The sequence below is a fragment of the Cupressus sempervirens genome, chromosome 5, assembly GCF_028749045.1.
Source record: "Cupressus sempervirens isolate cs-2001-9-10 chromosome 5, ASM2874904v1, whole genome shotgun sequence".
Lineage (NCBI taxonomy): Eukaryota > Viridiplantae > Streptophyta > Pinopsida > Cupressales > Cupressaceae > Cupressus > Cupressus sempervirens.
The window spans coordinates 1,020,368,644-1,020,440,732 of record NC_143122.1 but is presented as its reverse complement, the minus strand read 5'-3'; positions in this window follow the sequence as shown (position 1 = coordinate 1,020,440,732).

Genomic DNA, 72,089 nt, shown 5'->3' with positions numbered 1-72,089 from the left:
TTTGGATGTTTCATTTAAAATGAGGGTTTTGGGGGGTAGCATGCAGAAATGACCTCCTGGGTAAAAATAGACCTCACCATTGGATCCGGGTTGACATTTCCATAAATTTTGATATATAATATGCCCTAGTTTGGCCATATTCAGAGGAAATGAAAGAGTTTTTTGGTTTCAGCCCATGATGGCCGTCAAATTTAATCCCATCGGAATTTTCGTCACTAAAAAAATAAAAAATAAAAAATTGTACTGAAAATGGTAAAAAGACAGTTTTAGTAAAACGGTCATAACTTTCTCTCAAAATATCAAATTTCAGAGTTCTTACAGGCATTGGAAAGCTAATCCAAAGCACTACAAGATGGTGTAGGTTTGGTTCTATGATTTTGAAATTTTTTCAAGTTTTAAGAGCCCTAAAATCAGATGTTATTTATTTTGAGCATGAATTGGGGCATAACTTGGGCATACGGAGTCGGATTTTGGACTTCGAGTAGTCAACGGAAAGCTCTTGGAGAGCTCTACAAATTGGTTTAGATTTGGTGCAAGTTTGGCATGATTTATTTGTTGATATATTGATCTAAACAGTTTATAAGTATATTTTGACTATTGTAACTTGTGAGTTTATGGCATTGGAGATTTAAGATTTGATGTCATTGTATACTCATTTCACATTTCAGTTTGGTCTCATGATGATATGGTTATCAGTGTTTGGTTTGGATATCCATGATGACATGTTGGATCTACAAGTTGTGCAGTGTTGTAAGTGGTCTATACTTACAGGTTGCATTTATAGCTTGGTTATGGGTTGTCTTTGCCCATTGATCTTTCATTATTGATGCATATTCAGATTGGTGGCTTCGATTTGGGTTGTCTATGCCCTAAGTCACATGATTTTATCTTCATGTAGAAGGGATGAGATGTTGTTACTAGGTACAGTCATGGTGGAGGATTATGGTTGACTATTTTATGCTGACAGGTTGGACATATTGAGAGCCAGATGCTCAGTTCATGGATGTGATCATGGTGTCATGAATTTTGGCATGACATAATTGGTTATACGGGTACATCCTTGATGTTCATTAGCTTGGATTTCTGATTCAGTTATGGTGGTATATCTTCTTGGTTGAGGATCATAGTTATTTAGTTTTTTTTTTAGGAGCTCATGATGTGCACTTTGAGTTCTTTGATGGTTTGATGCCTCGGTTGATTCTCATGGTTAGAGGATGGGTTTTTCATCATGATGTCATGGATATCTTGGATACACAGTTTAGTGGGAGCTTGTGACGGTGATGGGGTGACAGTGCAGGATTAGTTCTTGGTTTGGTTTATATCTTCTTGGTTTGGAGAGGATGGATTTTATGATGCCATAGGTGACTTGGTACCACGGTTGAGTGGGATTTTTTTGGCATTGATTTATTTATTGAGTGTTTGCAAATGTTGGAGGTTTGTCTTAGATCCTATTGTTGCATAAGCGTCTTTGACATTTGCATGGTGCACTTGTTATCTTCATGGTGTGTGAAGATGGTTAGATCTTGAGGACTCATGGAGTTCTTGGTTATCTTCATGGTATGTGGAGATGGTTCTTCCTGGTATGTGGAGATGGTTTCATTATTATGTCATGGTATACTCTTGATACGCGTTTAGAGTTGTGACATGTTATGGTGTGTTCATATGGAGCATGTTATCTCTTTAGTTGAGATCATAAGATCATGTTGTCATGTTTATGTTCCTGAGGCCATGGTTGGAACTTGGACATTGATCTTGGCTTAGTTTCTTGGTATTGAGTACACTGATCATAAGTTGGATACTTCATGTTATTGCTATGTTGCATTTGGAGTTGGCATGGATTGATTGGTTACAGGTGCTCATGGATACTTAGAGACGGTGGTGACACTGATTTCTCTTGGATTAGAGAAGTATTTGTTGGGACAGTTGATGGTTTCAATAGGAAGTCCGAGGGGCAGTCACCTGATATGGACTTGAGAGGAGATTTTTCTTAGATAAGTCTTGGTTGGAGACTTGGGTATCTTGATGAGCATTCTCATTCCCCACTCTTGGTCTACTCGGCAGTTTGCTACTTGAGAGGTATAGCCCATTATTTTTTCTCTCAGTTGCATTATATTTATGCTTGTCTTTCATGGATATGGATCTTGAGCTATGGTACATGAGTTAGTTCTAGAGGGTTCATTTGAGAGATGGTTTAGCATTGGTTATCTCCATGTGCATATGTTGTTATGTTGGTTGAGTTTGGGAGATGGTTTTATATTGGGCATTTTCCTTGGATTAGGAATGGTTATTCCTTGGTTTAGGAATGGGTTTATTGAGTTTGATCTTCTTGTGAGAGGCTTACATCCATGATTAGTTATATGGTATGGTTTGGGTGTTGTTGAGGCTTCTTGTTGGGGTTTTATGGAGGAGATCATACTTGCACAGTTTACATCTAGAGGTGTGTGTAGAAGGACATGATATAGGTTATGATTTGCATAGTTTCTTTGGTCTTGGTTATCTTCCTGGATGTTCAGTTTTGCTTACATTGGATTTGAGATTGGTTGGAGATTGTGATCACTGGTTTGTGCTCATGTTTGTCATGTGAGAGATGACATGGTTATTACTTTATCTCTTTCCTTTGTTGGTTGTGGAGAATTTGGGAGACTATTGGAGACTTGTTATGAGAGTTGTTTTTGCAGGATATTGGATTATGTATTGTGGATGTCCTTGATACTACATGGATTCACTTCTTTGAGATGTGTTGAGTGGATTGGTTATAGATTTGACATTATCTTTTACAGTGGGAGCTTCTTGGTATATATGTGGCAGGTATTGCTCATGAGGCTTGTGATTGCAGGTTGCAGATTGGATATGTCGGTGATATGAGATTCACTTGTTATACCTTTGAGGTATGGATAGTTGGATGGGTTTGGCACTTTGTTGTGGGTGCTATTTCAGCTATGGATATTTTGACAACTACAGATAAATGTGATTACCTGTGGATCAGGTTTTTTTTGTGCTTGGAATTTTAGTTGGTACAGGATTTTATGATCTTCTAATGCGACAGGTTGGGTGGTTTTCTCTTTGGATGGCTTCTATGTATGTCCAGTGGGAGTGGCATAATAGGAGGTGAGATCATTCATGTTTGAGATGCTGGATACTTTGATTTTTTCGTAGGTACTAGGATGGAGCACTTGGTTTATTTTGATCCATGATGGTGGATGTGTTGGGAGGGATTATTCCCTTGTTCATTTATGTGGCTACGGATTGACCCTATGCAATGTATACAACAAGTGGGAGATTGTTGAGATAATGGGTGTTGCACACATTGCATAATATTGTTATTTTATTATTTTATTTTTATTATGTAATGTTGTGCCTAGATGGACGTGCAACATGTAAAGATTTGCATAGAATATTCTTGATGAGTTGTATTGTAACATTGTGATAATATTTTATGTAATTATTTAATATTGGAGAAAAAAGAATTAAATGCCCAATATTAAATGTGGGGTCAGTGGGTTAGGTAGCACATTGTTTATGTAATACCACTTGGTGGTTTTGTGGGACTTGCTACTATATAAGTAGCCACAAGGGTAGTTTTTTTATAGAGGAGAGAGAGTGACAAAGAGAAGACAAAAGGAAAGAGTCAAGTGGGACAAGGCTTGATAGGTTAGCCAAGGGAGCATTTGTGAAGGTTGAAAGCATGGCATGGGATGTGTGGATTCATGCTTGTTCACATAGTTTGCTTGGTTGTGGCTATGGCCATGAAAGCTTCCATGGTTGTATGGCAATGGTATTTTTGCTGAATAATACATGGTGATGGATGCTTTTGGAGGCTGGGTTTTTCCCTCAATGAGGGTTTTTCAGGGTATATCTTTTGTCACAATTTTATGGGTATGTTGTCTATTCTCTTGCATGTGGATTTTAATTCCATGTTTATATTCAGATTTATTATGGGTTATGTGGAAACGGTTATATTCTTTGTTGCCAAGTTTCCTTACAAAATCCTTTGGATTAAGGTTTACCTAATAGTCACTTATAAATCCTTTAACTGAGTAAAATTCCAAGTGAATGATCTAAAGTCCTCTGACAAGGCTCACTCCTAACAAGGTGGTTGAAATCCTTTAACTAGGTCACATTTAACAATGTGCATTGTAACCTTTAATAGGGTCAGTCTTTCATGGAGCATCACTTTAGAAGAGTGAGAATGAGTAGCATGTTACTGGTGGTTTTTCCCAATTTGGGTTTCCACATTAGATCATTATGTAAAATGTGTTATTGAATCTATTATGTTTCATGTTTACATTTCTGCAAATTGATTTGACAGTAACCAACAAGTTTAAGTGATTTCATAATCTAGTGGATGCATGCATGATGAAAATGTTTTATGGATATGGGTTCACTAAGCTATGAAAAGTTTTAATTGTACATCTAGATCTTGGATAATTGATTCACCCGCCTCTTGGTTATTATAAAGAATTCCAACACTGATGACATGGTCAAGTGCACAGAGTCTAAGTCAAAGACATATTGAAGTTGTATTTGATTTAAATAGAGTAGTTTAGAAACAAATTATTGCAAATGTAGTTCCTAATGTTTGTTAACTATCTTAGATCTAAGGTATAATGAAGAGAGATGTGCAGTTAGATAGTGACAAAGGATAGTCAATTCATGGCATCAAAGAGTGCACAAGCCCTAGTATTATACTTGTGAAGTTTTGTATAGATTGTGAGTTGATAGTGCTATTGTAATTCTAATTGATTAATTATCTTATTATAATTAATTGGGAAAGCCTCAAGGCCAACTCAAGGAATTATTATGAAGATATGGTATAAAGGAAATATTTTTTCCTTGTTTGTAAGTGAGTATGAAGTGTATCCATTGTTGCAAGAAGTGTGAAGCGTAAAAAAAAACAAAGTTCTTACTAAATGCATGTAAGTAATCCAAGGGATTATTGGATGTGAGATTTGTGATCTAGTTACAAGATCATAAGTCTATTTTATAGGAAAAAGAAAGAGGAAGGAACAATATAGTACCATTTTATTATTCTACAAAGAATAATACAAAGATAATTTGGATAACGGATTCATTGGTCTTTCCCTTGAAGATGTTTGAGAAGTGGGTCCAGCTGTCTTCTACAACTTCTAACAGGGTGTGAATCTCCTACTAGGGATTCAAATTCTCCTAATAGGGACTCATATGTACTAAATGTATTCATAGACTCCTAACAAGGTCCATCCTCTAATAAGGAACATTTATATTAGTACATCATCTTGTGGGTACCATCCCCACTAAGGTTTTCCCTCTAATCAAGGGTTTCCCTAGTTAACATATCTAGTGTTATTGTCTATGAGCATCTTGTTGTGGTTTCAAATTATATTACTCATATGGTTAATTTTTTTTAAGGTTGATAATTGTGAGAATAGTTGGATAATTGATTCACACCCCCCCCCCTCCCCCCCTCTTAGTTATATCAACAGACTATATATTCTAGCATGCATCTGTTAAATCCTTCAACTCACTCTTTAGGCCTATAAGCTTATCATAGCCTGTAGCTCTAATTGTCATTTTTTGTGATTGAATTAGATGCAATTCTCAATAAATAGCCATTTTAAAATACATGAGGAAACTAATTTCAATCAATTTTGATGAAATAGATATAGAAATCTAAACATTGGTGCCACACAAATGAAATTAAGTTCAACCAATGTTCATAACAGTAGGATTTGCATTAAAGTTCATAATCAACGGTTGTTTAAACTTTCATTTTTCATGCACATAAAAACTCATAACCTCAAAAGCCTTGTTACTTTACTTAAAGTAAAGTCTTATCATTAAAGGTCACTTACCAAAACAAGGGCTTCAGTTTAGAGGAAAGTGCCTCTTTTCCCTTTAGAGTATGGAATAAAGACTTAGTAGATAACTTAACATGTGTGGGAGAGAGAGAGAGGATTAAATTTTCTATAAGCCTAGGTTTTCTTTGATTTAGAATCACAGTGTAGAGAATGATCTTTCAATAGCTTGTGCACTCATTCTTTTTTTTTCTACCCTAAGCATTTAACACCTCATTTTCTTTACATCAAGGTCCCACCTTCATAGTTGACTTAACCAAAAGCATTTTTTGAGCATCTTTGAAGACTATTCACCTATTAAAGTGACTTTTCTTTCTATTTTTAAAGCCGTCGAAGAAGTAATCTTTTACATTACCCAAGGATGGAAAACCCCTCTAAAGGTAGCATTTTCCAAAGCAAAGAGAACCTACAATATCTTCCTTTTAATCTTGATTTGATGGCTACAAGGTGAGATCATTCATCATGGGCTTAGAATAGTTCCTTTAATATCATTCTCATCCTACTTCTATGTAAAAACTTGAAATTGGCACAAGCCATATTAGCTTTATAAGTATAACAAAATAACTATGTTTTCATTAGTGACCAGATGCAAACCTACAAACTCAGCTTTCTTCATAGAAATGGACGTTACCTTTGAAAATTGATTCAAGACTTTCTTATCTTGAACTTATGCTTTTAGAATAACAAGAAACCCGTGTGGAGGAATAAGTAAAGGCAAAGTAACAAAGATGCAAAAAAAATAGAAAGTGAGAGCCTCGGGAATGATGAGAAGTAAGTTATCTGAAGGCTACTTAGACATCAATCCAGGATAGAAACTCAATGAATACCAAGAATTATAGCTGAAAAGGGAAAAACTAAAAGTCACCAACATACTATAAAACTAAAAAATACATATACTTATTTGTAAATGCAACTGCTTAATATGTATATAGAAAAAATGCATACCCTAACCTCAAATATCTATCATGTACTCATGGGAGGCAACACCACTGATGAGGCATCTTTGACAATTTCATGGATGAAAAAACATAACATGTTATGACACATTGATGAAATTCAATTGAAAGAAAATATGAAATTTCACCTCTTCCCTATCCTAAACATCAGTAGTGTTAGGTGCATTCATCAACTCCACAAAACTCAATTATTTCTACATATATTTAACAAAAAAAATAATACATACTCATTGATATTGAGTGAAAGTATATAAATTAATTCATAATAAATTTAAAAATATAAACTTGAATTATATTTAATAACTTTTTTGTGTTTGGGTGTGCTTGTTGATTTCTTTCACTTTTCTCCTGATCTCGAGCTACATGGGGTACCCTAAAGGGAAAAAAAAATACCATAATAGGAATGAATAAGATACATCATGAGTTAAACTCAAATTTTAAACTTCATAGGTGTGCAAAATATGACACTCTATAGCTTTCAAGGTCAAAGTTAATGGTAGAAAGTGTGGCATTATCAACTTGAGAAATTTCAGCCCCCGCCAATCCCTATAAAATAGTAAAGAGTATTGTCATAAGTATGAGACAATTTTGTAAATTTAAATAATGTATAAGAACAACATGAAGTTCATATGAGTGAAAAAAGACACATGAAAGTCATTGAATATTTTATTGATCATTCTTGATCATAAGCACTATTTTGTATACCCTGACATAAGGGATTTGATAACAATGAGATGTTTCTTTTAGTGGGTGAGTGATGTTACAAAACCAATGGTTTTAATATTTTTAATGGATCTTAGACAAGTTTTATATGAGATTAGGATAGTTGAAAGATAAGAAAAATTGGGTCCCAAAAAGGCTACAAGGCCTAAATTGAAAATAAAGAGTTAGGGAAGGAAAAGAGAGATATGAATGAACTTTTGGCACCTTGTTAAGAAATAAAAGTGTAGATTCATGACCTCCACACTCCTGCAAGATTCCTTAGGTGATATGGAGATTTATAGGGTTCTTCAATGGGGATGGGTATTTCGAATATGGACTCATGAGGTTCATTAGATGGGGTTCAAGTAATGCTAGGAGTAGGAGATGTGGATAAGAATTGGATGGATTTGATGAATGGGAGGGTTTCAATAATGGTAGGAGATGGAAGGGAATTTATAAGAGGGGTCTCAATAATGGTAGAAATAGATGGGGAACTATAAGTGGGTTGGATTAAAGAGGCATGATAGTTATGGGAGATGGAAGAGGAATGATGGGTGTGAGAGATAGAAAGGTTTCAGCACTAGCAATTTTACATATGATGTAATTAGATGACATGAATTATCAACTTAACTTAAATATGGATATTCTATTAGCCTCCTTGTAAAACTCCTTAGAGTTTGGTTGTTACTAAATGAGGTGGAGGATTGGTAGATGTAGATTGTGGAAAGCTATATAAAGGAAAACTATATCTTAATGCATAAAATAGATGGAATGATGTAAGGTTTCAAATTGCAAAAGGTCTTGGAAAGGAGCCTTGGACTAAATAGGGTTGGATAATATCATAACCATTAAGGAACATCATTTAGGGAACTTTTTATTGTTAGTGTCATAGCAATTAAGAAATAATAATTTAAGCCAATGTATTATTGTACTTATAAGAATATTTTAAAAACTTTACCTCAATTGTTCTTGCTACTAGCCTCGCACCTCTAGAAAAATGAGTACTCTATGGTATTCCCACACCACTTGTTGCACCCTATATTGCATGTCTTCACATATCAATTTAGAGTGTTCTATAAATAAATAAAATATTTACTTTTACGATATTTAGTTGATTAAATAATATATGAAAACTCAAAAAAACAAACCTATGTCTCCACTTCATCGAAGACTATCATCATAAAATCATATGTGAGCATAAAATCCCCACCTCTCTATGCATAATAGGTCTTCCCACAATGTACACACGGATGGCATGTCAATATTATTTAGTGGTAAAATGGAAGTACTTTAATAGGACTATAGATTTCCACTTTACAAGGTCACTAAGAAATTCAAATATGTGTGTGCGAGGGAAAGAGAGAAATTTCTAAGTATGATTCCACTTATGATGCAAATTAGATTAGCTAGGACCAAAGTAAAAGGGGTGCCAATACTAAATCTAGGTTGTAAAGTGGAATGAAATACAAAGAAATACACTCTCTTAGGCCCTTAATAGGATAATGTTAATGTAAAATTGAACTAATTTCTTAGGAAATGTAAATCTAGATGTTATGTGAATACAATTAGCCCAATTAAGATGAAAATATAGGGTAAAGATAGGAAAGGAAATGAAATATGAAGGACTCACCTTGAAATGCATAAAGGAAGATGTGTTTTTGCTCAAGAACTTTTGGATGTAAATATTTTTTGAACTTCCATCCACAAACCTTGGAATGAAAGAATGAAAGCAACAAAACCCATAAATCTCCTTGGAATTTGAGACTGGAGAACTAGGTCAACTTGGAATGACATCCTATAACAAGGTTGACCTAGTCGCCTACTATGAAACTAATGACTCTAGAAATCTTATGAACTATAGGTTCCAAATCTGTAATTCTTTTTGCTCCCAACTTGCAAATCAACATAGAAAAGAAATGTTTGGGGGTTAGGGTTTGATGAGAGCTTGCCTTAGTCAAGCCCTAGGTTAAGGAATTAATTGTAATTGAGAAATGTAAATATAAATGATTGTAAAGAAAAAGATAAATTTTAGGATTCACCTTGCACATGTGTATGTAATGTAGTTGTATTATAGATTTTAAATTAGGAATGTAGCCCATATCTCCACTCTTTGCAATGGGTCTACCATAACTCCATCATGGTATCATGGATATGAATATGCATCAATAAGAAGAAGAATGCTTCAATGTGGATCTCCTCCCTCGATGGCCAACAATATGCAAGATCTTGAAGAGGAAATGCTCACAAATGATTCTTTAATTCTAGATAGAAATCTCCTTACTTGAATGCTTGAAAAAAGCTTCAATTCTTGAACTTCATGAATGAAAAAGGCAAAAGTCTTAACTAGAGAGAAAGAGATTGAGTGCATGGGATGCTTGAGATATGAATTGCTTGATGAGATATGAAAATGAATCCTCCAATTCTCCTTATATATGTGTTTTCATGTGGGAAATCAATACATGCAAACTGGATAATGATCATAAACTAATTAGACCCCCAACGACTATTGGGCCCCGAGATCTGTAGCTATAGGGGACTAGGTTGATCTGGTTCAACCTAGTCTAGGACTATGTCACCTTAGGAAGACTTGGTCAATTTTGGTCAACCTAGTCAAGGAGGATAGGTCCTAGGTGCCACAAAGAGCTAGGTCATATGCCAAAAGGATAGGGTCAAGATATGGAAGAGAGAAGAAGAAAGAGGAATGAGCATAGGTATACCCATGGTCTAAAGAAGTAATCATGAAGATAAGGGAGCTAAAGGTTCTTAAAAGGAAAGTACATCCATTTTAAGATGGTACCTTTAGCCCCCACTTTAGTGTTATGATTTGGAACCTAATCAAACTCAGAGGTTTATTTGGCACAGTTTCCTCCTAGATTATTTTTATGAGAGTTTGGGGGTAGTGATCCTTGCAAGGTCTTGGGGTAGCACCTCAGGTGTGCTCCCTAATATAGTATATTGTGGGGTCAAGGGGAAATGCCCCTACAAGGGTTTTCAAGGGAAAAAACCCTAAAACTAAAAATGACCCTGCTATTGTAAAGGGTATCAGTTGTTATTTTTTTATTGGACAACTTATTCTAGCCCTAATTTTGTAAGTGGAAAAAGCTTGTATAAAATGACTTAGGGTTAGGGATTTTATGATCTATATGAGATTGTAGCTTCTTGCAATGGTATTGAGCTATAAGAAATTGTGGATTGTAATCACTAGATAATAATATTGGACTTGTTGTTGGTGGACATAGCCCATGGATTTGGTGACCCACATTAAATCCTTGTGGCTTGTGTTCTCTTCTATGTGATTTATTATTTTATGATATTGGCTATATCTACATGTAATTTTGATTTATGTCTATGGTTAATCCTAACATTTAATAGGATTGAAAGAATGAATAAAATTTACAAATGACCAATCCTTATAGAAGGAGATCGTAAAATCTAAAAGGAAAACTTGAAGAGGTAAATGACATTTAATAATTAATATTTAATTATTAAATGGAAATGCATGTGCATAAAGTGAAATCTTATGAAGGGAGTAAAGGTAATTTAATAAATAAAATAAAATTAAACCTTTACTCTAACACCCCCCCCCCCCTTAAGATGAGCAAAAATGCAGCTATGAATAATGCATGAAAAAGAAAGGAAACTACAATGCTAAAAGAAAACTTGGGTTCTAGCAATAAGGCCTAATGAGCTACCTAGTCATAACCAAGTGTCTCTCGAATGGAGAAATAGGGAAAACCACTTGGGAAAAACCATACTCCAAAAATATATAGAAGAAGCTAAAAAAAAAATAAGGAAGGAAGGACTCATCACTGAGACCCCCCAAGGACAACTTCCTTCACCCCAAGCATAGAACGTAGCTGAAGATATCACAAGGATTTAAAAAGTTTAGTGAAGATGTCTACAACCTGCTTAGTAGTGGGAATGTACTCCAAGCTAAGAAAGTTATCCTAAATTAGATGCCTGATAAAGTGCATGTGAATCTCAATGTGCTTGATCCTTTGATGTTCAACTAGGTTGCAAGAAATGTGTATAGCACTCTAATTGTCACACCAAAGAAAGGTGGAACTATCAAGAAGAAATCCAAACTTTGTCATCAACTATCAAAGCCATAAAACCTTTTGACTAGCAAGTATAGTTGCCCTATACTCTACCTCTATAGATGACAATGCATGAGCATGCTACTTTTTGTAAGACCATGTGATGGATTTAGAACCAAGATAGAAAATAAATCCAAAAGTAGACTTGTGATCATCAAAATCACTAGCCCAATCTGAGCTATGTAACCAACAATGTGAGGATCCCCTAATCTATAGTGAATTCCATAACATGTAGTACCCCAGATGTACCTCAAGATATGTTTGGAATATATCCAATGACTCTCATGTGGATCAAGTGAGAACCTAGAGACAAGTCCAACCACAAAAGAAATATTAGGACATGTGTATATCAAGTAAAACAAAATACCCTCAATTTTTCTGTATAAATTGGAATCCAATGTAGGAGTAGTGCAAGTGGTAGATAAAGCAACACATGATTAAAAAGGTGTGGGAGTAGGCTTGCAATCAAGCATGTTGAATCTCTGAAGCATATCAAGAGTATACTTCTATTGGAGTATGGCTATTGTATTTGAAGAGTCAACAACCTATAGGCCCAAAAAATAATGTAGAAGTCCAAGATCTATCATCTCAAAATACTCTATCAAAGCTTGCAAAACACTCTAAATCATGCAGGATGAGCTACTCATAATGATGAGATAATCTACATAAAGCACAAGTATCAATAAGTTAGTCTCATGGAATTGAATTTATATTGTAGGATTTAAATGAGACTGAATGAACTATGAAGCGAGCAAGAAGGAATCTATCTTCTCATACCAAGCCTGAGGGGCTTGTTTGAGACCATATAAAGACATCTGAATCATACATACCAAAGAAGACTCCTACATAATCCTCATGTAGGTCCCCATCTAAAAAATCACTCTTCACATCCATCTAAAGAATTGTCCATCCCTGTGAAGCTACATGAAAGAGTACAAGGTGAATAGACTTCATCTTGGCAATAGGAGAAAAGGTCTCAAAGTAGTCAATACCCTCAACCTATGAAAATACCTTCACAAAAAAACATTCCTTGTACCTATCAATAGAATAGCCTATAGCATGCTTGGTATGGTACACCCATCAACACTGAACCAACTTTCTTCCTTTCAAAAGAGGAAAAAGATCCCATGTTTGGTTCTTCATCAAAGAAGAGTACTCTTAATCCATAGCCCTATCCCACTTGAAGTTTCCTTTCATTGTTGAAACACTCTATGGATCATCTAAAATGGCATGATTCAATAATCTAGTACCAGAAGTCTGAGCATGAGTGCAATGAGAAATTGAAGGATCACCTATCATAGATCTTGTTGCATCAATAGTATTACGAGCCCACTTGGGCACTCACTAACCAACTGGTGGAGGTGATGAAGGGGGATCAACATCAAGATCTTCCTCAAAGGATACATAATCCTATATAGGAGTAGAGGAAGTACTAGGTAGTGAGGGAGAATCTCATGATGGAGGATCCATTTGAGGATAACACTCATCAAACTAGACATCTCACCAAAACAAAACATCTCTAGAAATAGGATCAAATAACCTGTATGCCTTTAAATCTATATAGTAGCCAACAAAGATGAGTGGTTGGCTCTTCCTCTCCATGGCTTTCCACTAAGTATCTAGAATAAAATCCCAAGCCTCACTACCAAAAATGTGGAATGTAGAAACATCGGGCTTGACATGAGTCCAAGCCTCCTCAAGAGTCAAATATCACAATGCTTTATGAGGCATCTAATTTTGAATATAGTTAGCACAATTGATAGCCTTACCCCAAAATGAAGAACTCATAGCTCAAGACTATATCATACAATTGGCCATCTCTCATAATGTCCTATTCTTTCTCTTTGTAACCCCATTCTACTAAGGGGTATGGGGAGATATAAACTAATGTTGTAAACTATTCTTAGTGAAAAAATTTATAAAAGATTAATTCACATATTCCCTACCATTTTCAATGTGTATACACCTAGTAGAAAGACCAGATTGCTTCTCCACAAATGTCTTAAAGATTTAAAATGAATCGAAGACATTGGACTTGTACTTCAAAAAGCACACCCATGTGCATCTAGAGAAGTCATCTATGAAGGTAAGCACATATCAAGAAGCTAAAAAGGATGGCATGGAGAATGGCATTAGATCACTATGCATCAACTCCAATAGTTCCTTAACACATGTGGATCTACCTACTAGAAATGGATCCCTATGATGTTTTCCAAGTGCACAACTTTGACCAACATTGTCAGTACAAGAGATCTGAGGTAGCCCAATCACTACCTCCTATGTACTCATCTGATGTAGATATCTATGGTTGACATGGCCAAAACACTCATGCTAAAGCTTTCTCACTATTTCTTCATGAGCAATAAGAGAAACATCTATAGAATCTGAGCTCTCAAATCCATCAAACTGATGTAAGTGAGACTAAAGATCAACATACCCAATAGCAACAACCAAGTCAAGATCATGAGGTCTCAAATAACCACATCATGTGGTGAGAATTAAACTATCTTACAAGAGCTAGAATGACAAATCTGAAAGATAGGTAGGAGGTACATAGAGATGGTTGGAACCAAGAGAACATCCTTTGGTAAACCACCCTCTAAAGAGATAGTGCTTGAACCTGAAATTGGAAGTTGTGTAGAGTCACCAACTATAATCTATGTAGTAACACTTTAAGCAAGTGAAGTAACCAAATTAGGTGAGTGTTTCATATGATGGGAAGCATCTAAATCAAGAATCCAAGTAGCTATAGAAGATAATGCCCATGTAGAAAGAGCATGTCCTTTCCCTGAAGGAGGTGGTGGTGGCTTTGGAGAAACAATAATATGTTGTTGCATGGCCTCCTATAAAGCCTCAAGATGTTTCCAACACCTAGAAAATGGATGTCCTTCCTTACCACAAAAACTACAAGGATCACTTATAAACTTCTTAGTCTTGGAGGAAGACTCACTAGACTTAGAAGATTTACCCTTCATAGTGTATGTCCAAGCATTTGATTTAGGAGTAGGCTTCAAAGAACTCTCATTGGCTATTGAATCTTACTTGGGCTTTAGTTTCTACTTTAGCTTCCCTGTAGATGTCTAAGAAACCAATGCCTGGGTCTTTAATCCAATGATAATATCCAACTATATAAGCTTAAACTACTCTATAATCAATCAATCATAGAAAACCTCAAAATGGGCATGGTAAGTCTAGGACCCAAAGCATCCATAGTGGAATGGAAGGTAGAAGAGAAAATCTAAAAGTTTCCTTGAAGCTTTGACAAAATTAGATAGATGCACTCCTTGTCTATCTTCACATTCTTGCACCCATGTAAAAAATTCCTTTTTTTCTTGAACTTAATCATAAATTCGTCAATAGAGGGAAAAGCATCTTGTACCAATGAAGTAAGATCTACCTCAATCTAAAGAGCTCTGAACTCGATCATGGTACCAAACAAGTCCTTAAACTTGTCCCACATTTATTGAGGAGTGGTAAACTCATCAAGATGAAATTGTAATCTATCTAAAAAACTCAAAGAAATCAGACACATGTCTTCATCCATCTTATTCTTGTGCTACAAAGTCTGATATTGACTCTGAAAAACTGGCAGAATTGTATCTAAAAATGACCACAAACCCTTTGAAGAAGAAGCCTTTGCATAGTAGATGTTCGTGTGTGATAGTTATGTGGGTTTAGAAGAACTAGACAAGAAGAGGTATTGGCCATTATTTTAAGAAAGTATTTGAATTTTTCTGATAGACTAACATTTTAACAAAAAAGTAATTGAAAATACCACCCCCCCCCCCCCCTACAATGCAAAAAATTGAACCCCAACTGCTAGAAGGAATGCATATACAAGAAAAGAGAAAAAATGTTTCAGTTGAGTATCACAAATACCTAGAAAAAAATTTAAGTGAAATAATAAATAATCTAGAAAGTACTCAAGAAGAGTTTTTCAACACTTTTTTTGGATCAAAAAATGGAGCTAAAATGAGCAAGTTGTGCACCCAAAAAGATAGAAAGAATCATCTAACTTCAAGAGGAAAAAAAGGTACCAAATTGGAAAAAATCTAAAAATTACCTTCACCATCATGTCAGTCTTGGAATTATCTTTCTGATGATTTTTTTTTTTCCAAAAAATGATACCGTATGCTCAAGTTAAAGCCAAAAAACCAATAGGGCCTCTAGAAGTGTAATAAAAAAATTGAAACCCCCAAAAAATTGAAGGGGTTTAAATTTTTGGCTCCTAGCCTCCCACATGACTATAAGTTGGGTGGTGGTGGGTCAATGGTTGTGCACAAGTGAAGGCAAGGTGGCAGCACCAATGGAGGAGGCGATTTGGCAATGCAACATGAGCAAAGGACAAGTTGTGGTGGTTGGAGGGCTTCATGGTCTTTCTAACTACTGGCAATGACCTTACTAACCACAAGTTACAAACATCTAACCCTTGTAGATTTAGTTAACCACCATAGTGGGTAAAGACCACTACATAATTTAATAAATTGCAGCTACTTTAATAGCTACTTTTTTATATTTATTTATTTTATAAATGCCACAATCGCCTCTTGGATTGTGTGTCAAAGTCGTACAACCCTGGTATGCAAAACAAAATTGCCTCCTAGGTTAATGTTGTCCACATTTGACAATTTTTATATGAAAATAGGGGTTTTGACATCATATGAATCCAACCATGAGGTCTATTTTGCCTCAAAGTGCTTCAAAATTCAAAGGCCCCCCTATTTTCACAAAAAATACCTGAAAACAACTAGATATGTTATGTCAAACCCTCATTCCTCTTTTTCTCCAAATAAGAACAAGCTATAATAGATTAGGGTATGCTACCATGAACGGTTTGAACAACACAAATTCACAAAATTTGAAGAACACATGCATGCAAGAACCTATCATGAAGAGGAAAAGACAAAGAAGAGGCAAGAGTTTGACTCTAAAAACATCGAAAATTTTATCATCATAATGAATGAAATTTACAATTGATCAATCCTTATAGAAGGAGATCATAAAACCTAAAAGGGAAACCCTAAGAGGTAAATGACATTTAATAATTAATAGTTGATTATTAGATAGATATTCATGTGCATAAAGTGAAATCTTAAGAAGGGAGTAAAAGTAATTTAATAAATGAAATTAAATTAACCCTTTAGTAGTAATTTATTTAAATATTGTATGGATCAAGAAATTGTTGAAAGGAATGAAGGAAGAGATCAATGAGCCTATTGTGTTATATTATAATAACATAATTGTTATAAACATATCAAATAATCATGTGATGTAGACAAAGACTAAGCATATTGAAAATCAAGTATCATTACTTGAGAGAGATGGTACAAGACAAAGAAGTGAGATTGGAATGTGTGAATATAAAGGAACAATTGGTTGACATATTCACAACCTAAGGATGCTTATGAGTATCTAGGGGTAAGTTAGGGTTCATTCTCCTACCTGAAGAAATCTAAGTAGAGATGTTTCATTGCATTAAATGTTTTAATTAGAATATCATAGACATTGATATAGGAGGTTACACTTTAGGAGCTAGCTAAAGGTGTGAAAATAAAGACACTAAACTATGAGCACTTGAAGCTACAAAGAGTTAATATTGAGATGATATTTCTATATAAGTCAAAGAAATGACATGAAGATGTATGAGAATAGTTGACATATTTGGAATTTTTGTCAAAGAGGGAGAGATTAGCATAGTTGAGTTACCATACAAGTTATCAGATAAAGAGGGAGAGATTGATGTGGTGAAGTTATCATACAAGGATAAACATGTAAAGAGAGAGAAGATTATTAAGTTATCAAAACAACCGAGAGACATTATGTAGAGTGAATGATTATTTCTCAAGAGGGAGACATATGTTTCTACATATGTTAGCATGATTTGAGGTGTTGCTACTAAGAAAGAGTATATTCTAAACTGACAAAGTGAACATCCTGAGATTGAATGGATAAGAATAAGAATGAAACTAAGAAAGAAAAAACACAAACATAGAGGGATATGACAATAAAAGTATTGAAGATTATGGATTGCATGGTAACTAGTAAAGTGTTTGAAATATTGTCATCAATGCCAAAGAGAGAGATTATTGGAAACTATAATTGGAGAAATCATTATATTTTCATTGATGTAAAACATATTGGTACAATAGAGTGTCAAACCTACTGGAGAGACATTTACTAATAGTGTAGAGTACCATATCATTCAATTGATGAAGAGAATTTGAAAAGAAGAGATAGTAAGGTGAGCTAGTGGTGTTGTTAAGTGATAAGAAGTTGAGTATGATGGAATTACAATGGGTACTTGATAAGTTAGTTCTTGACAAGTTAATGTGGTGTTCAATCAATACATGAGGTGAAGAAGATAGTTGGATAAAGCTTTGAGTTTGAATAAGTTAAAATAATAAGCTTGATTGATTATCAGTATTTGACAATCAATGAAGGAGTTGAAATAGAAGATTAAGGAACTTAAGTAGAAGACGAACAAAAAAATTCAAGCTGAGTGTTAGTTATTTCTAAGAAAATGTATGAAGTGTTAGTAGAGATCAAGCATAGTAATGGTCAAGAAAGCTTGTTGATACCAAGTGAGAAAGTATAGTCTGTGTCAAGCTCCATAGTGATGACTAAGAAGAAGAACATAGTGATTGCCAAGTGACAAAAAAAGTTATAGATTGAGAAAGATTTAAATTTGAAGTTGACACAGTTGGAATTTTGAATTAGTCACAGCAAATGAAAGATAAGGATTGATGAGCTAGTGTATTTAATGCACAAGGTATTAGCATGAATTCTGATGCTATGGGGGAGCATTGTACAACATTGATATGATATATTCATAACTATGTTTTTCATTGATGACAACATAGTAATAAGTTTATAAAAGATTGACTAAGTAGTAGAAAATGATTTTTGTATTGAGAACATTATATCACTTATTTCCTTATGCGCAATTACTAGCACATACTAAATTGTGTATTTGCTACATAGGCAAGTGCACAGAACCTAAATCGACAATGTTCAGAAGATATTATTGATTTATAGAGAACCATATAGAAATAAAGTATCTGGAAAGTAGTTCCTATTGCATGATTACTATAGCTCATTACAATTGTAGTGAAGGTTGCACAGTGAACTAGAGATAGTTTACTAACCATTAATGACATCTCAAAGTGTGCATGTATAGAAATCGCACATGTGAAAGTTTGTCTATAACTGTGAGCTAAAAGCACTAATTAAATGTGTATCTCATTTAATTAATGTATGATAATGAAGTATGAAGCCAACTCAAGGATTTATCAATTAAGTGTGGTATAAATGAAAATATGTTTTCTGTGTTTTAAATATAGAGAAGTGAAGAAGACTTGAAAATTACTAATTAGTAGAGCAAAGTGACATACTAATACATGTAAGAAACCTTAAGGGTTACTGTTACCGATCATAGAGTTCCAGATCTGATTACATGATCTAAAGGTGAAGGAGTCCAATGTACTAGATAGAGGAAGAAGTAAAATCTTGTTACACATTTATTATTCTAAAAGGAATAGTACTGAGGTTAATTGGATAGTGGGTTCGTTGATCTGATCCTAAAGTTGTTTGGACAGTGGGTTCAATTGCCTTCCACAACTCCTAATAGGGTTGGAATCTCCTAAAAGGGATTCAAAGTCTCCTAAGAAGGACTCTTTGTACTAAATGTTGTAATAGACTCCTAATAGGGTCCATCCTCTAACAAGGAATATTCATATTAGTACATCATTTTGTGGGCATCATTCTCACTAGGGTTTTCCCTCTAATCAAGAGTTTCCCTAGTCAACATATCTAGTGTAATTGTGTATAAGCATCTCTTTATGGTTATTGTTTACATTGGTTGTTTGATCAAGATTGTTCAAAGAGGATAATTTTTTAATTATGAAATAACTAATTCACCCCCCTCCCCTCTTAGTTATATTGATGGACTATTGTTTCTAACAATTCATATCAGAGCTTTAGGTCTATGAAGAAAAAGTTTAATCAACTTTGAGAGATCCATGGTGAGCATGTTTAGAAAACAAAGATTGAGATTTGATGGCATGAATTATGACAGCTCGAAGGAAAAAATAAAGACTCATCTTTTGTGCATTGATCTAGGATATTGGCTTGCAACCAAAGCAACTAAAAACAATGCAAAAGAAGACAATGTTGAAAGCTATACCAAGGAACAAAGAGAAGTATTCATGTGCAACATAAGGGAAAGATAGGAAATATTGTTAGCTCTACCTGAAAGTGAGTATAGCCAGGTAAAATAACTCAAAACATCTCATGAAATTTGGAAAACCTTAGAAGCTAATTATGAGGGTGATACACATGCAAAATGAGTTAGATTACAAAATCTGTATTTTGCATTCCAAGATGTTAAAATGATGGAAGATGAATTTGTAAGAAGCTATATTGGTAGAATATCTAAGATTGTTGCAAGAATCACATCTCTTGGTGGAAATAAATCTAATGATGAAGTAATATGGAAGATCTTGAAAAGTCTGACACCACCTTTCAAGATAATAACATAGATGATTTGGGTAATGTTACCTTGTACCACTAATTTCACTAAAAAAACATTGCTTAGTAGATTGGAAGCTGAAGAATTTGATTTGAAACAATCTAGAGAATTAGCAAAAGTTGAGATAGCATTTAGTGCATTTAACATTAAACCTGGTCTAGCAAGGAACACAAAAGTGTGAGGAGACATTGCTAGCAATAGCAAGTCTATTGAGGACAAGATCCAGGAAGGAGTGGCTCTTCTTGTTGAAAGAGAAAATGATGGTAAGAATATCTTTAAATGTTGGAAATGTACTGAATATGGCCATTATTGCATCTAAGTGTCCCAAAAGAGAAAGAAACTATAAGAGAAGATTCAAATCTAAAAGACTTGGAAATTGTTTATACGATAATGAAGAAGAAGAGGAAGAAGAATCTGATCAAAAAAAAGTGAAGATGAATTGGGATTCATAGCTATAAAGGAAGATGACCTTGATAGAGAAATTAGAGAAGAAAGTGTGCTGATTTCATAAGTTGAAAAGAAATATTGGATCATTGATAGTGGATGTTCACATCACATGATTGGTGATATGAGAAAATTTGTCAAATTCAGAAGCCATTATGGAGGAATTGTCAAAAAAGGGAACAATGTAGCCTATCACATTACAAGAATTGGATCTTTCACACTTGATGGTAAAAAAAAATTGATGATGTTTATTTTGTTGATGGACTAAAACATAATTTGTTAAGTGGGACAACTTATGGACAAAGGTTACCAATTACAGTTTGGTAATAACACATGCATCATCAAGAACAAGGAAGGAAAATTGCTTGGCACTGGCAAAAAAACTAGAGGTAATGTATTTCAATTAAACACCACTAAAATTACATGTTTAGTAGCTAAAGTTGACAACAATTGGTTATCGCATAGAATATTTTGTCACATAAACTTTGATAACATTGTGAAATCTAGTAATACACTTTTTGTGAGAGATTTACCTAAGATCACTAAGCCAACTGACATTATTTGTAAGGAATGTATCTTGGCTAAGTAGAAAAAAGTTTCATTTCTTGGCAAATAGTTTGGTACTACACAAAAGCTAGAATTGGTTTATACAGATTTGAGTGGTCCTACAAGAACAAGAGGATTCCATGGAGAAAGGTATTTTATGATTTTGTTGATGATTTTACCATAATGATGTGGGTAGCTTTTTTTGGTGTAAATAATTATTCACTATTTAAAATTACTTAAGTTTACTTAGGTTAATGCATTATTTTAATATTTATTTATTAGTCACCTAGGAGTATGTGCACTCTTGTGAGTTGCCATGTTGACAACACAGGAGTTTGCACCTCTTTTATGCACATGGTGTCTACAACACAGGATTTAGCACACTAATTAAGCACATGGTGTCTACAACCTTCTAATCTTATCCACTCATCTAGAATGTTGGATAAGGTGTGTGTGCTTAGTTATCTTATCTTATCTCCTAGTTGTTTCTAGAGATATTCTAGGTGCTTCCTGAGAGGCCTTTATATACAGGCACTCCTAGTGTGTTTGAACATCACATTCTTAATAGAGCAATGTATTTGAACATACTCTGATTAATTAATCATATCCATTTTTGGTCTATAGTTGTGCTTGTGTCTGAGTTCTTAATTCCTAGGTGAATTTTACCCTTAAGAAAATTCTTACATGGTATTAGAGCTCTTGGAGATTTTCTCATCATATATTTATTCGAGACCACACTTGCTTCATCACTGCAACCCAACTCTAGAGTATCATAGAAATTAGGAGTGTCCAGCATCAGATCTAACCTCACTATTGCATCCAAAATGTTGATTCAATGAAAATCGGTTATAAAGTTTCTTACCCTAGGCCAAAGTCAATTGTGAGGCAATTTTTTTTTGCAAACCAGCACTCGAAGGACCAATTTGAAAAATTGGTATGATCATTTTAGATCTGTACAATTAATTCTCAGATCTTCTTTTTTTTCATCTGCATCTCTACTTTTTTTTTTGGATCTGTATTATTTTCTGAAATTTTTTGGCCATAGGGCCATAGGAGAGATTTTTTTATAGGTGAAGATTGGTGCTTGCTGGTGTAAATTATATATTTGCATCATATTCAAAAGGTCCAAAAAACCCCAGATCATATTTTGTTTCATCCAAATCGGACATTTGAGGCAAAATGTAGAGTCATTTTTTTTTTGGAGGTGCAACAACAATTCAGGAAAAATAACATCAGTAGCAATTTTCAAACAGCGATATCATCATCATACAGACTCCTTTTTGCAAGCAATTTTTTCTGTTTTGGGATAGGTGGTTTGAGATCTCTATTTCTGAAGTTTTCTGCAACTCCAAAATCTCAAATTTTTCCACTTAAAATGCTTGGTATGAGCTCATCTGGACTCCAAATCAAGTTCCATTTTTTTTGAAAGTGCATTTTTTTTGTCTACTTTCTAGATCTGCAATCACATTATAGGTTCTATGGACAAAAATACTACTTTTATAAATAGGCCCTAAATTGACAAGTGGCTATAGAGTGTTCAAATCAAACATTGGGGGTGTCTCTTTGATTTTCTTTGATTCTTTGGGGGTTTATTGATTGATCTCATGGAGTCTTGTTAGATTTGTCAGTTTGGTATTAGACCACAATTGACAACAAGGAACTATCACAAATAGAGGACTTTCTTAATTGGCCATCTAAGGGAACATCTAGGATTTCTTCCTTATCTCTATTCAATGCCACCACATTTTGATTGGACATATATTATCAAGCTTAATCAATTTTTTCATAAAAGTATGAGTAGGGAATCTTTTGGTCCTCTTAGATTGGCACATTTTCCTTGTGATATTTGGTGGTCTATTTTGGAAGCATATGGAGATCCATGTAATCATCCATCTCTAGAGGACTTTCTACATCCAATCACTCTAGCTATGGTTTCTTCAACCTCAGATGAGATCACAACTCTAGCTCCTTTTACTCCTACTGATCATGTTCCAGCCATAGATGCTTCGGATGTAGTGCAACAACATACTTTATTTCTTCCTACTCTACCTTCATGCGAAGACTTCCTTTCAGACATTGTAAACCTATTCATGGAGTCTCACATTGAAGATGTGGGAGACATTACTGATGACATCCATCTTCTCTTTGAGGCAGATATTCCATCCTTTTCTCTAGTGACAAATTCATGTACTTCAGCACTACAGGGTACTCATGGTCTTCCAGGTGATGATTTCTTGCTAGACATTTCAGCTCTATTCTTGGAGTCACACACAGCAGATATGGGAGAATTTCATGATGATTTATCAATTCTCTTTGCTGAGGTAGATTCTTCTATAGTTATTGCATATTCTGTACATGATTAATCCTTCTAGGTTGGCATGATTGTCGATTCTTATGTACAACATCTGTAGGAGATCTCTTTCACATTTGAGAAGATTGTTCATTTCTTGAAGAAGGTTCTACCACACTCCTTGTTTGATCTACACTTCTCTTTAGTAGTTTTGGAGGAAGCCATCATTAGCATTGACACAAGGACTTTTGAACAAGTTTCAGTGACACTGGTCATCATAGAGATTGCTTCTCCATATAGGGGAGATATCTCATAGGTACTCTTGCTCTTGTTTCTTCCAAAGGAGAGGAACATCATCCTACGGTCATGGATCAACTTCTACATCAGAGCATTCCTCACTGATCAGCACACTATTTTTAGTGGGGGGGGGACTACTTCATCTCCTTCTTCTCCTTTTTTTTTGGGGGGGGAGGGGGCACTTTTTCCTCTTAGGAGGTTTTATCCTTCTCCATTTTTCTCTTGTATATACTTGATGTATGTAATAATGGGAGGGTCTTAATTACTCTATCCATCCATGTATCCTCTTTCATCTCTCTTTTTGGGGAGGGTTTTTCCTATGAGGTTTTCCCTCTTTCTCTACTTTATGAGAGATTTTCATTTTATTATGTACATGGGTACCTAACATGGCCTAGTAGTCAAGAGCCATCTTGCATCTTCATCCTAGTTCATAATCTTAAGGGTATTCCCCTAATTTGCACGTGGGGGGGGGGGGGGGGGGGGGAGTGTTAGTGTAAATAAGAATTCACTATTTACACTTAATTTTACTTAGTTTAATGCATTATTTTAATATTTATTTATTAGTCACCTAGGAGTATGTGCACTCTTGTGAGTTGTCATGTTGACAACACAGGAGTTCGCAACTCTTTTATGCACATGGTGTCTACAACATAGGAGTTAGCACACTAATTAAGCACATGGTGTCTACAACCTTCTAATCTTATCCACTCATCTAGAATGTTGCATAAGGTGTGTGCTTAGTTGTCAATGCTTATACTATCTCCTGGTTGTTCTAGAGATATTCTAGGTGCTTCCTGAGAGGCCATTATATAGAGGCACTCCTAGTGTGTTTGAACATCACATTCTAAATAAAGAAATGTATTCAGAAATACTATGATTAATTGATCATATCCATTTTTGGTCTATAGTTTTTCTTGTGTTTGAGTTCTTAGTTCCTGGGTGAATTTTTCCCTTAGGCAAATTCTTACAGCTTTCCTTAAAGAAAAATCAGAGGCATTTGAGAAATTCAAGATATTCAAGAACAAAGTAGAGAATGAATCTAGAGTTAAAATCAAGAACTTAAGATTTTATAAAGGAGGAGAATTCACTTCTAGAGAATTCAATATCTACTATAAAGAGAATAGAATCAAGAGATGGCTATCTTCAACCCATACACCTGAGCAGAATGGGATTGCTCAAAGAAGAAATAGATCAATTTTTGAAGCAGCAAGAGCTATGTTATTCAAAAATGATGTATCAAAAACTTTCTAGAGAGAAGTAGTCAATACATCAGTATACACTCTAAACAAAGTACAAATTAGAAAAGGTATGGAGAAAACACCTTATGAGTTATGGTTCAAATACTCACCATCAGTCAAATATTTTAGAATATTTGGAAGAAAATACTACATCAAAAGAGATGATGATATCAATAAGTTTGATCCAAGCAGTGATGAAGGTATGTTTCTTGGCTATTCATTATAAAGTAAAGCTTATAGATGTTTCAAATATAGAACAAAAACTATAGTAGAGTGCACAAATGTGAGAACAAATGAAAATTTTGGTACCAAAGAGAAGGTGATGGATTATAAATTTGATGGAGATGATTATTCTAGGATGACCAATAGATGTAACGAATTATTTCTCAAGACTAACAATGACTTGTAGAGTAATGTGCAAACTAAAGAAGTAGGAGAAGAATAGAGCACAATACCTAAAATGAGAATTGAAGCAGTAACTCCTACCCCAAATAAGAATGTGATAAGAAATCATCCTACTAATCAGATAATAGGAGGTAAAGAAAAAGGAGTAATGACAAGAAACAAAATCAATGAAGAACTATGCCTAATATCTCAAGTAGAACCAAAAAGTATAGATGAACAATCAAGGATGATCATTGGATCAAAGCAATGGAAGAAGAACCTCAACAAATAATAAATAATGACACATGGGAACTAGTTCCTATACCTAAGGACAAAAATGTGACTGGCACAAAATGGGTATTCAAAAATAAAATGAATGAACAAGGAGAAGTAATAAGAAACAAAGCAAGACTCGTATGCAAAGGCTCCTCTCAGCAAGAAGGAATTGACTATGATAAAACATATGCACCTATAGAAAGAATGGAAGCAAACATAATGTTCTTGGCATATGCATAAAATAAAAATTTCAAGGTATATTAGATGGATGTTAAATAAAAATTCTTGAATGGAGAACTTGAAGAAGAAGTTTACATTGAGCAGCCAGAAGGTTTTCCTTTGACAGAAAAGAAGGATATGGTTTGCAAATTAAAGAAAGCCTTGTATGGATTAAAGAAAGCACCTAGAACCTAGTATGCAAGGTTACATAAATACTTAGCAAAGCTTGGATTTGCTAAAGGAATAGTTGTACTTGAAAGAAATAGAAAATAGTTTTTTGATAATCATTATATTTGTTGATGACACCATTTTTGGAGGAAATGATGAAGGCAATAACAAATTCTCAGAAGATATGAAGAATGAATTTGAGATGAGCATGATAGGAGAAATGAAATTCTTCTTAGGATTGCAAATTGTTCAAAAAAAAGAAGGAATCTTTATTTCTTAGACCAAGTATTTGAAAGATTTGCTAAAAATATTTGGACTAGAAAATTGTAAACCTTTTGGAATGCCTATGGTAATTGGTCACAATTATCAAGCAAGGATGAGACACCTACTATTAAACAAAAGAAGTACAGATCTATGATTAGAGGATTGTAGTATCTCACTCACAGTAGACTTGATATAGAAAATGTGGTTGGAATTGTGGCAAGATTTTATGTTGATCCTAAAGAATATCACTATGTATTAGTAAAAAGGATATTCAAATATCTAAAAGGGACATTTGATTATGGCATTTGGTATGATAGAAGTAATGACTTTACTCTTTGCACTTATATTGATGTTGACCTAGCTAGAGATAGGGATGATAGAAAGAGCACCAATGGAGGATTGTTCTTTCTTGGTGGAAGATTGGTCTCTTAGCTTAGCAAGAAGCAAGATTGCACCTCACAAAGCACTGTAGAGGTAGAATATGTTGCAACAGTGAACAACTATAATCAAGTCATATACCTGAAGCAGATGATGAAGGATATTTGAATTACATTCAAAGAACCTATTATCATTTACTATGATAATGCAAGCATGGTTAACATGTCTAAGAATCCTATTTTGCATTCTAAGACCAATCACATCGCTATAAAGTATCATGTGTTGAAAGAGAAAGTTGCATAGAAAGAAATCAGACTGGAGTACCTAACACTAAGGAATAGATTACAGACATTTTCACAAAGGCCTTACCAAAGGATATGTTTGAGTACCTAAGCAATATTCTTGGATTTATGTCTCTGCCTATTTTAGAATAAACGATGCAAAAGTGCATTAGTCTAGGGAACAGAGTACTATTGATAGACTACACTAAATGTTGATGCTTCCTATATGGGGAAGTATCTGTGATAAATAGAGTTAGAAAAGGACTCTTGGTAATTGGTAATTGGTATACAACAGTATCTTTAGACATTTGAGTGTTTTATGGATTTATATACAAAGTTGTAAAAGCAAAAAATTGGCTTGTGGTCATGTTGATAAAGAAAATTGAACCATTTATGAACTATCTTTGACATTGATGTCAATGGGGGAGAAGTATGGCATGAAAAAAATTGTATTATGGGGGAGAAGTGTTCTAATAAAAGATTTGCATAAAACAAGATTTGATTGATGAAGAAGATTTGAAAAGACTTGTTGGTATTCTTGGAACTAGATGTTTTCCATCTATGTTTCCATCAATGCCAAAGGGGGAGATTATTAGAATGAATGTTGATGCTATGGGGGAGCATTGCAAAACATTGATATGGTATATTTATAACTATGTTTGTCATTGATGACAACATAGTAATAAGTTTGTAAAAGACTGATAGAGTAGCAAACTATGATTTCTATATTGAGAACATTATATCACTTATCTGCTTATGCACAGTTACCAACACATACTACATTATGTATTTGCTACATAGGCAAGTTTGCAGAACCTAAATTGACAGTGTACAAAAGATATGATTGATTTATAGAGAACCATGCAGAAATGGAGTATTAGGAAAGTAGTTCCTATTGCATGATTGCTACAACTCATTATAGTTTTTGTGAAGGGTTGTGCAGTGAACTGGAGATAGTTTACTGACCATTAATAACATCAGAAAGTGTGCATGTATAAAAGTCACACATGTGAAAGTTTGTGTATAATTGTGAGCTGACAGCACTAATTAAATGTGCATTTCATTTAATTAATGTATGATAATGAAGTATGAATTTGACTCAAGGATTTATTAATTAAGTGTGATATAAAGGAAAAGATTTTTTTTGTATTTTAGATATAGAGAAGCAAAGAAGACTTGTGAATTACTAAGCAGCAAAGTAGAGTGGCATACTAATATGTGTAAGCGACCTTAAGGGTTACTGTTACTAATCATAGAGTTTTAGATCCAATTACATGATTTGAAGGTGAAGGAGTCCAACATACTAGACAAAGGAAGAAGTAAAATCTTTTTATACATTTATTATTCTAAAAGGAATAGTACTGAGGTCAATTGGACAGTGGATTCATTGATCTGATCCTAAAGCTATTTCGACAGTGGGTTCAACTACCTTCCACAACTCCTAATGGGGTTGGAATCTCCTAACAAGGATTCAAAGTCTCCTAATAGGGACTCTTTGTACTAAATATTGTAATAGACTCCTAATAGGTTCCATCCTCTAACAAGGAATATTCATATTAGTACATCATTTTGTGGGCATCATTCCCACCAGGGTTTTCCCCCTAATCAAGGGTTTCCCTAGTCAACATATCTAGTGTAATTGTGTATAAGCATCTCTTTATGGTTATTGTTTACATTGGTTGTTTGGTCAAGATTGTTTAAAGAGGATAATTTTTTTAATTATCACATAACTGATTCATCACCCCCCTGACACCCCCCCCCTCTCAGTTATATTGGTGGACTATTTTTTCTAACACAAGGAGATTTTTTTAAGAGATCAAAGGCAAGAATTTGATAAAAAGTTTCTAGAAGAAGAAGAACAAAAATATGGAAGGATTCAATGAATTGAACCTAACCCTAAGATCAACAGTGATGTTTAAGCAATAAAAGATCAAAATTGCCTATTTAAAGAGGCATAAGAGATGTTTTGTAAGGTTGGTTCATTGTTGATTGGCAATCTTAAGGACAAGTTGAGAAGAATAGAACAAAAGAGTGAAGTGTTAAGAGTTTGGTGAAGAGTAATTGCTTGAGGAGATGCCAAGTAGATCAGTGATGAAAATGTGAATGGAGGCTAGTCAATGAACCAACAGATGACTGAATGAAGACCTAAATGCAAAGTGAGTTTACTTTATAGATCAAACCTATTGTTACATTCTAAGCATTGTATCAAAATCATTCAATCAAGGTTGACCTAGCATTCATTTTGTAATTTACTTAATCAAGGTGAGATTCTAAAGGAACAATCCAAAGTCCTCTAACAAGGTCACTCCTAACAATGTGATTAAATCCTTTAATAGGGTCACATTTCACAGTGTGTTGTATAACCTTTAACAAGGTTGACTCTTAACTGAGCTCACTTTAGAAGAGAGAAAATTTGGAAGCATGCTACTAGGTGGTTTTTCCCAAATTGGGTTTTCATGTTAAATCCTAGTGTCAAAGTGTTAGTTTCATGTGGATGTTATTATTATGGATGCTATATTTTTATAGTATTTTATTTACTTGCATTCAACACATATAGGAAATAGTGATTCAAGTAATTACATGAAATTTTATTTTGTTGATGATATGCTATATAGATTGAGTGGGTTTTTTAGATTGATTAATTTGTTTGAAGTTAGTAAAAGTTGAATTGGTACATTTGAACATGAGGATAATTGATTCACCCCCCCTCCATTTATTCTAAATCATTATAATAATCAAATCATCTGTGAAAGTGAAATCCCCACCTCTAGATGCATAATAAATCTTCCTACAATGTACACATGGATGACATGTCAATCCATCTTGAGTCATCTCACTATCCACCCCATCACATATGCATTGGCAACTAAAACACACATGTTCATCAAGCCCCAAAGACTATAATGATGTTAGAATATATAGTCCACTAATATAACTGAGAGGTGGGGTGAATCATTTATCCAACTAATATCAATATTAACAACCTTAAACAATCTTATCCATATGAGTAATATAAACTAAAACCATAACAAGATACTCATACACAATAACACTAGATATGTTAGCTATGAAAACCCTTGATTAGAGGGAAAACCCTAGTGGGGATAGTACCCACAAGATGGTGTACTAATATAAACATTCCTTGTTAGAGGATAGACCCTATTAGGAGTCTATTGCAATATTCAGTATATATGAGTCCCTATTAGGAGACTTTGAATCTCTATTAGGGAATTCTAACCCTATTAGGAGTTGTGGAAGATAGTTGGACTCACTACCCAAATAGCTTCAAGGGCAAGACCAATGAACCCACTATCCCAATGATCTTTGTATTATTCCTTGTAGAATAATAGAACTAAAATGTACTTTGTTCCTCTATCTTTTTCCTATCAACCATACTTTTGCTCCTTCAGATCTTGTAACTAGATCTCAAATCTCACATAGTCCCTTGGATGGCTTACACACATTTAGTAAGCACTCTGCTTATTTTTTCACTTCACACTTCAACAACAATATCAATCTACATCATACTCTTTTATAATCAAGGAAAATATCTTCCTTTATATCATATCTTCATAATAATTCCTTGAGTCAAACTTGAGCCTTTCCTAATTAATTAAAATAAGATAATTAACTAATTACAATTACAATAGCACTGTTGGCTCACAATCTATACAAAGCTTCACACATGTGATAATAAGGCTTGCACACTTTCTGATATCATTAGTTGATTGTCCTCTATCACTACCTGATTGTGCATCTCTTCATTACATCCCTATTGTAAGATAGAAAACTATGTGCTAGAAAATGTGACTTGTTGGGAACACAAATCAACAAACAAACATTAGCTAAAAACCCCAAATATGTATCAAAGACTCATCAAAAATGAAAGAACATTAACTAACTAATACTTGCTTGAGTTTTGCAACTCTAAGTAGCCAACAAACCAAATCTTCCAGCCACCTCTATAGCTCAACAAGGGCACCCATGAGAGGCCTTGTTGGTGTGTTAAGATGGGGGGGTATGTTTGGTGTTCTTTCTCAAACACAACAAAGTGATTGAATCTCCTAAATGGATATGCAACTATGAGAATAATGATGAAATATGCACCTAAGCTACATGGAATGAAGAACACCTCAAGAAATGGCTATGGATAAAGCCATACTTGAAGGTATTCAATGATGATGATATGAAATGCAATAAAGAAAGCTAACCAAGTATGCAAGCTACACTAATATGTAAATGGAATGGAAATGAGAATGCACAAGTAAACTAGATGAACAATGTAAATGCAAAGCTAAACTAGCTATCAAATGGTTAGTATGCATCTAGAAATCACCATGAAAACTACCATGAAAGCTACTATGAAAACTCAAACTAGCATGCAAGCTCAACTACAATGAAAACTCAAATCTCAAACCAACATGATAATAATGCAATAATGAGAGATGCAAATGCTTGAGACAAGGCCTCTATTTATAGGCTCAAGAGAGGGCTTGGTGAGATGGCATCCATGTAGGTGCCACATAAGGTGACATGCAAGCCATGCAAGTGGTCAAAAATTCAAAGAGTGGGAAACAAGAGTACAAAGGGGAGTGTATAGGCATGCCATCTCACACATGTGTGAGCACACTTTTAGGCTAATTAGGGGGATTAGGAAGGATATTAAGAATGACTAAGTGGGATTAGAGAAGGAGTAGGCTTAAGAGGATGGAAATGATGGTTATAGGCTAGGCTCTAGGTTAGGCTTAAGATTAAATTAAATGAAATTTAATTTTAATCATGGATTTAGAGGAACTAATAGGATGTGAGGATTAAATTTTAAAAAAATTATTTAAAATAGGGGATGATGGAGGGTCATATGTTAAATTAATTTAACACATTAAGGCTAGGGGTATTTAAATTAAATTTAAATACTTAGGAGAATGAACTCATTTAATTAAAATAATTTAATTAAATAAGTAGAAGAATGTGAGAAATTTAATTAATTAATTATAATGTCACGAGAAATATTAATAAATTAATATAGTCTTTTAGGGACGATTTTAAGCATCTACACAAACAATCACAGGAATTTCTTCCCAATACTCTATCTCTAAAATTCTCTCTATAAATAAGGTACAACTTTTATATGTCTTCAACTCAGACACTATACACTTCACCATGTCATCAAGACATTGTGCCATACATGTCCAAAACTGCACATGACCAGACAATCAAAATATTGTATGTACCATTAAGATCTTTGTCTGCTACTCAGCTAGTCTTTACAGAAACAATGCTATGTTGACATCAATGACAAACATAGTCATGAATGAAACATATCAATACTCGCTAGTGCTTAGTATACTCCCATGATGTAGTATCATTAGCATTCATGCTAACAATCTCCCCTTTTGGTATTGATGGAAACATAGATGAAAAATATCTAAGTTCCAAGAATACCAAGTAATACTTTGTTTTTGTTTCTATCCTCATCTCACGCATTCTCTCCACCATGCCTTAGAAGAATTTTTTCATGCATATTCTCCCCCATTGACATCAACATCAAAGGCCTCAATCTCAAAGTTACATACCAACTATTAATCAGCTACTCCAAGTCATCAACAACCTCAAGTGTCCAAAGACATTGTTCAATACTAAAATACCAAATACCAAGAGTCCTCAATGACTTAGTAAATATCAGATACAAGAAGCATCAACATTCAGTCCAGTCAAATAATAGTGCTCTATACCACTAGACTGATGCAATCTCTGTATCACCTACTCAGAAGTAGGCAAGGGCATAACCCCAAGCATACCTCTCAAGTACTCAAATGTATCTTTAGGCAAAGGCTTGATAAAGATATATGTAATTTGATCTTTAGTACTCACATACTCCAATCTAATTTCCTTTTATGATGATTTCTCTCTTAGCACATGATAATTAATAGATATATGCTTAACCTTAGAATGAAATATATGATTCTTAGACATACTCACTATACTTGTGTTGTCATAGTAAATCATAATAGGTTATTCAATCTCAATTCTGATATCCTTCAACATCTTCTTCATCTACATAACTTGATTACAATTGTTTTTTGTTGCAACATACTTTGCCTCAGTAGTACTCTGTGAAATACAATCATACTTCTTGCTTAACCAAGAAACCAATATTTCTCCAAGAAAGAATGCTCCACCACTGGTGCTCTTTATGTCATCCATATTACCTACCCAATTTGCATCAGTATGTACATAAAGTGTGAAGCCACTCAATCTATTATACCAAATACCATAGTCAAATGTCCCTTTTAGATATTTGAATATTCTTTTTAGTACATCAGAATGATATTCCTTAGGATCAACTTGAAATCTAGCTACAATGCCAACTGCATTTGCTATATCTAGTCTGGTGTGAGTCAGATACTACAAACCTCCAATCATGGATCTATATTTCTTCTACTATATTACAGGTGTCTCATCTTTGGTGGATAACTTGTGACTAGTTATCATAGATGTGCCAATAGGTTTACAACTTTCCAAACCAAATCTTTTAGGTACTTAGCTTGTGAAATGAATATGCCATCATTATTTTGCACAATCTACAAACCTAAGAAAAATTCCATTTCTCCTATCACACTCATTTCAAATTTATTCTTCATCTTCTCAAAAATTTTATCACTAGCTTCATCATTACCTCCAAAAATGATGGCATCAACAAATATTACAATAATCAACAATTCATCTTCAATTTCTTTCAGATACAAGTTATCGACTATAATACCTTTAGCAAATCCAAGCTTTGCCAAGTAACTTTCTAACCTCACATACTAGGTTCTTGGTGCTTGCTTTACACCATATAAAGCTTTCTTTAATCTTCATACTATTTATTTATCTTCTAATAAAGGAAAACCTTCAGACTACTCAATATAAACCTCTTCTTCTAGTTCTCCATTTAGTAAGGATGATCTAACATCCATCTAATAAACCTTGAATTTCTTGTTTAGTGCATAAGCTAGGAACATCCTTCTTGCTTTCATTCTTTCTACTGGTGCATATTTTTCCTCATAATCTATACCTTGTTGTGAATAACCTTTACAAACAAGTCTATCCTAATTTCTCAACTTCTCCTTATTCATTCATCTTATTCCCAAAAACCCATTTTGTTCCTATCACATTCTTGTCTTTTGGTTGAGGAACTAACTCCCATGTATCATTCTTTACTATTTGATCTAATTCTTCCATCATTGCTTGGATCAAATTATTATCTTTGACTGCTTCATCTGTGCACTTGGGTTTAACTTGAAAAATCAAACATATCTCCTCATTTACTCTATTCCTTGTATTATGCCTTTGTCTTTACTTCCAATTATCTTCTCAAGAGGGTGATTCTTTGTCAAACTCATGTTAGGGATAGGATTTGACATCTGAACTCTATCTCTTCTCTAGGTTCATAACTTTGTTCTCCTCTATGCTCAAAAGTTAGCACATCATTCTACAAGTCATTGTTAGTCTTAAATAAAACTTTAGCATTCTATCTAACAATTCCAAAGTTATCCTCTTCTTCAACTAAATTATAATCTACCATCTTTTCTTTAGTTCCAAAATTTTCTTTGATCCTTACATTTGTGCATTCAACTATTGTCTTAGTTTTATAGTTGAAACATCTATAAGCCTTACTTTCTAATGAATAGCCAAGAAACATGCCTTCATTTCTTCTTGGATCAAACTTACCAATGTCATCGTCTCTCTTAATATAAAATTTTCTCCCAAATATCCTTAAATATTTGACTGATGGTGAAGGTCCAAACCATGGTTCATAAATTGTCTTGTCCATACCTTTTCTGATTTGTACTCTGTTCAGGGTATATACTATTGCATTAACTACTTCTCTCCAAAATTTCTTAGAAACATCATTCTCAAATAACATCACTCTTGTTGCTTCTATTATAGACTTAGCAATCCTATTTTTCTCAGGTATTCTAGGTGCAGATAGTTGTCTTTTGATTCCATTTTCTTCACAAAATATGTTAAATTCTCTAGAGGTAAATTTTCCTCCTCTATCAGATATCAAACACTTAATCTTAACACTAGATTCATTCTCAACTATATTCTTAAATATCTTAAACTTTTAAAAAGATTCATATTTATCTTTAAGAAATACTACCCACATCATTCTAGTGAAATCATCAACAAAAATCATAAAATAACTTGCACCATAGAATCCTCTTGTTCTAGAAGGACCACTCATATTTGTGTGAACAATCTCCAGCTTCTCTATGGTAGTGAACTTCTTTCTAGGGAAATATACTTTCTTATGCTCAACCAAAATGCATTCCTTACACATAAAATTAGTAGGCTTAACAATATTAGGCAAGTCTCTGACTGCAAAACTACTACTAACCTTCACAATATTATCAATGTTTATGTGATAGAATCTTCTGTCACAACCAACTATTATCCACTTTAACCAAACATTTCATCTCAATAGGATTCAATTTAAATACATTACCTCTAGATCTAGTTCCAATTCCAATCATCTTACCATGTCTATCTTTGATAGTTTAGGTCTTCTCAATGAACTACAATAGAAACCCTTGTCTACCAATTGTCCAACAATCAACAAGTTATGCTTCAATCCATCAACAAAATAGAAATCATCTAAAATTTCCCTTCCTCTGATTTTATATGATATTTCAAGCCTCTAATCAGATTTTTAAGATCAAACAACCAATCTTTCAAAGATCCACCAATTTCTGAATAAACCCCAAATCGGGTATGTCGGAAATAGTGCCAAAAAACTTCACAACTTCACATATTATTAATAAATCTGAAAATAGAAATTTTTACATAAATTTCAGCAGCATAATGGCCTACAAAATGAAATTTATATATCTATATAGCATTTACACAACAGCTCCCAAATGTAGGACAAAAACCATGTTCATTGGGCTCCCGAAATTAGCACAAAAATGCCTGGAAACACCACAAAAACACTAATAATCTATCTCATAAGTTTAACCAAGTCCCAATACATATATTCAGATTTATTTTAACATCCTAAAGTCTAAAATACTGCAGAAACCTAAACTGATATGAAATACTCAACCTGAAACACCAAACTCTTACAAAAAACACACCCGAAAACTCACAAAACTGCACTGTTCAGCACAAAGGAAAACTCTGGATGAGCATGCACATGGAATGGCTTCAAAATACCATTATTAGCATTCCTAGAAACCTACAAACTCTCATTATTGGGTCTCCTTCTTCACAAGTTTGGCAGCCTCTGAAGAACAACAAAGCAATGCGCAAAAATCAAGTTTTGGAATGAGCCCAAAATGCCTCCAAACCCCTTAAAAGAGGGAATAACCCTAAATCACGTCCAAGAGGGGTTAATAAAACATATTTTAATAATAATTTTCATTTATTAGTCTATTAGCTTCCAAAGATTATCCCCTTTTTTTGAAACTTCACCTTTTTGGGCCTGTCTGCCTTAGAAAAGATTATTATTTTTAATTATTTGAAAAGGGGACATGACATCATCAGTGTTAGTTTTACCATCAAGAGTAATGGATTCAATTCCTATTATATTATAGGCTACATTGTTACCAACTCTAACAATACCTCCATCATGATTCTTGAACTTAAGAAACTTATTCATATCACCAGGTCAATTATCCAATCAGACTTATTTTCTACTTGGGTAACTAGAGCTCTTTCTTCTCCAATTTATCCATCAAGATTATCTTCCTTGATAGTTACAAATCCTAATTCATCATCACTATCACTTTTACCTTTCTCATTAGATTATTCATCTTCATTTGCATATAAATAATTTCTATCTCTATCTCTTCTAGGGTTAAACTTTCCCTTATACTTTTTCTCTCTTTTAGGACATTTAGATGCATAATGAACAAATTCATTAGAAGTCCAAAATTTAAAGATTTTCTTACCATCTTTTTCTCTTCTTTCCATAAGGGTTATTCCTTCCTTAATCTTTTTGTCTTCACCAACTCTGATGCTGCTAGAAAAATCTCCACGGGTGCTTACATTCCTTATCAAATTAGGTCGAATGTTCAGGGCACTAAAAGTTCTTTTGACTCTTGCAAGTTCTCTAGACTATCTTGGATCTACTTCTACTAATTCTAATCTTCCAAGAAATGTTTCCTTTGTGAATTCCTTAGTGTAAGGAATTACTAGCTATTTCATCTGAGCTATTGGCTTGAAATGTGGTGTCAAACTTTTTAAGATCTTCCATATGACTTCATCATCTTCCTTGATTGCACCATGAGACCAAATTTCTACAACCATTTATAATATTCTACCAATATAAATTCTTATAGATTAATCTTCCATCATATATCATCTTGAAATGCACATATTCAATTCTATAATTGCATTCTTTTTACATGATCATCACCTTCAAAAGAATATCCTAATGTGACTTTACCTTACCTTATTCATTCTCTAGAAGAGTTGTTAGTAGAGCTTCTATTTCTTTCATGTTACATATAAATAGATCTCTCTCTTCTTCACTACATCCTTCAAGTTTTTCTTCTCAAACGATTATATTCTAACTTTTTGTCAAGATCCAATATCCTAGGTCCATGCACAATAGATGAGTCTTCATCTTCTCCTTACAACTATCATAGTTGGCCCCATTGAATCTTGGACAATCCTTCCTAAAAATATTTTTCATTGATCTCCCAAAGCTATTAAGTTTATTCTTCAAGGGCATGATGCTCTGATACCAATTGTTAAAATATATGGTCCACTAATATAACTAAGAGGGGGGAGGGTGAATCAGTTATCTAATTAATATCACAACTAACAACCTTCAACAATCTTATCCATATGAGTAATATAAACCAAAACCACAACAATATATTCATCCACAATAACACCAAATATGTTAACTAGGGAAACCCTTGATCAGAGGGAAAACCATAGTAGGGATGGTACCCACAAGAAGATGTACTAATATAAATATTCCTTGTTAGAGGATAGACCCTGTTAGGAGTCTGCTACAACATTCAATATATATAAGTTCCTGTTAAGAGACTTTAAATCCCTGTTAGGAGATTCCAACACTATTAGGAGTTGTGGAAGATAGCTAGACCCACTACCCAACCAACTTCAAGGGCAAGACCAATGAAACCATTGTCCAAATGATCTATGTAATATTCCTTCCAAAATAATAGAATTAAAATGTACTTTGTTCCTCTATCTCTATCCTATCAACCAAGATTCTTCTCCTTTAGATCTTGTAACCAAATCTCAAATCTCACATCCAATAATCCCTTGGATCACTTACATGCACTTAGTAAGCACTCTGCTTCTTTTAGCACTTTGCATTTCAACAATGATCTCAGTCCACATCATACTCTTTGACAAACAAGGAAAACATCTTTCCTTCATACCATATCTTCCTAATAATTCATTGAGTTGGCCTTGAGGCTTTCCCAATTAATTAAAATAAGATAATTAATTAATTACAATTACAATAGCACTGTCAACTCACAATCTATAGAAAACTTCACACTATAATACTATTGATCTCAAATTGGTTTTGACAAGTGAGTGTTAACACACTTAAGTTATTTACTTAGTTCATGTCGAACAAGTAGTATATGTCTAGCACAACATATATATATTATAGTGCATGTCGAGTCAACAATGAGTGTTGAGCCACTTGAGTGCCAAGTAGATAGTATATGTCGAGTAACATAGGAGCCAAGTAAATAGTGGATGCCAAGTGATATAGATGTTGAGTCATAGCATAGAGAATAGCATATGTCGAGCATAAAAGGCTTCAAATGCTGAGTGACACAGTTTTGACATATATTTTTGTAATAACACAAACAACTATGTAAATCATTTTTTAGCCAACTTAAAGATGAATTACAATATTTTGGAGATAAGGACGAATCTTAAGTTAGATTCCCAATACAATTACATGCAGCCAATCAAAAAAAGGAAAGGTTTAAGCAACAAAATCAATGAATCACAGTCGTTGATTCATACCTAACCCTAAGTCACCAAAGTCTTTCTAAGGAGAACAAACCCTAAACTATCTATGTTGCAAAGAGAGTAGTTTGCATGCGCAAATAGAGCATTCATGGTGGCTAAGGAGTTATGAAGGAAGATTGCATTGTTGAATCAAGTTAGAGCATAATAGAGGAAAGGAAAATGATATAGCAAAGAGGCATTTGATCAGGAAGGATCAAGAATACAATAGTTTAGAGATCATCTATTATCAGGAAAGGAAGTGCTAACTGAAAGATCAATGCTGAGATATTCTAATAGGTGATTTCAATCAAAATCTCTTAACAGAGTAGTCCTAACAGGCTATATTGAAATCCTATTATAGGGTGCTTACTTAATTGTGAGTTAAAGTCCTTTAATCAAGCACACTTTTAACAGGATGTTGAAATCCTCTAATAGGGTAAGCCCTAACAATATTTGTAAGCCTTTAACAAGGCATACCTTTCATAGGGTAGATCATGTCTCATAGTCAAAACATTGTAACCTTCATTGTATATACTTTATTACTATAGTAGTGAATATTTGTGGGTGTCATGCCCACCCCAGTTTTACCTTCTCATTGGAGGGTTTCTAGGCAATCATATGTGGTGTTAAATTTGTGAATGTTTACTTGCTTACATGCTTTAGATATACATACTTTACAAGGTATTTCAATTTACTTGCTAAATGTATGAGATGGATGTGTGGTGAAAGTTTTATGGGTCCTAGTGTAAACTACTAATTCAACACCCCCCCCCCCCCCCCCCCAGAAGTTTACCTTTCCTATTGTAATTCAAATAATTGGTATCAAAGCCTTGTTCTTTGAAAGAGAAGCTTTGAAACTTTGAGGAAAGATCTTGAAATGGAAGTCTACAAGTTGGGAAAGATTATTGAGAATAACAAAATTGAAATACAACTCATTCTGCATCAACTAGATGAAGCAAGAGAAGAACTAAAGAAATATTTGAAGAGAAGGAAAGAAATTGCTATTGCAGAGAATGACATATAATACAAAGAGATAGACACTACTAAGCTATTTGCAAATGGAGACTCTAATTAATTTGATGCAGTAGTTGCAGATCTAATCGAAAAGAATAGAGTCCAAGCTAAGGAAATTAGAAATCTCAAGTTAGAGCAAGAATCACAAGCCATACTGTTATTTAAGGTGACTAAACAAAAGAAAAAAGCTATAGAAGACAAAGCCATGATTGAAGAAGACAAAATAATTTTAAACAACAGATTGGAAGAAAAGTCAATAGAGCTAACCAAGACTTCCAACATGCAATTGGATACTCTAAGTCAAGTAATGAATGCCAAATATGAATTGAATGTCAAGGACATTGAGATAATAACATTGAAACTACAGAATGAGAAATTATAGAATGATCTAAGAAGGGAAAAGGAATCTACTGAAACTTTCAACAAATCAAATGAAGCCATCAAATACTTTGAGCAATATTAAGATCTCCTAGATCCAATAATGATACATCTAGACTAGGATACAGAAGTACTAAAGAAGGAGATTCATCCAAAAATGTTGAAGAAAGGAACAAAAAAGTTAAAAACTCTAAACCGACATGTCATAATTGTGCTAAGAAAGGACATACTACTAATATGTGTAGGAGCAAGACTATAAATCAGAATGTAAAGTAGAAGAACATGGTTTAGTGTCATAAGTGCAACAAAAAATATCATCAAGAACATGAATATAGAACTAGGACCATGCAGACACAAAAATTTGAAGGATATTGCTATAATTATCAAAAGTATGGACATAGAGCTTTTGAATGTAGATCCAAACTCATGTGGTCATCAAACAGGCAAGCAAAGGTAAGGAACAATGAAAACTCTTGTAACTGAGATTATAATACAAGATATCATTGTTATTATTGTCAAGAATATGGACATGTTCTTGAAAATTGTATTAGGACACACTTCAGAGGTGACTACAAAAGGTGGTTAAGTCAGACCATATATTTTAGCTATTTGAAGATTGGTCACATCAGTTGCTACTGTCCAACAACCTCAAAGGCACCAAATTGTGAATTTGATAAAGGAAAAGGCAAGGCATATGTTGAACACATTAGAGATGAGATGAACAAGACATGGAAGAAAAAGGATGGTTACAGCACATCAAATGGAGAAGAGATCACTTCACCCAATGGGTTAGGTGATCACACCTCATCAAACTAAGCAATCAAGAAGTATATGGGACTGATATTTAAAAGGTTATATTATATATTAGTTCTAAAGGAATTTAGTACTAAAACAATCATATAAGCATGAACAAAGATGCAAGATGTTAAAAATTTAAGAAAAATCTTTAAATTTTTCATGTCTCTGTCAAGCATGAAACAATTCCCATGTGTGTCGAGTAAAGTACTAGAAGATGCCAAGCTAACAAACTGGCTAGTTGATGTTGACCTTATAGTGGTTGATTGATTGAAATGTTAATGGATGCCAAGTAAGTCTAAAATTAATTGATGTTGAGCTTACAACTGCATAAGCACTCAGCATTTATTGCAAGTTTTCAAAGGGTATTTGATCAATTTTCAACCCATTTTTCATCATTTTGAAATTGAGAAAGAGAAAGGAAAGTAGAGGTGATCAAAAAACACATCCAAAGCAATTGCAAAAGATCTAGGTAGGAATTCTACATCACTTCATTAGATCTTATATAGGTATTTATCAAGAGCCGAGCTTCACAGTTTATTTTTGTAAACCCTAGTTTCACAAAATAGCATCTAGTTCAAGGAATGTAGAGGGTAAGGAGGTTTTAAATTTTCAACTATTTAGTAATGAAGTTAAGCAACCCATATTCAAAGCTATTCCTGATATTGCTTACAAGCAAGACCCCTCCAATGCGTTATCCACAATACCACTAAAAGCTTTAATGGTATAAGATGTTAGAAGCTATAACTGCAAAATTGGTAGCATTGGTGATATGGAGATCAAGGAAGCATACAAAAACGTTGTGATAACAATGTTTTTAAACAAGAATTCAAAATTTTCAAGAAGAAAGGGTTAACACAAGCCCTAGATTTTCCACATGTGTTCAAAACTAAATTGATTAGGATAGTCCTAAGTAGAATACATGATAATTCATTATGGTTGGATAATGGACCTATTAAAATAACCAAGAGGATAATTCATAGGGTTACTAGTTATCCAACCCTAGATCAGCCAAAGGCACTAAGAAGTGATTTGAAGGAAGTCATTGAGAAGAACACTAGAGTTGTATGGAACAAGAGATGTATAACTATTGCTACAATTATTGATCCATTGATAGAGTTTTTTGTCAGGGTCATTTCACACAAATTGTACCAATCTAGTATATTAAATAGTCTGCCTTGTATAGCAATAAATGTGGGATATAAAATTGTCAAGAAATATCATACATATGATCTAGCAGAACTACAACTACAGCAACTAGTTGAGAACCTTGGAGCAATCAAAAATAAAAAGAGTGCACAATGTAAATTTGGTTCTATATTGATATGCATATTCTTTTATTTGCAAGACACTTTTCCTACTTTTGGAATAGTTGCATGGAAAATAAATAGATTAGTGGTAATGCAAATTGGTGAATACATTGAGCAATTAGGAGAGAATTTTGAATCTATGATGACAAGATATTTTGAGGACTTCAAACAATCAACAAAGAAGAGAATGAGAATACTAGTGTCTCTAGTAGAAAAACATTATGACGATGTCTATTTTCTAGTAGATGTTGACTATACTTTTGTACAAGTTGCTACACCAAGGGTAAGATGGTTGAGACCATTAGGATATGAAATCAATGTGGATGAAGCTTCTACAATTATAACAGCTTTACTAGAAGAAGAAGTTGACAAAATGCAAAGGCATTTGGAAACTATGAGATAGAAAAGTCCAAAATCTCAATGGAATTGAAAATTGCTTGTGTAATTAAGAAGATAAATTGGTGAAGAAGTTAAAAGAAAAATTTGGAGAGGATGTTGAAGATGAAGAGGAAGAAGATCCTCAAACCCAAACACCACTTGCACTTACACAAGGTATGGGAGAAGACCAAGGAGAAGAGGAGACTGAAGTTACTAAAGGTACCAAGGAAGAAGAAGCTAAGGATGCACCTACACCCACTAAACAAAAGAAGAGGAAGGACAAGGCCCAACATGTGGCAAGGGCTAAGAAAACTATCAAACCAAACCAAGCCAAGCCTACTACACCTACTACAAGAGCTACTACATGTGCCACTACACAAAAGGCTAAGGAAAAGACCAAACCAACAGAATGAGGAGGTCAAGTGTAGAAAAGGCCAAGGAAATATGTGGCACAAGAAAATTTTGATGAGGAGAAATTAGAGTCAGATGACAATAGCCAATTCAAAGTGGTGAGTCATAGTCCTTTATCAGATCTTGAGAACCTTTGTGAAAATATTAAGAATAGTGTAGATCTATCAAGATTTTCTCATGTAGATTTTGACAATCTTGGTAAAGTGGAGAAAAATCAAGTGGAGGAGGCTATATATTGCATGATGGAAAAATTCAAGACTTTCCCACTAGAGATTGCCAACTCAATGCCTGAGAGTTTGTATGATAAAGTTGAGCAAAAATGGCACTATTGCCTAAACTTGGAAAGAAAAATTAGAGAGACAAATATGCTTGAACTAAGTAAGGGTCAAATTGCTAAGGGTATGAAGAAATGTGCAGTTAGGTTTGTACCTAAATATAGAGCTTTTAGCATTTTTCAAAATGACATATAGGATGTAGTTAAGAAGACCACTCAAATATGGAAGTTTACACATGGGTTAACTATAGTGATGGAAGGTGAGGAAGAGCCCATAGAGGTAAAGGATGATGATGATGAAGATGATCATGATGACACTATTGAGGGAGGAACTACAATGCATATAGATGACAAGACAACCATTGAGCTAGAGCAATAATAAGAGCATAGTGTGCAAGACACACAATTTCCTAGTGTTAGTCCTCCACATAAAACAAGTGAGAACACTAAAATAATAACTGTTAAGGATTTTTTTGATGTCACAACTCAAAAAATCAATCCCCTTTTAGAGGAAGATCTCAAAAAGATACTAGATTGGTCCAAAGTACAGGAAAAACTATGTGATAATCCTATATTGGTGAGTGTGGAAGAATTGCAGAGGACATTAACTGATACAACAAGGGAAAAGGTGAATACAAAAGAACCACCTACAATGCCCTCTCAAGTTACTCATGTACAACCTTTGGACAAAGTACCTAAAGCTACATTAGAGAAGGTTGATACATTTGAAAAAGATATAGTGGAAAAACAAGTCATTACTAAAGAATAGAAAGAAATAGGTCAAGTAGACTTATCTGCACCTACAGCACAAGATCAAGGTGCATCACAAATCATTATGGAAGTCAAGGGAAAGCCTAAAGAGATAGAGTTGACACCTAGAATAAAGGAGCAAGCAGCTATACAAGCCCTAGTAACCATATTACCAGCATCTGGCACTCCTTCTACTCAAACTCTTCAGAAGTTGAGCATAGATGCAACTCCATTGCAAATCTCAATGCTAAGCCTAAGCTCATCAAAGGCTAAAGAAGTAATGCAATATGGAGATGTGGTCCTTGATGAAGAAATTTTCCTACCAAAATACTATTATGATACAATGACTATAGAACAAATGAGCATACTTTAGGAAGCCCTAGCAAAGAAGAAGCATCAAGAAATTCTTAAAAGGGAGCAAAGGTAGAAGAAGGTATTATAGGACATCAAAGACATCTTTTTAGATGCATTTAGTCTACCAACTCTAGATGATACCAAGCCACTTATTAAATAGCTGACACATATAGTGGAAAAGGTCAATGATACAGACCTAGATACAAATTTCAAATTTTTAGAATGGTTAGAAAAGAAATTTCAGAGCAAAGTAAATAAAAAGATATCAAGTGACATAGCTCTAACACAAGTTACATTGGCAACTAAGGTTGAGGATGTGAAGAAGGTACTTGAGGATATCTTCTCATTATACACAAAATTGTGCAATCCAACACTCTTCACACAAGAGACTCGAAGTCACATTTGTAGCTTGGAAAATCAAATAAGTTCATCAGGTGCAGAACTGCCAATGACACTAGCTCAAAGCGATAAGCACTTCAGAACACTACTACAAACCCAAAGTCAATTAGTTGCATTAATAGTAGATGAGGCCAACATTAGGGCCAAATTAATTAGTATTTAGACAACTTTGACTCCCCATATGGAAATTGTGTACAAGGAACTAGGTTATGTTGAAACTCTTATGAAAAAAGATCCAAATCTCTCAACATTAGATAACCTAGTCCACCTTGTTGCCGAACTAGCCATCCAAATCAAGTCTTTGGATATTGCATGTGAAAACTAGGATGTTGCACTCAAGATAATCCTAGATGTTCGTAAATCTTTTCTAGATAAATACACTATTATTGTATAGCTATTGACATAATTGTCAAAAAGGGAGAGATGAAATATTTTTGGGGAGAGTAAGATAAAGAGCGAGAGAAAAAAGATAGAGATTTTGGGGGGGATATAAGGAGAATAGGTAAGAAAAAGAGGAAAAAAGATAAGAGAAACAAGAGGGAAAGCAAGAAAAGGGATAGAAAAAGGACAAATTAAGCTTAGTTAGAGCAAGCACAAAAAAAAATGAAGTTTAAGAGTATCAGTTAAGGCATATCTACTTAGTAGGAGTTTAAAATTTTGGATACAAAATAGACATATCAACTCAAGGGGAGTTATTAGATTTTGAGGTATCTAAGTTATTACAAAATTTTGAAATTTTGAAGTCTTTGGACATAAGCCGAGTTACAGATATGTTATGCTCATAAGATTAAGTATATTATTGCACACTCAAGTGTTTTTGACACTCATGTCAAAGGGGAGATTGTTGATTTTAGATTGGTTCTGACAAGTGTCAACACACTTATTTACTTAGTTCATGTCAAAAAAGTAGTATATGTTGAGCACAACATATATATTATAGTGCATGTTGAGTCAATAGTGAGTGTTGAGCCACTCAAGTGCTGAGCAGATAGTGTATGCCAAGTAAAATAGGAATCGATTAAATAGTGGATGCCAAGTGATACATATGTTGAGTCACAACATAGAGAACAGTATATGCTAAGCATCAGAGGCTTCAGATGCCAAGTGACATAGTTTTGACATATTTTTTGTAATGGCACAAACACCTATGTAAACCATTTTTGAGAAAATTTAAAGATGAATTATGATATTTTGGAGATAAGGATGAATCTTAAGTTGGATTCCCAATTTAATTACATGCAGCCAATCAGAAAAAGGGAAGGTTTAAGAAAAAAATGGATGAATCACAGCCATTGATTCATACCTAACCATAAGTCACCAAATTCTTTTTAAGGAGGAAAAACTCTAAACTATCTATGTTATGAAGAGAGTAGTTTGCATGCACAAATAGAGCATTCATGGTGGCTAAGGAGTTATGAAGTAAGATTGCATTACTGAATCAATTTAGAGTAGAACAAAGGAAAGGAAAAGGATATAGCAAAGAGACATTTGATCAAGAAGGATCAAGAATAAAATAGTTTTGAGGTTATATGTTATTAGGAAAGGAAGTACTAACTGCAGGATCAATGTTATGACATTCTAACAGGTGATTTTAGTCAAAATCTCTTAACAAAGTAGTCCTAAAAAGCTATATTGAAATCCCATTATAGGGTGCTTACTTAATTGTGAGTTAAAGTCATTTAATCAGGCACACTTTTAATAGGGTGTTGAAATCCTCTAATATGGTAAGACCTAACAATATTTGTAAGCCTTTAACAGGGTAGACCTTTCACAGGGTAGATCATGTCTCATGGTCAAACCATTGTAACCTTCATTGGATACACTTTATTACAGTAGTAGTGAAGATTTGTGGGTTTCATCACCACCCCAATTTTACCTTCTCATTGGAGGGTTTCTGGGTAATCATATCTAGTGTTAAGTGTGTGAATGTTTACTTTCTTACATACTTTAGATATACATTCTTTACATGGTATTTCAGTTTACTTACTAAATGTATGAGATGGATGTGTGGTGAAAGTTTTATGGGTCCTAGTGTAAACTATTGATTTACCTTTCCTATTGTAATTCCAATAGATACTAAGGCTTGTGAACTCACTAATATCATCAGCTAATGGTCCTCTATCACTACCTAACTATGCATCTCTTCATTACATCCCAAATGTATGATAGCGAACAATCATCAAGAACTACTTTCCCAATACTTTGTCTTTGAATTGCTCTTTGTAAATTAGGTATAACTTATGTATGTCTTTGACTCAAACACTACACACATGACCACATCATCAGGACACTATGTCATACATGTCCATAAATATGCATGACCAAACAATCAAAACATTGTTTGTACCATCAAGATCTTTGTCTGCTACTCAACTAGTCTTTACAGAAATAATGTTATGTTGACATCAATGACAAATACAATCATGAATGTAATATATCAATACTCTCCAGTACTCAAGATACTTGTACAATGTAGTATGATTAACATTCATGCTAATAAATGATATATGTGATGAAGATGCAAGTGGCACAAGTGGGGATGACACTAGTGGTGCAAGTGATGGTGATGAAGCCACAATAGGTTGCAATGACCCTAAAGGTGCATTTGATGATTGTCGAGGTGCCATAGAAGTAATGCCACCTAACTATGAGCCATGTTTAATGATGGCATCCACCAATGATGCAGGTGCATGACGAGTCTATAAATCAATAAACTCCTTTACAACACTTGGGATCACAACAACAGACATGGTTTTTCATGTTGTACATCTCCCCTCATGTTGTGGTACCACCCTACAAGCCCCAAGTCTATCCTATGTAGAGCCTTTCCATCTACCCTAGAACTCATGAATATCAAAGTAATTTGGCTTCTCTCCAAGGATGAACTCATAGTATAGCTTTCTCAAAAAATATAGAAGCACCTCATAATTCTTACATGATGTTAGGTCAAATACCATATATCACCTATTGTAAGGGTTTCATAATAGATGAAGATAACCACTCCATTGTCTTCCTTGAGGATACTATATCTATTCTAAAGACTACCTATTCCATCATGAAATACACTTGAATTATCAACCCAGGAACATAGGACTTGAAATGGGTTAGCACAGTATGTGCACTAAGTTCCTTTAAGAGTCTTAACACCTATGTTATAGGAAAGTAAAATGCATGAAAGGAATCTATACTACTATGAAAAAATAGTAAACACACTTAGACTAACAATAGATAACTATAGAAAGCTTTAGGAAATGAATCTAAACTAGTTAACAACTCAAAACATCCACCATGATCATTTATGGCAAGTGTTGTGGGAACTTTCACAGTAACAATGTTGCAAGACTAATACAATAAATCTATCTTGAAAATAGGAAATGACAAGAAATGAATCTATCTACTAAATCTATTCCACCTCCCAAGTAGGCCCCCTTAGTTGGTTTCAACTAAGTAAGAATACAATAAGTATTCCAAAATCACTCTTTCATTAAAATCCTTCATTGATTACATCTACTGAATAATTCATGAAGAATAGGAAAAAGAGTAACGTCTGAATCTTAAACCAACATTGTCTATTTTCTCATTACTTCCTTACTAAGATGATCCAAATCCATTATATAGAGGATTGGATACTTATTAAAAACATGACATAAAAATCTTGAACAAACATCACTAGAAAAGAAGGTAGAAGATTAGCCATGACATAGTACATTTATTACTAAGCAACAGAATAACAACTTTCAAGAAATATAGCAAGTCGGGTCTTCCTAGATTTTCTAGAATAGTAACTCTTCTGTAGGTATAGCTTATCCATAGGAACTGAACTATGCTTTCATTGCAATGATCAATCTCCATCATTCCTCTTCCTTTAATGCAGTAATCACAACCCTTTGTGTCACTCTTCAATTCTTGAAGGTTAGAAACATTCAAAACACATATGCAAAATAACATTCCTACTCATATTCAGATATTAGAACATAGCTTAAAATATTTATATGAAATACTGCATTCTATGTATAATATTAAACAAAGTATGTCATACACACTACCCATAGGTTTAGTAAGTTCTAGCTATCTCTAGCATAAGTTCATAAGAGTTTTCACAAATTTTTTGGAAATGTTTTTGACAAAGCACAAAGAGTAAGTCCAAACAAGAGTTTTCACAAATTATGAGTTGTTATGTGGAACAAAGGCTCATCTAGAAAGGTATTTTCAATTAGATTTGAATCTTCATCAGAAATGTGTAGTATGGACAAATAATTAGCAACTATGTTGGACTTGTCTGGCTTATCAACAATGGTAATATCAAACTCCTACAATAACAAGAGTCATCTTGTCAATCTACCAGTTACAATAGGTTTGTTCATTAAGTACCTTATAGATGAGTAGTTAGTATGAACAAAAATAGGATATCTAGTTACATAATGTCTAAATTTGTTCAATGCATAAACTATAGCTAAAAGTTATTTCTTAGTTACTATGTAATTCAGTTTAGGACCATGGAGGCTTTTACTAATATAGTAGATTGCATTTTCAAGATTAGTAAGCTTTTTTCCTAATACAACACCTATAGCATAGAATGATGCATTAGTATGGATATGAAATGGAATTAACCAATCTGGTCACTTCAAAACTAGTGCCATGGTGAGGAGTTTCTTAAGCTATAGAAAGGCTTCATTACATGTAGGTTACCAATTGAATTAAGCTTCTTTAATCAACAGTGTATACAAAGGACTAGCTATTATACTAAAATCTTTGATGAAATGCCTATAATATCCAACATGATCTTAAAAAGATCTTAGATTCTTTGGTTTTGTAGGTATGGGAATGTTAGAATGACCTCTATCTTAGTCAGATCCACTTGTATTCCTGTAGCTAATATAAAATGACCAAGCACCACTCCTTCCTACATGAGCATGAAACATTTCTCACTATTGAGTGATAGATTATGTTCTTTGCACTAGAAAATAACCTTTTCAAGATTTATTAAGGCTTCCTCAAAGGTGATTCCAAATTTTGTGAAATCATCCATGTATATCTCCATGCAGTCATGTGATATATCAGCAAAAATGTTGATCATAGCTCTTTGAAATGTCACAAGAGCGTTACATATGCCAAATGGCAAGATAGAATATGCAAAAGTACCCCATGGGCATGTAAATGTGGTTTTATCATGATCTTCTAGAGCTATACTTATCTGATTATAACCATTGTACCCATCTAAGAAAGAAAGATATTTCTTACCAGCCAGAGTGTCCAAAACTTGATCAATGAAGTGTAAAGGAAAGTGACCCTTCTTGGTTGCCTTATTTAATTCTCTATAATCTACACAAATCTGCCATTTCCCTCCCTTTTTAGGTACTATAACTAGAGATGAGACCCATCTACTATTAGATATAGGGTATATAAAATCAGCATCAAGCAACTTTTGTAGTTCAATTTTAAGTATTTCTTTGAGTGCTGGATTAATCCTCCTCTAGGGTTGACAGAGTGGCAGGTACCCTCTATTGATATATATTCTATGAGTGCATAATGTTAGACTTAACCCTTTCATATACTCATCGTCCCATGCAAAATCCTTTTCATGTTTTTGAAGAAGCTTTGTTAACTGTTTCATCTGTTTGGGAGGTAGTTTGTGATTGACATGGAGATTATGACCTTTTGACAACTCAACAGTAGTTGTGAGATCAACCATATTAGCTTTAGAGATTGGACTTGTATCTAGTTCACATGGTAAAAGCTAATGGATAATGTCTAGCTCCTTGGGCAAAAAAAAATTCTCATTAAATTCCTCATATGTAATTAGTTCCAACATAAAACTATCAAATACATCATTTTCTACCACACAAGTATTATTAAGAATACTCTAAATTACTGAATACTCCTCCTGCATCTTCAGAAAAGATTGTTTATGTAACATCATAAGCTATGGTATAGAGTTTAACTCTTCCTCTCCATCCTAAATTTGTCCATATGGATGTGGTTAAATTTGGTTGGAGTTGTGCTAGAGGATACGGGTCAAATTTCTTTATTGCCTGTCCATCTAATATGGTCATACTCCCTAACCTACAACTTATATTTTCATCAGCTATAGCTAACCATGGTCATCTTAGAATGATAGGGTAACCAAATAAGTTGACTTTTGGGGACAAAATCATGAAATCTGTCGGGTACTCTAGAGAGTCCAAGGTTACTACTATGTCTTCTATCATCCTATCAGGAGTGACAGTAGAACTATCTACAAGTTGTAGAATTTTTTGGGTAGTCCTTAATCCTTCTATATTCATCTTTTTCATAATATCCTTAGTCATAATATTTATAACAATACCAAGATCAATCAAAGAATTTTTAATAGACTAACTATTTATAATCATATTCACAATTGGACTTCCTGGATTAAAATATTTAGGAATAACCAGTTTTTCTAACATAATATGAGCTAATTGTCTTACAACATGGACTATGGTTGAGTCATTTTTCTTTCTCCCAGGCATTTTTAGATTGTCTTCTCTGATGGATTTTCCATAAATAAGAACATCTTTAATAGCTTGGAATAAAGGAATTTGGACATGCATATTTTTTAGTTGATCAATGATGTCAAAGGATTGTTCCTCTATTTGTGTAGGTTTACTTTGTATGAGCTTATGTAGAAAAGGAGGTTCAACTGTTGTTTGAGTTTGAGCTAAGCTAGTTACATTGGTTGGGTCAACCATTTGTGATAAAGAAGTTGTGGGCTCTAATGTTGTAGGAGTGTCTGATATTTCAATTATGAGAGGTAGTTTAGGTGCTAGTAGGGTTGTACTAGATCTCAAATGTATATCTACAACATTTAGAGCATAAGCAAGGTATTGTTGAGCATCAACAGAATACATGTGTTGTTGTGGTTGTTGGTTATTTGGATTTGGCTAAGGTTGTGTAGGTAACTAAGTCTTCTTTTGAGGTCCATAACTTGTAGGTGGTGGAATTAATGTAGGATGTTAGATTGGAGGTGGTAGTTGTGGATTACTAGGATATTGGTTAGGCCATTGCTAAGGTCCTCTCCATTGGTTTGTAGACTACAATTCCCTTGGGGTGGTTGTCTTTAGTTCTATTGATTTTGCCATTGATTATTTTGCTGGTTAGACCACTAGTTTTTTTGCTAGTTCGGCTAGGAAGGTTGGGAATTCTTAGGCTATTGAAGTTGTTGTGAATTATTTTTCCAAGCATTATTCCAATTAGGTTGACTATATTGTGGAGGACCTTAGGCACTATGATTTTTCCATTGATTACCATATAGCTTTGAATTTTATAAAGGGTCTTGAGGCATACCTTGATGTGAGGCCCATGGTTAGTGTTGAGCAACAAAGAATACTTGTTCATCCTCTCCTTCTATCTTGATGTACTTAGTTGGAAAATGTTGGTTCTCTACACTAACAACTAGTTTGCATTGGCAATCTTTCTTCTGCTTCTGGTAGTGTGGACAGTACTCAGCTAATTGTGCCTCAACCTTTGCATGCTTCTTCTTTGTAGTCATTGTGTTGAGATGTGTAGCAACATCATTTATGATGTTTTTCTTGAAATATGAGAGTATATTAGATATCTTGAGATTTGAAATACCCTGACTAATCCCTTTAGTGGCTATGGGCCAGTGTCCTTTGCCTTTCTTCATAGTTGACCTTGAGTAGTTAAGACATATTTTCTTGAGGTCATCCCAAGAAGATTGATATACATCACCACTAGCCATTAGATCTAATGCTTCCAGATAATTATCATTCACCCCTCTCAAGAAGCCTAGTTTCTATGAATCATCTACTAGTACATGTTGTGGGTTCTTCTGTAGTGTATACAAGAAACGTCAAACATAGTCTTCCAATGTTTCATCCTTATTTTGTGATATTCTAAAGATATCATCTCCTCTTGGATCATTCCCTTTGCAATACTTTTTGTATTTCTCCAAAAATAGAGTTTGCATTTCATCTTAGGTACCTACTACATTGGCTCCTAAGCCCATGAACCATCGTAAGGTTGATTCTTTCAATGTTACTGGAAACAAGTTGAGCTTATGGGCATCAATGTTATAGTCAAAGCTATGATAGAGTATGTCAAACTCACAAAAGCAAGTATCAAGATATTTAGTTGCAAGGCCATAGAACTTTGGAACAGTAGTTGTGGGTTTATTATTGATACTAACATTGGTTATGAGGCTTGGGAGAGGAAATGGAAAAGTAGGTTGTGTCATTATTGGAGGTATTTGATTATGGGTTTTCTGATAGAAAGGAATGTTGGCTATGAGATTGTTAACAAAAGGTGGATTTGGACATGAACTATCAAGAAAGTTGGCCAAAATTTTAGAAAAAGGCTAAAGACCACTTGTATCCAAGGTTTCTACTCTAGAGGAAGATCTTGTAGGAAAATCAGGGCTTGCATCCTCAAAAGGCAACTTAGCTTCTTCTTCAATTTCTTCATTCAAATTAACAAACTCCCATGGAAGAACTCTCCCATATTCATCTCATTGTCTTCCTCTTTTTTGCATGCAATTTAATTGGTGACTTGTTAATCAAGCCCACAACTCTACAATTTTTAGCTAACAAACTAATCTAAAAATAAAGGACTCATGAAGGTTCCTAGTTTGACACCATCCTCGAAAATGGTGCCAAAAAAATGTAAGGGTTTCATAATAGATGAAGATAATCACTCCATTTTCTTCCTTAAAGATACTATATCTATTCTAAATATTACCTATTACATCATGAAATACACTTGAATTGTCAACCCAAGGACACAGGACTTGAAATGGGTCAACACAAAATGTGTGCTAAGTTCCTTTAAGAGTCTTAACACCTATGCTGCAAGAAATTAAAATGCATGAAAGGAATCTATACTACTATGACAAAATAGTAAACACACTTGGATTAACAACAGATAACTATAGAAATATTTGGAAAACTAAACTAAACTAGTTAACAACTCAAAACATCCACCATGTTCATTTTTCGCAAGTATTGTAGGAACTTTCATAGTAACAATGTTGTAGGACTAATATAGTAAATCTATCTTGAAAACAAGAAGATGCAAGGAATGAATCTACTCTACCTAAATCTATTCCAACTCCCAAGTGGGCCCCCTTAGTTGGTTTCAACTAACTACTAAGAATACAACAAGTATTCCAAAATCACTCTGTCATTAAAATCCTTCTTTGATTACATCAACTAAATAATTCATGAAGAATGGGAAAAAGAGTAACTTCTGAATCTTAAACCAGCATTGTCTATTTTCTCATTACTTCCTTACTATGATGATCCAAATCCATTAAATGGAGGATTAGATACTTATTTAAAACATGAAATAAAATTCTTAAACAAACATCGCAAAAAAATAAGGCAAGAGATCAACCATGACATAGTACATTTATTACTAAGCAACACAATAAAAACTTGTAGGAAATATAGCAAGTCGAGTCTTCCTAGATTGTTTTGTAATAGTAACTCCTCTATAGGTGTAGCTTATCCATAGGAACTGAACTGGTCTGTCCTTGCCATGATCGGTCTCCATCATTCCTCTTCCTTTAATGCAATAATCACCACCCTTTGTGTTGCTCTTCATTTCTTGAAGGTTAGAAACATTTGGAACACATATGAAAGATAACATTCCTACTCTTATTCAAATATTAGAACATAGCTTAAAATATTTATATGAAATACTACATTCTATGTATAATATTAAACAAAGTATGTCATACACACTACCCATAGGTTTAGTAAGTTCTAGTTGTCTCTAGCATAAGTTTGCAAGAGTCTTCAAAAATGTTTTGGAAATATTTTTTACAAAGCACAAAGAGTAAGTCCAAACTATAAAAACCATATCAAAATTAAGACATTAATATGCCTCATCATCTATCCCAAAACATGATCCCATCCTAGTGTGAGTGCACCAATGAATAGGAAATTTTTTGGTTGTTTCTAATAAGGAGTTGTTGGAATTAGGATCAGTGAAAAAAACACATATAGAACATTTCTTGATGTCCTTATCTTTCACTTGTTGATATGATAATCCATCAACATAAAATGCACAACACTTATCCCTCTATGAACCCCATTTTGTAACCTCCCTAAACATCACATTCATATTTTGAGCCATTTGTTCAAGTGCATCCACCATGGTTGAGTGGTGAGAAAGAGGAGATGACCTCAACCTAATGACCATTTGGTTAATGTGAGAGTAATTCTTCTTGAGGTAGTTTATGAGGTCCTTTTGCATAGCATTTACATGATCTAATAGTATGCACGGAGGCTTTATAAGTCTTGGTGGTTGTTGAATGGGAACATTAAGTGGAGGGTTTTGTACCTATATCATAGTGGATGGAGGATTTTGATACTGGGTGGAGTGTTTTGTGGTTGTGTCATAGCGAGTGGAGAGTTTGATTGTGTTTTTTGTGCTAGAGGTTGTCTTTTGGCTCTAGCTCATTTTATGATGCAAAGAAGGATAGGGAAAACTAGGGCCAATGGCACACCCAACTCTCTGAACCACCCTACAAGAGTTAATACAACAGAAATCTAACACATAGAATCAATAACCAAAGGAGGAAAAGAAAACACTTTTATTGATTCTTCAAATATTCAACATACATTCCCAACTATAAGGCCTTCTAGGTTATAGACAGATACAAAATACATTCATATTAAAAGATCTAGCTTCAAATTTGCACTTTCTAGATCTACTCTCTAATCCTCTCAAAAAAAAAAATCCTAGCTCTAAGCCTAAACACTCTATTTATACTAGACAAAATGGCTTATAGATCATTCTAGAACATAGAGAAGCCACAAGTTGTCTCTTAGAAAATATTAAATGAAAATAAACCTAACATTAAATTCTTGAAGGGCCACAAGTTAGCCTACATCAGCAATTAAATGTCCAAAAATTGATGTCTGAGAAAAATTGTGATATCTCCTAGCTTTGATTGAACTAGAACTCATGATTCAAACTATGAGTATTATTTTAGGTCCTCTACAACCCATTAAGTGCACAATGGCTGATTCACCAAGGAAAAGTGCACATCTAACCTGAAAGTCAAGCATTGAGATCTGTCACTCAAAACTACAAGAAATTGATACTCAAGGAGAATTTTTATATATCCCAACTTATAAGGAGTTAGAACATGTGACTTTTAACATAGATATTAATCTAGACCCTCTTCAATCCCTAAAATTTACACCCTCTTATTCATTATAGAAAATTAGTTACATAGTCTACAACAGGAACCCAAAAACTAGAAAACATAGTTTCAGCAGAATATAGTTTCAGCAGCAAGATAAAAAATGAAAACATGCAGGATAGTAGTAAAACCTAGGATGATCCTACATCAGAAAACTAGGGTTGGAAGAAATGATTCTCTTAAATCATTGAGATGTCACAACCTGAGCTAAATCCAACCTAGATTGAGAAATCCATGAAGCATCTTCCATAGGTCTATTCTTCCACTTCACTAGATATTCATAATAATCTTTTCCTCTTGTGCTCTTAGAAATTCTCTAATCCAATATCTATTCAACTTCTTCAATATGCTTCTTAGGATAATCATCAAGTATAGAAACTTCATCATCTAACTCATGATACTTATATAGATTAGCAACATTGAAAATAGGAGATATATCCATGTCATCAAGTAACTCAATTTTATAAGTGTTTCCACTATCAAACTTCCTCAAGATCTTACAAGGTCCAAACCTTCTCATCTTTAGCTTACTATATGTTCCAAATAGAAATCTTCCTTTCTTTATATGAACCATCACCTCATCACCAACTTGAAAATCATGATGTCTCCTAGACTGATCAACATTCTCCTTATACTTCTAAGTACTTTTTTCTATCCTCAACTTCACTTTCTTATGTAAATATTTCATAAAATCAGAAAATTCTTCTCCTACAGCACTTCTCTTTTCTTCACTAGCAATATCTCTCAAATCTGATACTCCTCTAGGCTTCATTCTAGTAATAATCTCAAAAGATGTCTTCCCTGTACTCCTATTCATATTATATGAAAATCTAGCTTGTGCCAATACCATCTCCTAATTACATGGCTTATTCCCAACTAAATATCTCAAAAAATTATCCAAGTTTCTATTTACAACCTCTATCTATCCAATTTTCTACTAATGGAATGTAGAATTAGACTTCAACTTAGTACCCATCTTCTTCCAAAAAGTCTTCCAAAAATAACCAACAAATTTACTATTTCTATCAGAAATAATACTTCTTGGGAATCGATGCAATCTCACAATCTTCTTAAAGAAAAGTTTAGCAACATGCTCAGCATCTAATGTCTTCTTACATGGTATGAAATGAGCCATCCTAAAAAATCTATCCACTACAACAAATATAGAATCATACCCTTTCACTATTTTAGGAAATCTAAAAACAAAATCCATACTAATGTCACTCCAAGGTTTTCATGAATAGTAATAGGTGTATGCAAACTAGTATTTTGACTCACTCCTTTTGCAACTTGACAAACTCCACAACTCTTTGTAAATTTCTAAACATCCTTATACATTTGTGGCCAATAATACTTCTCTTTCAGAAAACTCAATGTCTTATCAATTCCAAAATGTCCAATCAATCCACCATTATGTTTTTTCTTAATCAGATTCAACCCCATAGAACTTCTATTCACAACTGAATACCTTTGAACAATATACCTTCTTGAATGAAATACTCATCATACTTACTTATGTGATTTGTCAGATTTGGTGCTCTTCACTCTTTCCATGCCTCAAAAAAATTAGGATCAGCATCATACAACTCTTTCATTTCATCAAATTCAAGAACTTCAACCTTCATTTCAGTCAACAAAGAATGTCTTCTACTCAATACATCAGCAACCCTATTAGCAATTCCACTCTTGTGCTTGATGACAAATGTAAAATTCTGCTAGTACTCAACCCACTTCATATGTCTTTGATTCCATTTATGTTGACTTCCCAAATATTGTAAAGCTTTATGATTAGTATACAACACAAACTCCTTAGGAATCAAATAATGTCTCCACTTCTTCAAAGCTTGAATAATAGCATAAAATTCTTGATCATACACAAAATACTTCCTTTTAGAATCATTCAAATTCTCACTAAAGAAAGCAATAGGTTTACCTTCTTGACTCAATATAGCTCCTATTGCAGTACCACTTGCATCACATTCAACTTGAAATACCTTATTGAAATTGGGAAAAGCCAATATGGGTAACTCAGTAACCTTTTGTTTCAATGTCTCAAAACTCTTATTAGCTCCTTGTGTCCACTTAAATTCCTTTTTATCTCCTCTCATTGTCTTATTCATAGCATTACAAATAGAATTGAAATTCTTTATAAACTTTCTATAGAAACTAGCCAAACCATGGAATGATCTTACCTCACCCACATTCTTAGGTCTAGGCCATTCCAAATTTGCTTTTAGCTTCTCAGGATCCATCTTCAATCCATCAGCTAAAATCACAAATCCCAAATACATAATCTCCTCTTGCATAAAAGACACTTTTTTAGATTAATCAACAACTTTTCCTCTTTCAACCTCTACAATACTTGTCTAATATACTCAAGATGTTCTTCCATAGTCTTACTAAATATTAGAATATCATCCAAATAAACAATCACAAACTTACCCATAAAGCTTTTCAGAACTTCATTCATCAACCTCATGAAAGTACTAGGTGGCATAACCAACCATTCATACAAACCATCTTTTGTCTTGAAAGTGGTTTTCCATTCATCACCTTCTATAATTCTAATTTGATGATAGCCACTCTTCAAATCAATCTTGGTAAAATACTTTGCTCCACTCAAACAATCCATTATGTCATCTATCCTTGGCATAGGAAACCTATATTTCACTGTGATCTTGTTAATAGCTCTAGAATTAGTACACATTCTCCATTCTCCACTCTTTTTAGGTTCTAATATAGTAGGTACAACACATGGACTCAAGCTTTCTCTAATCAAACCTTTCTGCAACAACTCATGCACTTGCCTATTAAGTTTTTCATTCTCTGTAGGTGTCAATCTATATGGTGCTTTGTTTTCCAAACTAGCTCCTAGAATCAAATCCATACAATGACTTATACTTCTCACTGGAGATAAACCATCAAGAATATTGTCAGCAACAATATCTTTATATTCATTTAGCAATTCTATAATTTTTGTTGTCACTCTGTCATTACCAACTTCTGTTGCTTGGTCATTACTACCAACACTCAGTCCTCTAGGACCTATAGCAAAACAAATTTAATTCTTATTTACTTCCTTTTCAAATTGCTTTCCATTAACCATGCAAACTTTTATTGTAGTACAACTAACCTCATCTGAACTTTCAATCAAAGGTAGTAATATTTGTTCCTTCCCTTTTACCCAAAGAGTATATTGATTTAATCTTCCATCATGCACAACATATCTATCATATTGCCAAGGTCTTCCCAAAAAAATATGACAGCAATCCATGGGCATAATATCACACAAAAATTCATCAAAATAATGTCCAATTTTGAGCTTCACAATACATTGCTCACTTACCAATATCTTATGCTCATCTTTGATGCATGAAACATGATAAGGTTTGGGATGTTTCAGCCTCTGCAACTACAACTTCGTAACTAGCTCTTCTGATGCCAAATTTTCTAAACTTCCACTATCAATGATTACCTTGTAGCATTTTCCATCCATCTTACATCTAGTCTTGAAAAGACATTTTCTTAAGGACAGGTTCCTCATCACTTCCCTTATTACATAAGGTTCTTCTTACCATCAAATTTTCTCCATCCTTAGGTCCACTTGGTGAACACTCAATGTCTCCTTGAATCACAACATTTCTATTATTCTGCCCACTTTTAGAAGATCTACATTTAAAAGATCTATGTCTTTCTTTGCCACATCTGAAAAAATTACCATGAAAACCACCTCTAGGATAAGAATTACCTCTTCCTTGGTAAGATCTAGTACCTACTTGGTATGAAATATTACCTTTCCACTTAGTCTTGTCTTTGTCATCATTCTTCCATTCAAATTTTCCCTTGTTTTGCACAAAATTTTTAGATCTACCACCTTCACCATAAGATCTACCTCTACCTCTTTGGAATCTACCACCTCTACTTCTTTGTCCTTTTTCATGCTTCTTTGTCAAGATCTCCTCAACTTTCAAGGCATATTAATATGATTCTTCCACACTTTTCAACTTCACAAAACTTATTTCATCTTGAATTCTAGATCTCAATCCATTTATGTACCTTGCAATTTTCTCAACATCATCATCCACATGTCGAGATCTGATGTCCAATCTATAGAGTTTCTCAGTATACTCTTTCATAATCATGTCCTTTTGTTTCAAATTTTCCATCTTTCTCAACAAGCTAACTTTGTAATTAGTAGGAAGAAATGTGTTCTTTACCTTATTCTCCATCTTCAGCCAAGTTCTGATCTTCTCCTTTCCTCTCCTTTGTCTATTAGTTTGCAAATGCTCCCATCATAGTGATGCATGACCTTTCAACCTAGCGATTGCAATCTTCACCTTGTTATTATTAGGGGTGTTTTCATACTCAAAGAACTTCTCTGTATGTAAGATCCAATCTAACATACCACTGGTATCCAATTTTCCATCATAAGGAACAACTTCTACAACAGGCTTTGAATTTTCCCTAGATAACACTCTCAACAATATTTCCTCATCTTGGTCTTCTTCAAGTTCTAGATATTGCTTCCTCATCATCACTTACATCATTAAGATGTGCTCCTCTCCTCTGGGCTATCTCCATAGCATCTAATCTAGCTACAACTTGTCACAATTGATACAATATAGCATTATCAGCATTTCCTCTACCATGAACCATCTTTATAAATCAAGTTCCTGCAAGATCGTAACCCTCTACAAGTTACAGGTCAAATCTGTAGAACTGCAACCCTACAACCAATATCTAAAATAGGGTTCTACATTATCCAATAACCTCAAGATCTAATACCACTTTATTTAAGGAAGGATAGGGAAAACTAGGGCCTCTGAACCACCCTGCAAGAGTTAACACAGTGGAAATCTAACACATAGAATCAACAGCCACAGGAGGAAGAGAAAACACATTCATTGATTCTTCAAATATTCAACATACATGCTCAGTTGTAAGGCCTTCTATATTATGGCTAGATACAAAATACATTCATATTCAAAGATCCAGCTTCAAATTTGCACTTTCCAGATCTACTCTCCAATCCTCTCTAAAAATTGTCCTAGCTATAAGCCTAAATACTCTATTTATACTAGCCAAAATGGCTTATAGATCATTCTAGAACAAAGAGAAGCCAAAAGTTGGCTCTTAGTAAATATTAAATGAAAATAAACCTAACATTAAATTCTTGAAGAGCCACAAGTCAGCCTGCGTCAGCAATTAAATGTCTAGAAATTGATGTCCAAGCAAAATTGCGATATCTCCTAGCTCCAATTGAAAAATAATTTGCACTTCAAATTATGGGTATTATTTTAGGTCCTCTACAACCTCCTAAGTGAAAAAAGGTTGATTCACCAAGGAAAAGTGCACATCTAACCTGAAAGTAAAGCATAGAGAACTGTCATGCAAAACTATTAGAAATCAATACTCCAGGAGAATTGCCATGTCTCTCAACTTATAAGGATTTAGAACTTGCACCTTAGATAATAGATAGTACTCTAGGCCCTCTTCAATATCTAAAGTGAATAGTCTCTCATTCATTGTGGAAAATTAGTTACACAATTTGCAACAGGCACCTAGAAACCAAAAGACATAGTTTTAGCATAACACAGTTTCAACAGCAAGATAAAAACTAAAAACATGCACGATAGCAGTACAACCCAGGATGCTCCTACATCATTTTCTTGGATTCTTTGATTCATCTGATATTAAAAAAATTTAAATTACAAAACTTATAAATAATTTTTAAAAATTACAAATCTTACAAATTATAAAAACAAATTACAAACTATTAAGAATAAAATACAAAAATGACAAATAAAATGATTACATACCTTATTTGCAGGGCACCATAGAGTAAAATTTTTTAAAACACTATTTTTCACAAACTCAATCATGTTTTTGCTTTTCACAATCACTTGTTGTTGTGGGTCTATGATTTGAGGGTAAAAAAAAAACCCTCAAACGCAAGCAACAATAGCTTTTTGTAGTTAGTTTTATAAAACCTGATCTAATTTTTTAGACAAAGCATTAAAATAATCTAATCAAGTTTTATAAAACCTGATTGGGTTATTTAATATTGATACAACTAGGCTTCAATACCGTGCTTGGCTACCATTTGATTTTTTTAATAATCTGATTGGGTTATTAGAAACTTGATCGGGTTATTAAGAGTTTGTGATTTTTTCCATGGGTTTTTCACTAATTTCTACACCAACTTGTTGCACACAACCCAATATCATGTAGATTTTAAAGGAGAATCTTCATTAATTCATATTCAATTGGAAATTACCTTCAAATAATCCAAATTATTAAATAAATATGGAAATAAATTCCCCCACATGTTTGTTGGTCCATGTAGAAGGAGTGAAATAATCACATATTCAAGAACAGTAAGAATTCTATTGATAGTGTGTTGAAAATCCTAGACCACCTCCTCCTTGAGAATATATCTATTATTAATTGGAAAACCCCATCAAATCCCTCCCTTACAAAGGATTGTAAGCTGACTAGATCCTAGAAACTCTCAAGAATGTTTAATAAATATGTCAATTCAAAGAGTGAATCCATGAAGAATACTTTGTGGAATGTTCCTCACTCTCCTAGGTTAATTTAAACTTTGATGGGGCATCTAGATTAGGATTTTTTATTGGGGAGGTTTTATCAGAGACTATAATGACACTTAAGTTATTTTTTACACTAGTAGTTTGGGATCCTCGTATAGTAGTCAAGATAAAGTTATGGCCCTTCTCTAGGGTCTTTATTTTGTACATTCTACAGGCATTAAGTGGATAAAAACTAGAAGAATTCTAAGTTAACTATTGAGGCCACTAAAAGAGGCATGATGGTGGGATGGGGAGTGGATAATATCATTACACATATTAGACTACTATTAAGAAGTTTTGATGACTTTACTATACAACATGTGTATAAAAAGGGGAATGTTGCAGTTGATTCAATTATAGGTTTTGACCTTGATAAATAAGGATTACACTATTGGAGGTGAGACTATATGCTATGGGATGCTATGACATCCCTTATCGGGAAAGAATATGACCAACAAAATTGATGATGCAACTCATTACTATTAGGATTAAAGAGACATAAACAAAAATTACATGCAAATATAACCAATATCAAAAAATAATAATCCACATACAAGAGAACACAAGAAACAAATATTTAATGTGATTCACCCAATCCTTGGACTATGTCTAGTAGCAACAAGTCCAATATTATTATTATCCAATGATTACAAACTGATTATAATTTGTAATCCTATATAGCTCAATGCCACTATAAGAAGCTACAATCTCATTGTCATAGTACCCTAACCCTAAGCCATTTTATACAAGAAAATTTGTGGCTCACAAAATTAGGGCTAGAATAAGCCAACCAATAGAAAACTATAACTCATGGTGCCTTTTACAATAGTAAATTCATTTTTGGCTTCAACAGTGTACCTAGAACTATTGATCCTAGGACCCCACATGGGGTGCTACCCCTTGACTCCACCTAGGGTGCTACCTTAAGAACCCACAAGGGGAATTTCCCCTTGACCCCTAGAGCTTGGGGGCACTACCCCAAAACCCCCATAGTAAAATTTGGGAAAAATCTACACCCAGTAAAGTGAGGAAAATTTAACCTCTGAGTCTAATTAGGCTCCACATAACAACAATATCCCACATGGAGACTAATTAGACTCCACAACAATAACCTCCTACTTTTATACTTATCATAGAATTGTTGAACATGTAGCTCCCATTGAAATGTAAAACCACCCTAGACGATGCTATCAATTATTTTGTTCAATCTAGAAGACCCACCTAAGTTGACAAGGAATTCAACTTCTCCCTTGTCACTGCCTTTGTAAACATGTATGTTGGATTATCATTTGTATGTGTCTTTTCCAGCTTTAATTTTCCATCATACAAAAACTAACTAAATGAAATGGTATCTCAATTGTATGTGTTTTGTCTTTGAATGTAGAGCAAAATTATTTACAAGATGAATGACACTCTAACTATTTGTAAAAAAAAAATTATCACTATGTGGGTGTCCCAATTCTTCCATGAACAACTAAAGACATATGATCTCCTTAGCTACCTCTGTAGTAGCAAAATACTCTATCTCTATTGTGGATAAAGAATTTATCTTTTGCAATCAAGCAATATAACTCATTGTTGGCCTACCAATAGTAAAGACATAACTTTTAGTACTCTACCTAGTATGAGTATCCCCTACTAAATCAAATTCAATATAGCCTTTTAAATCAGTAGTAGAGCCCCCAATATGTAAACATTTTCTTGATGTTCCTCTCAAATATCTGAGAATCTATTTGACTACATCCCAATGCTCAATCCTAGGATGACTTGTATACTTGCTAACAACTCCCACTACATGTGCAATATTTGACCTAGTACACAACATAATGTATATTAAACTTCCTACCACTAAATCATAAGGTACCTTTGACATCTTTTCCTCCTCTTCATGTATCTCTAGACACATCTCCTTAGTCAATTTCAAATGACTAGAAAAAGGTGTGCTAACAGCTTTGGCATTCTCCATAGAGAAACGTTGCAACACCTTCTCAATATAATCAGGCTAAGATAATATCAATTATTTTTTATTCCTATCTCTACAAATTTTCATACTAAGGATTTGTTTTTCTCCCCCCAAATTCTTCATAGAAAATGAGTGTGTTATCTATTGTTTTAACCTTTTAATGTGATACATGTTAGACCTAGTTACAAGCATATCATCAACCTATAAATAGAAAATAATGTAGTTGCCATCATACAACCTCTTAAAATAAATACAATGATTTGAATGTCACTGAGTCTAATCATGCTCATGCATATAACTATCAAATTTAAGATACCATTACCAAGGTACTTGCTTAAAGCCATATAAACTTTTCTTTAATTTACACACTAAGTTCTCCTTACCTTTGACCTTAAATCCATGTGATTGTACCATATATATTTCTTCATCCAAATCAATATGAAGAAAAGTTTTTTTAACATCAAGATACTCCAAATGAAAATACTCAATAGCCACAATACTGAAAATAGTGTGAATAGAAGTCATTTTAACACTAGGAGAAAAAATCACATCAAAATCAATATCTTTTTTCTATACAAATTCTTTTACAACTAACTTGACTTTAAATCTTTTCTTACCTCCATCCTCTTCTTTCAACCTATAAACTAATTTATTTTGTAAATCCCTTTTGCCTATAGGTAACTTACATAAATCCCAAGTCTAATTTTTTAGCAAGGAGTCAAATTCTTCTAACATTGTAGACTCCCACTAAATTTTAGTATCCACCTGGATAGCTTCATCATAACATTCAAGTTCATCAATATATCTTAATAAAATGGAATAGAAAATCTATATGGAGGTCTACTTAGCCTTGTTAACCATCTAACATTCATTGGGGTGTGTGATATTTGTTATTGCTATTGTTGTGGAGCATAAGGGACTACTATAATATCATTATTTTGAGTATCATCCAACACTACATAATCATTTTCTTTCTTCTCATGTTGTTGGAATAGATCTTTGTACAATATTTTCTCATTGAATACAATATCCTTTCTTATAATTTTATGATTTTCAAAATCCCAAAACCTATAACTAAATTCATCAATGTCATATCTAGAAAAAACACATTTCTTTGACTTAGCTTCCAACTTGGTTCTATTTTTAGAATTTACATGTGCAAATGCATCACAATTGAAAGTTTTGAGAAAAGAATAACTCACCTTCTTACCAATCCATACTTCCTATAGAATACCACAACCCAAAGGAGTAGAGGTACCTCCATTAATCAAATATACAATAGTATTGATAGCCTCTTCCCATGTTTTTAAGGGCATTCCAACATGCAACCTTATGCTCCATTATTCTCTTGTTTATGCATTCATCCACTCAATTTTCCTGTGGAGTCCTTAGACCAATTTTATGTCTATGAATACCATTAGTGAAATAATAATATTTAAATTATTTTCTGTAATACTCACCACCATTATCAGATTTGAGATATTTTATTTTTTTTATCAATCTCATTATCAACCAAATATTTTCATTTCTTAAAAGTTATAAATACATCATATTTATGTCTAAGGATTTAAACCCACACTTTTCTAGTTGCATCATCAATAAATGTAGTTCATAATAATGAGATTCATCAAGGGAAGATACTTGATATGGTCCCCATACATTTGTATGTGCAAACTCTAATTTATCATCTTTATTGTCCTTCCCATTCTCACAAAACTAACTCTCTTTTGTTTTCCATAAACATAACTTTTACAAAAATTCATATTAACACATTTCAAACCTGGTAAAACTTTCTTTGAATGAATTAATTTCATATCTTCCTCGCTCATGTGCCCAATTATTTTTTTCCATAGTGTTGTTTCAAAATCTAAAACAATTATTTGTCCTCCCTGTTCAACTGTAGTAATTGTTCTTGAACATTCATTTTTCTCTGAAATAATTGAAGCAGAAGGAACATTATGACTTGTAGAAAGATATAAGATGCCTATTTTGACACATTTTGCTACTACTAAGGAACCTTTTGAAACCTTTCAATTTTTATCATTAAAGGCAATTGTGTAACCCTCAACACCTAATTGCCCTACTAAAATTAAATTCCTACTCATCCTTGGAACATGTCTTACCTCTTGTAGTATCTAATGATTCCCATTATGCAACTTAATATTAATTTTTTCCTTTCCAACATTCTAATCGGTTTCATTATCCCCCAAATACACAAGCCCAAAATCCCCTTGGACATAATCAATAAAATAAACTCTATGGGTTGTAGTATGAAATAAAGCTCCTAAATCTAAAACCTATGAATCATCAACATTTTTTAAGGAAAGAAGAAAAGTATCCTCTTTATATTCATTACTTGCCATATTTGCATCATTATTTCTATCTTGTTTGTCTCCATTTCTTTTTTGATTCCAACAATCTTTCTTCTTATGCCTTGGTTTCCTATAGTACCAACAATCTCTTGTTCCTTTGGATTGAGATCTATTTCCCTTTAATTTTCTATGATTTTCATAATTACTTCCTCCCTCATTCATTTTTCCTCTGCTTTTTGCATTCAAAATACTTCTTGATGTAGATCAACTTGAGATTTTCCTACAAGTTTCCTCACTTAGAATAACACTAATCACATCATCAAATTTTAAGGTATTAGATCTAGAAATATAATTATTCACAACCTTTAGCAAGTCATTCCAACTTTCAAGCAAAGAACACAAAATAAAGAGAGCCCTAATTTCTTCATCAAAATTTACATTTATAGAAGATAATTGACTGGTAACCATATTAAACTCATTTAAATGATTTTCCACAAATCCACCCTTTGTCATCTTCATATTAAATAAATTCCTTGTGAGAAATACCTTGTTTGAAGTGGAGGTTTTTTCATATAACCTTGCTAGGGTTTGCATTAACTCTTCAATTGTCTTCTCTTTTGCAATATTAAATGCCACCAATTATGCCAGACATAAATAAATACTCCCAAGTTCTTTTTTGTCCAAAATATCCTAGTCTTCATCTATCATAGTTGTTAGTTTCTTGGATTTTCCTTCTAATGGCTGCCATAAATACTTTTGATAAAGATATTCCTCCATTAGCATTTACCAAAACTAAAAGTTAAGGCTATTAAACTTATAAAACTTTAACTTACCCTCATCTATCATCACTCCCACTCAACCTTGAGACCTTCCTATAGAGGATAACTGAAAATAACCTTGCTCTAATACCACTTGTTAGGATTAAAGAGAGATAAATAATAATTATATGCAAATATAACCAATATCAAAATATAATAAACCACATAGAAGAGAACACAAGATACAAAGGTTTTACATGGTTCACCCAATCCCTAGGCTATGTCCACCAACAATGAGTCCAATATTCTTATTATCCAATGATTACAACCTGATTATAATTTGTAATCCCTTACAACCCAATATCATTGTAAGAAGCTACAATCTCATGATCATGATAAAATCCCTAACCCTAAGCCATTTTATACTAGCTTTTTTCCACTTATAAAATTAGATCTAGAATAAGTCAACTAATAGAAAATAACTGTAAATGTCTTTTATAAAAATAAATTCATTTTGGCTCCGAGGACACACCTAGGTCTGCTGACCTAAGGACCTCGAAAGGGGCTGCCCCTTGACCCTTCCTATGATGCTACCCCTAAACCCCTATAATAAAATTTGGGGGGAAACAAGTGTTACATAAAATTGAAAAAAATTAACCTCTAAATCTGATTAGGCTCCACATTACAATAATCATCATGACTATATGTGACTCTTTATGGATTTTTAGGGCCACTATTGACACGAAAAGAGGGAATTTAAATCCTAATTTGAATTTAAACTTTCAAAATATCTATAATAGGAAGACCCACTTTGTGTCATGCAAATGGTACTTGATGTTACCATGTCATCACATGCTCATTTATGAGGAGATTTAGTGAAGTTCTCAAATAATAAAAAATTGGAAAGGAGTGATCATAAAAAACCATTATTTTTATTTTTAAATAAATGCTAAGAACCCTTCTGAACTTGTTTATTGTATCCTCATTACTTTTCACAGTACCCAAAATCTTAGATAAAATATTACACATGAACTTATGGTCTACATGATTCCATTTTTTGGATGGGATGGAGTATTTATTTTAATTATTACTCCCCTTTATAATATTTTATGGCTTTATTTCCTCCACTTTTAGTATTAATCATATTCTGCAAGTTTGGCTATGCAACTTCCAATTTCTTCTAATTTTGTTTTAGAGGAAATTGATATGGGTGGGGATAGAGTTCATGTTAAACTAGAAAAAAATGATGATGTCATTCATATTTTGATCCAAAATTGTGGCGCATTATCTTTAGGGGGAAATTGTGCTATTTATGGAAGCCATGTCTGACTTTGATAAAAGTCTCTCATACCAATTTGTGGTGACCTGGGAGGAACAAAAAGTAATGATGGACGACATTTTGAAGTCAATGAGGAAGTAATAGCAACTAATCTCTCCACTGAGGACCATAAATTTAAAATATGAGTGATATATTTAATGAAGCCAATGTGAAAAATTTATCTTGCAAGGGTGGAGAGCCTATTAAGCTTTGTGGTTGATTCAACAGGTATGAACTACTCAAACCCCGGAACCAGATCTGATCTATTAATGAAATATTCTACTTTAGAAGGATACTTCAGAGTTTATTATTATCACTTATCATCCCTTAATCACTTTCACCATCATGATTTGATTTCTCTACCTTTTTATTTTGTCCATTCTTTGGAATATACAATTAAGGATGTGAGACCATAAAAAATAGTGCAAAAAAATATACTATTTTGTAGGAAGGGCTCATGTTGAGACTTCTTAATTTTTTATTTGGAATTATTCCCTCCAAGGGTTATTTATGAGTAAGGGGCCCCATCTTCCCCATATCTCCCCTTAATTACATGGTTGATATTCTCAGTGATAGTAGGAAGTGTAGTGCCTACCCCTAGTTTACTTTTTATGTTATATTGTTGAATTCTTTTAGGCCAACTTTTATGGTTGTGTTATGATTTAGCAGTACTTGGTTACCTAATTTGATTGATGTTATTTCATACTTAGATTATATATTTGATGAGATACTTGATATGTGGTTATTTCATATGTTCATTTTTATTCTTTTGATGATGATATTTTGTATGTTCATATAGTGATTTCAATTGTTTCATGATGAAAGTTAGATGGATGATTTATATATCATTTTTATGGTTACTTACCTCATACTTGCATGTGTATGTTGTACATATATGTTTTACTTTATGTTTGATATTTTTGATGTGGTTGAGGGAGGGAGTCATATATTAAGGCCCCCCTCTTCTATAGTTATAGGCCTCCAATTAAAACTAATAATTCTGCTCTAGCTAAGCAAGCTCCCTTTCTCATTTATAAGCAAGGGGATTATAAAGAGGACAATGATAGGAATGCCTTCAATAGAAATAGGTTCACCCCTAGGGGTGGGAGGACATAAAGATAGTTAGTGGGAATCTCAATTTGGAGCCTATTCCATTGTTGATGAGTAGGCAATATAGTCTAGTAGGGGAATATTTCATTCTCATATTTGATTAGGAATTGTCTAGCAACTTCTCTTAGCCCCCCCCCCTTATAGAAATGCCCAATCATGATGCTCAAACCATGCAAGCTAGCCCAAGCTATCAAGTTACCCCTAATGCCTAAGCTAATCCCAATGATCAAGTTATGTTTGCCTAAAAACTAGTTATGATTAATTGATCATTAGGGCCCTAGTTTACCATGGTATGGTGAATAGTCACTTGATAGTTGGGATCTACATGATGTACCACTCCCTGCCACTGCTTTTTTAGTTTAGATACATATGCATATGTACATTTTTGGCTTTTATGTAGATTGCAAGTACCAGGCTTCTACTTCCTTGAATTGCCAGGATGAGTGTGCCCTATCACTGTATCTCAAAGGTAAACAGGGGAGATAGTTCTCAAGTCCAAATCCTAACCCTAGGTCAATTGTCCTAGAATTTAAGACAAGTATCTAAATTATGTAGCCTTCTTAATTTATCAAGTGACATGAATTCGAGATTTGGAACCTTGAGTTTGAATTCATACTTTATCTTTTAGGTGAGTTTTCTTATTATATTTGTGGGTCTATTGTGATTTTTAGTTATGAATAAATAAAATAAAGATTTAACAAAAAAATATAAGGAAAAATAATTTTTTAATTATATTTAATAATTGAGAAATTAATTAAATAGAGGAAATAAATTTAAATATTTAATTAAAAGTCCAAATTTGGCGTAATTATATTTATTTAATTAAATAATAATTTATTTAAAAATTTTATTTTAATGATAAACTCTAAATATTATTATTAGTTAAATTAATAAATATATTCTCTAAATACATCTTATTATTGAATTAAATCAAAGTGAGAATAATTTAGATAAACTTTATTCTAATTAAAAAGTAAAAAGTATGCATGTAAAATTAATAAAATTAAAATAATAAAAGAAAAGACTTTTTCATGTTCATGAAATTGAAACCCTAAGGGGAGAGAATTCTTTATTAGGAAATTAGAACTCATTTCTCCACACATAGGTTTGGAGGAGCAATTTTCAGGAAGGGTTTCAGGAGGTGAGATTTTTTGCATTCTTTGAGCATTCATCAAGTTTAGCATAAAATCAAGGTAGGAATTTTTTTTAGATTATCATAGTAAATCCTTTCGAACTATCTCTATCTTCTTGGTGCATGTTTATGGATCTTGATTTGGATATTGTATTTTAAATTGAAACCCTTATTTGAAGATCATTGTTCTCCATTTTTCTTGCATCGTCAATGAATGAAAATGAATTCAAAATCCTCATGATAGGATTTGATTGTAGAAAAATAGCTAGGGTTTTATTGGAAATTATAATTTGGATTTCAGAATCAATGTATTTTGTTTCAAGGTTTGTTGGAAAAATTTGTATACCAAGCTTGTACCTTCAAATGAATAAAAACATATATAAGAAAAGTTTATTGCATTTTTATAACATGCAAATAAAAATAATATAATATAATATAAAAAGAAGTAAGGCGGGTCTATGAACCCCCATCCCCCTTCCCTTTCAACGTTGTTGGCAGCTTGAGTTGTTGCAAGCAACAGATAAACTGCCATGAGCAACCCAAGGGTTGTTGCAGATAGCTCTATGTTTTGTCATAGCAAGCTCAATGCTACCAAGGTTAACACTTGGCTACCATGGATAGCCTACCCTTCATTAGGGCTATTAAAACAAAACAAAAACAAAACAAAAAATATTTTTTCTTTAAAAGAATTAAAAATTAAAAATATATTATTAGTATGTTTTTTTAATTTAGTTTTTCTTTAAAGTTATATTTAAGTATAATT